Source organism: Bombus pyrosoma, linkage group LG17 (genome assembly GCF_014825855.1).
Source record: "Bombus pyrosoma isolate SC7728 linkage group LG17, ASM1482585v1, whole genome shotgun sequence".
NCBI lineage: Eukaryota > Metazoa > Arthropoda > Insecta > Hymenoptera > Apidae > Bombus > Bombus pyrosoma.
In genome coordinates, this window is record NC_057786.1 from 4,793,967 (window position 1) to 4,851,215 (window position 57,249).

The 57,249-nt window shown below is 35.2% G+C and overlaps 4 protein-coding genes and 1 pseudogene across 18 annotated transcripts in view; 2 read left to right on the forward strand and 3 right to left on the reverse strand.

Annotated features, from left to right (window-relative positions):
* Positions 1 to 4,027: 4,027 nt before the first annotated feature.
* On the reverse strand, positions 4,028 to 7,238 carry LOC122577097 (golgin subfamily A member 6-like protein 22). The gene is given in 4 exon segments (XM_043748175.1): positions 4,028 to 4,234; positions 5,577 to 6,126; positions 6,179 to 6,642; positions 6,645 to 7,238. Coding segments are annotated over 4 exon segments (1,815 nt in total).
* Positions 7,239 to 27,672: 20,434 nt separating this feature from the next.
* Positions 27,673 to 30,332, forward strand: LOC122577098 (golgin subfamily A member 6-like protein 6). The gene is given in 2 exon segments (XM_043748176.1): positions 27,673 to 29,649; positions 29,652 to 30,332. Coding segments are annotated over 2 exon segments (1,302 nt in total). The 5' UTR covers positions 27,673 to 29,028.
* A 117-nt stretch (positions 30,333 to 30,449) lies between these two features.
* On the forward strand, positions 30,450 to 32,657 carry LOC122577099. Its single transcript, XM_043748178.1, has 4 exons — positions 30,450 to 30,546; positions 30,641 to 30,927; positions 31,330 to 31,686; positions 32,604 to 32,657. The coding sequence occupies exons 1-4, from the start codon at positions 30,450 to 30,452 to the stop codon at positions 32,655 to 32,657; spliced, it is 795 nt and encodes a 264-aa protein (XP_043604113.1).
* Positions 32,658 to 40,979: 8,322 nt separating this feature from the next.
* On the reverse strand, positions 40,980 to 45,384 carry LOC122576996 (annotated as a pseudogene).
* Positions 45,385 to 45,417: 33 nt separating this feature from the next.
* Positions 45,418 to 57,249, reverse strand: part of LOC122576994 (SET domain-containing protein SmydA-8-like) — a 66,344-nt gene continuing 54,512 nt past the window's right edge. For 8 of the 15 annotated variants that reach the window (XM_043747998.1, XM_043748002.1, XM_043748006.1 and 5 more), the window contains 2 exons: positions 53,762 to 53,862; positions 45,764 to 46,555 (listed from right to left, as the gene is read on the reverse strand). In XM_043747998.1, the coding sequence (XP_043603933.1) occupies positions 46,412 to 46,555; positions 53,762 to 53,862 (245 nt within the window). In that variant the 3' untranslated portion in view covers positions 45,764 to 46,411. The other 7 variants (XM_043747997.1, XM_043747993.1, XM_043747995.1 and 4 more) reach the window with 7 other exon arrangements.

Below are 57,249 nucleotides of genomic sequence, written 5' to 3' on the forward strand. Positions count from 1 at the left end.
CTTGCCTCCCTCCTTATCTGTTGTTGTATTTCTCTCTCTTTCTTCGTTAGGTCGTCGTCTATGTATACTCCTTTTGCCAGTTTGCTTTTTCCTTTCATTATTTTTATCTTCTCCTCTCTTGACTTCATCGACGCTACCATTATCGTCTTCCTATCTCCCACCCTTATCGCGTGCGCCTTTTCCACCTCTGTCTCTATTCTCATTTTATCCCTTACGAATTCCTTTACGGCTTCTTCTTTGTCTCCTTCCTTCCATTCCACCCCCTTGATCACTATGTTATTTCTCCTTTTCTCCCTCTTTTCCCTTTCCCGCTCCTCCTCGATTCTTCTGACCGTGTTCCATAATTCCTCCCATTCCCTTTCCCACTCTTCTTTCTCTCTTCTCTCTCTCTTCTTCCCCTTTCCTCTTTCATTTTCCTCTCTCTTCTTTCTCTTTCCTCCTTGATTTCCCTGTCTCTTCTTTCTCTTTCCTCTTTCCCTTCCCTTTTTATCTCCTCTTTCATTGCCCTCATTAGCTCCTCCAGTTCTTCGAACATTCCTTTTATTTCTTTTACCCTAGCTTCTACTCCTCGTTCCATTTTCTCCACTCTTTCTGCCATTCCCTCCCTCTCTTCTCTGGTTGTTATCTCTTTTTCCGTCCAACTGTACCTTTCTAGCGTGTTTTTGGCCTCCTCTTTGTCTCGCGCCTTGCCCGTGTTTCTTGTCCTTCCTCTGACTATCGCCATCTGTTGCTTCTTTGCCCAACTTTCTGCCTCGCTTCTGCCTGCCTAACCTCTTCTTTCGTTTGGTTTTCTTACTTGTAAATCTTCCTTGTTTTATCTTCTTTTCGCTTTTCCTTATTCCCTCCTCGTGTGTTCCCACTTTATTTTCCTCTCTTCGTGTCACATCGCGCTTTCCTTTCCTTTTTCCCGTCACACTTCGCTTTTTCTACCGAGCTCCCTGTCGACGTGTTACCTTTGCCACGCACCGAACCGAAAGTCAAAGTTTCGTATTATAATTTTTTATGTAACTTTGTCCCAACAATTTTGTGAGTTAAATATTTATATTTTTTAAATTCGTTTTAAAAATACATTGGCAATAAGTTTATCGATATGTGTGTATAATAATTTTGTGACAAAATGTGTTTTCAGCTCTTTTGACAAGTCAGATACGCAAAATTCGATGTACAGTGCTGTAAATAATTATAGACTCAGATACACTCTCTGCATTATTTCTTCAACATTCCCAAAGAACCACTGATCATGCCTGGATATATTAAGTGAGATTTTGTTTGAAAAAATTAAATTGAACGCTATAGTATATCAGGAGATTTTACATGGAGAATTATTGCTTTTCACAATTGAAATAGAAAACAAAACAACAATTTTTAAACGAGACAGTGTTCTTATTCATACAGCCGCCACTACAGAAGAGGGGCCCTAAAATTTCGGAATAGCATTATTACCATGACCAGCATTGAATAGCAGATCTGATTTTGATCGAAAACCTGTGGAGAATTCTAACGAGAAATGCTTACGGTTGGGGGAGACCGCGTCTAGAAAATATTATCGAACTTAGAAACAGAATAAAATTCTCATGGCCAGATATTCGAAACGAAACTTTAAATAAGTTAGTGGATAGTGTTACCAGATTAACAGAAGTAACCAAAGGTAAAGGAAAATTTAAGTACTGAATATTGAATTAAAGGAGTAATAAAATTAACTTTGAGTTTATATTCTTTCACAGTCAGAAACACACTTTCAAGAGAACATTTAATTTTTGTCAGACTTCAGAAGAACTTTTTGTTTGTTGTATCTTCCATGTTGTTTTGTATTATATGAAATTATATAAACGATTTCGTCAATTTCTGTTTTAATATTATGAAAAATGTGGTTGAGTTTATAATTATTAATGGCATTATATGTAAACTTTTCAGACTAACTGTACTTACAATCACTCATATCGATATTTGAAAATCATCTAAAATGAAATAGCTTTTTTTAAAATTAGATCAGACGACTTCAACTTTATTAAGAAGATGAAGTAATTAGTTTACTAGATGACATACGAAAGAATTTTGAAAAAATTGGTCAGAATTGCGATGAGAATAATAGATATCGCTTTCTACAACTTTCTTAATCCAAGCTTAGAATGAAAATTTCTCCTCATCTGATGCTACGTACATCGCACAGCAATCAGTTTACCGTATATCAGCGCTATTGCTTGTCACTTGCGGTGCAATTGCAGTATTGTAGATTGGGGCTGAAATGAATATTTAGGTAGGTGAATCCTATACGTATCTCCGCAGCAATTGGAGATATCTAGACAATCCCATGCGCGTTAGACTCATCGTCTGGCGTCGCATATATCACAAGGGTCTCGAAATACAGCGCTAGGATAATCACATTTTTGCATACCATAGTCATCAAGCAGTAGCAGCATGCCTATGCGACCGGCATCCAGCGATAACCCCACCATAGGAGCTAAACGCTTGACATAAAAAACCTCCCAAGTCAGCACTAGACACTCTATTCTGGTCTCTTCTGTTCTGTTTACGACATTCTGTATCTTTACTCTGTCAGTTTATATAATAAATTTTGCCATAATTATCGTAATCGAAGTACCAATCTCTCACCTTACGTGCGGAACGTGAAATAATTTCGAACCGACGTGACACATACACCGCACATCAGTCAGTTTACCCAGTATCAACATTCATCCTTGTCAGTTGCTATGCAACTGCAGTTTTGCAAATTGATGTTGAAATATCCAAATCAGCGTCTCCCCGCTGCTATTGGAGATATGTAGACAATTCGATGCGACTTATACTCCACATTCGGTGTCCCTTTGTTGTTGGACATATTTTTAACACCTACCATTTTTATTGGAAACTTTATGCGATCTGATTATTAGGTTCGTTTTTATATCTAAAATGTTGAGAAACATTAAGTTGGTATGATCGCTACTTCCTACAAGCTAAATTGCTACGACTTCTAACGACGCTCTTTTGTCTTAGGAGTCGACTGCGTGTTAATTATCTAAGTGTATCCGGTGCGTTCAGATGGCTGCACATGGTGGTGAAATATAGAAAGTAAAACTTGAATCTGCGCGAATCAATTAAATATCAACCCCAAACCCATATTTAATAACATAAGATACATATTTCCGACGAGTTTGGAAATCGTTTACAAATTCCGGGCAAGAAATCTCGAGCGATAAACAAATAAGTTTTGTTTCTCAACATTATTTCTATAAATGCGCGCAAAAATTCCGTTAAAGGCTAATTTGACTGGAGTGCTAACGCGATCGCCATTGTCCATTACACCTGATAGACAACTCCGTGATAAGATGTAACTCATTAATAAAACGAAATTTCTTATTCTCTTGAGATTTGCTACACTTATTATCATAAATGTGTTGCTGTAGAAAATGCTGGTCTTGAGCTAAGCTTCGATATTTTTTGGTCCTTAAAGATCCGATTCAAATGTTATATCAAAATCCATAGTAGACATAAAAAAAACATAGCTGGTAATCAGCACCTGAAGTTACTTTATAACCTTCTAATCACCGTTTATTTCCTGGATTGTTATTTTATGCAAATATTAGACAGTTATAATTTTTTTTGTTATTCCCATCTTTGATCACTAATCTTAATTCCTGATATTTCCCAGTTTAAATCTTTTTTAATGTTGCCTATCGCTTCGTTGTCTCAGGGATTGTTTATCCAATGCTCTTAGTGTTTCTTTAAATCGACTCAGTTCAGCATCTAATTAATGATCAGTATCGAACAACTATAAATATTACATTGTTATCTTCTCCATACCTCCTGTATTTAACCTCTGCGGCATTGACAACACCTCCTTGTACTTTTGCTTAATAATCTTGTTAATTTAACATTTTCTCAACAAAACGGAATTATAATTTTGATGAAGCTTTTGCCTTTTATTAGAATTAGATTTATCATATTTCATTTTGTTATCTTCTTGTTCAGCTTAATATAAAATGTTAACGTTTACTATGTTTACTACGACCATGTTTATTATTTAACGTTAGTTGTTTTTACCATCGTTATTGGGAATGTTAGTATCTGCGCCTTTTTGTAGCAGCAGTTTAACATCATATTCATGCCCTTGCTTTATAGCAACATATACATTGTATTGCATATCCTCAATATCACCAGAGATACACTCCTCGTCAAAAAGATAACCCAGCTGTGTAATCTTTAATTTCTCAATGGCACGTGTAAAGTTTTTCGTCTGTAACGTATAATATCAAAACATTATGAGCTCAGGATACGCGATTCGTTGAAAATAATTAAAAATATTATGAGGTTTAGTGTAACAAAAACAAATTGGTTTATTTTAACAACGAAATGATAAAACACTCTGTTAATATGTTTAGAAATTGCTCAGTACTTCATGATCTATCAACGAGTAAAGATTACAGTACAATATTATATAAATTTGTAAGTATGTGAAACGCGGAAAAAAATTAAACGAGTCTGGAAAAAAAGCAAATTCTTGAACTAAAACAGCAATAGTTATCAGTAGCAAAAATATCGAAAGTAATAAGATGAAGGCAGCCACGATGACTGCCGCCTGGAGGCATCATTAAATAAACTGTTGAACTGTTTATTATCTTCATTCTTAATGTTGCTGTAGCCCACTAAATAATATCATTTTATTTCATAGGGACAGTTCAAACCTCAATCGACCTTGTTTTAAACTTCGTCACTTCCACATATTTAATTCATTATATCAACATAATCAAATCGTCATGTTATACCGAATCGATCCACAGTCATTAACTACCAAATATATCTACCAAATATTACCTCATTCGCACATATAAATACCGTACAAACCACGATAGTTATAACCAATTTATATGTCCTTTACAGTCAATTTTCCCTGTCACACTGTCTCAGTCACTATATAATGACTTAAATCAATTAATTTTAATTAATTGCTCACACATAATTCCTCGAGTGGATACAAGTAACTCAATTTTTCGAGAGCGAACTGTTGAAGTTATTAGATGTATAAAGAGAAAGACGCGTGGATAAATTGCAAGGTAGAAAATATATTTTAAATACAGAAGTGAAAGTACAAGTATGAAATAATAATTTGAGCTGGTCCAGATCCGCACGCTAGCAGTGTTACCCTATAACTGAAAACCCCGAAGCCAACGTCGCCTGTCGACTGTTTATGGTTTGCCTTCTTCCCAGTCTTTTATCTATACGCTGTCGATGGCTTCAGTGCTTTAGAAAGCTAAAAAGACCAGATGTAGAGTTTTCTTAGAAGTGGTGACCACTTCAACACGAACCGAAGCACGTCCTCACACTCCAAAGTCTTGAGTCGAACTCCTTTGTGTTGTTATCCTTGCTTCTCACCACATTCTTTGTTTCTGCGTACAACTATTTATCCTTCGAATTAATTTTTCGTTAATCCCCATTTTTTTCATTTTCTCCTCCAATTTCTCTCTGTTTAGCCTGTCGAACGCCGCTCTTAAGTCCGCAAAACAGACAAACAGCTTCCCTCTTTCTCTACTCAACTGTTTGTCAATGATGTGACTTATCACAAACACTGCGTCGATTACTCCTCTTCCTTTTCTGAATTCGAATTGGCTCTCTTCCAGTTTGGTTTCAATCTCTGCCTTCAGCCGTTCGTCCAGTATCCCTGCGTAGATCTTGTATGCTGTATCCATTAATGTTACTCCCCTATAACTTTTCGCTGCTCTCTTGTCCCCCTTCTTGTATATCGGACATATTACACCTTTTTTCCAATCTTCCGGTATCCCTTCCCCATTCCATATTTTCCTTAATAGCTCCCATAACGCCTCCCTCACTTCCTTCGGTGCATACTTCCATACCTCATTTTCTAGCCCGTCCTCCCCCGTTGCCTTCTCCTTCAGTTTTCTTAGTTGGTATATCACCTCTTCCTTCTCTATATTATCTTCCCTCTCCTTTCTTATTTTCTCTTCCTCTCCATGTTCCTTCGTTTTTCTGTCCTCTTTGTGCTCTTTTCCTTCTAAAATCTTCATAAAGTGATTCTTACACTCTTCTTCGCTTATTTCTTCATCTATGCCCTCTCTTCTTCTTCTATACTTGTTTATGTACTTCCATGCTTCTTGTTCTTTTTTAATCTTCCTGATTTTCTCCATTTCCTCTTCTTCGTGTCTTTCCTTTCTTTCTTTGNCACCATTGTTTGAATGCCTTTTTATCCTCCATTAGCTCTTCTCTGCTGCATTTTCCTTTCCTCAACTTTGTCATCTTCCTTCTCACCTCTCTTTCCCTCTCTTTCCACTCCTTGTCGTGCCACACATTCTCTTCCATGCCCCATTTCCTTATCTTCACTTTCTTCTTTGGCATTGCTTCCTCTATTTCGTTTTTGATTTCTATCCACAGCTCCTCTACTGTTCTCCCCTCGTAGGTCCAGTCTTTGCATTCCTCCAGGTACTTTTCCATGCTTTCCCTTCTCCACTCCCTTCTCTCCTTCTCTTTTTCTTCCCTTTCTTCGGTTCTTTGTAGTTCTGGCCCCCCTATTTCTACCTCTAGTGGCATATGGTCCGACTCTGTTCTTTTTCTTACCTTCATGTCAATTATTTCTTCTGTCGCCTCCTGGTTTCCGATCAAATAGTCTATTACTGAGTTTCCTCTCTCTCCCCAATATAAGTCCACTCCTCTCCTTCTTTATCTCTGCCATTGATTATCATCCAGCCTCTCTCTTCCAAATACCTTAGCAGTATTCTTCCTTCCGCGTTTATTGTCTTGTCTTTTGATCGCCTGCTTCTTTCTTTCCCTGGGTCCTCGTTTATCTGCCTTCCCTCTTCTCCCGTTCTTGCGTTCCAGTCTCCGCCGATGATCATCACTTCCTCTTCTCTTCTGTCTACTTTTTCCTCTATTTCTTCCCATGTCCCTTTTGTGTCCTGATTATAGACCCATATTATCTTGAACGTCTTATCCTTGTATGCTATTTTTCTTTCCACCATATTATCACTTATTTCTTTGTATTCCAGTTCTTTCAATTCCTTTTTTATATCGGTCATTATACCCCCTTTTGCTCTTCCTTTCTTCCTTATTCTCCTTGCTGCCCTACATTTCCATTCGAATTCTTTGGGTAGTCTGTATTTTACTTTTTCCCAATTGCTTTCCTGTGTCCATGTTTCTGTGAGTCCGATTACGTCAAATGTCTTTAAGTACTCCCACACCTCCTTGTCTTTGCCTATTAGTCCTGCTACGTTCCAAAAGCACATTTTCATTCCCCCTGTATTCCCCCCCTTTCCTCCTTTTTTCACTTTTCTTCCCCTCTCCTTCTTTCCTCCATCAGTCTCTGTCCCTTTTCAATCCATCTGTACCGCCTGTCTCCCACCTTTAATTTCATGTAGCCTATCCTTACGTTTTCCTCCTTTTTCCTTCTTATTCTTGCCTCCCTTCTTATTTGCTGCTGTATTTCCCTTCTCTTTACAGCAGCAACTAATACCACGGACTACTCACATACACAGCCACCTCAACTGGTGATCTCGACGTGATATGATCGACTTCGAAACAGAGGTGTGACTGTGATAGCGCTAGTGAGACTTCAAAGCCGCGAACCTATGACTGTGGAAAACTTGGACCTCTATCGCGACGACGAACACGAAACGACGACGACGCGCACCGTAGCGACGAGTATCCACCGCCACATCGAAGATCTCGTGCAACATCTGCACGGGTTTGACTACACGCGGTCGACGCTTTATCCCGCAGCGAGACGACAAATCCGCAGATGTCGAACTCTCTCGCAAACGCACACGGAAACAACGAATGAATCGTACGACCATAGGCACAACACAGAATAGAGGAAAACGTTATCACTGATAAGGGGGTACTGTGGCGGCACTCGACAACACAAATACCGCCACTAACTAGCAACGGACGACGGTAGCGCAGTGGTTAGCGCCTTAGGTTACGAACGTTCGGATCCCGGGATCGAATCCCGGCGACCGAAGTCCGATTTTTCTTCCACGATTCTTAAATAGGGAGAAAAATACTGCAGTACACCCCCCAACAGCAGCGCGGCATCTACAACCAGCAGCAACTAATACCACGGACTACTCACATACACAGCCACCTCATAAGATTTCAATAGTTACACGACTAAATCTGTTTCTTTTAGAGGAAATGTATTGTTTAAACGATAACCTTCCTGTATAAAGGAGTAAACCCTCATCAAGGTACAAGTTTTCGAAAGCCTAAAATGCCTTCTGAAAACTTTGTCTGAGCATATCGCAAATTTGCCGTATTTCATATAATTTATCACCATCTGCAATCACATTATTCGTATTAAAATGTAAGATTTTTAGCAAATATAAAAATCGATCTGTATTCATAACTTCTCCAAAAATTTTGCTCTTGAACAATTCATCGTTAGACCAATATTTACAATATGACAATTTTTTATTTCGCGGCATTAATAATTTGATGGCGAGAGAAACAAATAAATTTCTGGAGGAGAAGCGTGTCGGGAATTTATCGTATTAGCATTCTCATCAACTCCACTCCGATAATCGTTTGCCAACAATGAAATTTGTAAAATTTTCGGAAGAGAACAATTAAAAAAATGTAAAACTCGTGCCGAATAACTAATTGATATTTTTATTCCCGAATGCTCACAATTAAATTTATGAATATTTGCCTGGAATAATTCGTTCGATTCAGTTGAAGTGTTTTCTTCGAATTCGAATAAATTTGAATTTATCTGGTCATCTTCTGATAGCTCCAAATAATTCCCATTTCGATTAATACGTCTTTTTCTGTTATTTGCCATCATTTTAGGAGTAGGATAAAATCTGTTCAGAAATAATTAATCTAAATAAAGGTAAACAAATTTGAAAAACTACAAAGCATACCTTCTTGTCTGTTGTTGGTAAAGAAGTAAATTTAATTACCTTCCTTCAGTAAACACTAACTTTATTCGCTACAAACATTCGGGCAAATATCTCGAGACTTATTTGGCATTTGATGTATTGAGGTATTTCGTCCGCGAGAAACAAATGAAGCAAAACAAAATACTAACGCTACATGTGCAGAGTAAGATACTTGATGTGCAATAACTTCAATCGCTCGTCGTATGTACAATACGCGGCATTTTACAAAGAGCAACTGTTGTCGCCCGTAGTAGTACGTCAGTGACATTTTATGTAGAGCGACTGTAGTCGCCCGTAATAGCAAAAGGGTAAATCGGTATGTACTAATTCTAAAATTTCGTGTGCTTTACTGCGGTTATTTTGGAAAGGCAAAATGTGCATTTTATTCTGGATGCAGGTTCCACATTTCAATTCTATTCTGTTCAAAATTGTCTGGCATTCCCTCGACTTATTTTTTCTTACATTTCGTATTTAAATAACTAAAACTATTACATGTCCCAAGATTTTGTGAAATTTATCTTTTAATATCATCTTTTTTACATTTTTTGCATGAGACTCTTGTCTTTCAATATAAGTATTTATTATATATAAACCATGTTCTTTGAATGAAATTCCTATCAAGTTATTGTATTTGTTATAAATTTTTGACGTATTTCTTACTGAAGTAATCTTATTTTCACTCATTACTGTCGCATAACTAATTAAGTATTTGTCCATTTCTTCTACGTAAAATAGACCATTGGCTATTGTGATTTTAATTTTCATTTTGTTTACTACCAAGTAAGTCAACATTTTTCCAACTTTTGTTCCTTTTAAAATTTGTCCGTCTCCAATTTCCACATTTTTTATTCTGCTACGGTCGATACGCACCTCCCTGTCACTGTGCTTCACCACTGGTTCCATCTTTCCACGTGTTTGTGCAATTTCTTACTATGTTTTTTTTTATTCTTTATTTAAATTCTACAATTTGTCCAGTAGGACATTTGGTAAAATATTATAGCTTAAATATACATAGCATGTGGATGGTTACCTCCAGCAGGGTACCATCTTCGTGTTTGTTAGGTTATATCCTTTGTGAATTCCTTACTATGCGACCGTATTTTCCACAGCCAAGGCACTTCATGTCCTATTTTTCGACTTCAAATGCACTCGATCTTTTCTTGTCACTTTCACTCTGACCTCGCTTTTCCTACATAGTAATTTTATTTTTTAGAAATTCACAAATGCGATCACCTTTTTCAATAAGTCGATTAAATCGCCGATATAACTCAATGGGTCTGGTAGCGTTTTCAGATGTAGTCGAGCTTTTCACGCTCACTTACGTTTGCACCAGCACTTTTTAACTCGTTAATCCTTTTTTCAAAATCCGTGAAAAATGAATTTGAATCTTCAAAGTCTCTCAATTTCACCCTGTCGAGTCTATTTCTTATGCAAATTTGCAATGCTGTTGGTTTCTTCAACTACATTTCATCAAATTTTCTCATTATTAAAGCAGGGTCCAGGTCACCAACAAATTCCAATTGTTCATTTGTTATATTACAATAGATATAGTTCATCGCTTTTAGGTTCGTTTTGTCCCAGTCGGCTTGCGTATCTGTGTCCATTTTCTTTCGCATAGTCGGTTCATCACACTTTTTCCATTTTAAACACAATAACATCTTTTCTTCCATATCTTGTAATCACGTCCGTCGAATATTTGAGGTTTGATTTCATCGTCCTTTCACATCTTGATTCGTTTTGTATTTTCACCCCTTTTTCTCTTTTTTCAAAAATCATTTTCTTTAATACTCAGATTTCTTTTATTTGTTCTGCCAATAGCCTTTCTAAATTTTCAGGACTTATTTTCAACCTTTTTAAATCAACTTCTATGTATTCACTCCCGGTCACACGTGATTCCATAACCTTAAATTCTGGTAACCACGAACTTTTGTTACCAAGTTGTGAATTGTGAATCTTAGTCGCCGAAATAAATGTATAGGAACACTCACATTACACGTACAAGTGATATTAAAATGGCTAGATATTTATTTAATATGTGATTTACAAGATATTCGTAGATACACATTGCACGCATCTCAGCATTCTTTTCGTCGCACCATCTTTTTTACCACCATGCGTACGGAAGAGTCGCATTCTTCTGTTTTACAAGACGTTGCACACGTACATACTCTCACAATAACTCATATTCATATGTGTGTAACTACTACGCGCATAATCCAATGTAGCACACAAAATTACGAATATCTCAATAGATAGTAAAATCTAATGTACCAATATAACAGAGTTCAGAGTGTTATAACAGACTGTCGACGAGGAATCTGGCTCCTTCTCTGTTTCTTCGTTGCAAATACGATTGATAATAATCTTCCAGTAGTGGCGCAGTTGACTCTAGGTACGTTCCTTCTGGATTCTTCGTTGTTTAGTTTACTCGAGATGGGATCTTTCCTTAGTTGGCGAATAGAAAATTTTGAGAGCAGCAGATTTCGAATGCGTGTCCGATTCGTTAACACTTAGAATATTTATTTTCACGCAGTCACCTGATGGTTGGTTAGATGACTGAGTAAAAGTTCGTGGTCGTGAATCGGTAGCATTTCGATTCGATACTGGTGTAGTGTTGTCAGATTGGTTCTTTGGGCGGTTGGTAACACGATTCACTTTTTGTAACCATTGCCCTCTGTCGGCTGCTAGTCGTTGGGCGACGTTCAGATTCCTCGGATCGTTAGCTATTACCATCTGTTCTATTTCGTATCGTAAATTGAGCAAATATGTCTTAAGTGTTTCGCGTTCTTCCATATCCATAGCTACGCGTCGTTCAGTTGGCGTGCGGTTTTCGTTTTGAACTGCGTAATTTAATTCATTGAGCTGTTGTCGGAACCTGGAGTTGAAAGATTACACGCTTTCTGTTGCTCCATGTTTTAAATTTTTCAATTTGTTCCAGCAATTACTAATAGTGGTTGGTACTGCTACGTGTTGTCTGAAACATGAATATATGTCTTCAAGCGAGTTAATCTTCAGGTATCGTATATTTCTTTTCGCGTCGTCGGTTTTGCTTTAGATGAGTATAAGGTTTAATAGTAGCTCTCTATCACTTGCCTTGCACACTTTGTCATAGCTCTTGCTTTGAGAACTGATAGGATAAAGTCGTCCGCAATTACGTCGTCTCGATCCCGTACTGTTAGTACATATGGCCTTTTCTGCTTGGACGCTTTGTTATTCATCGTCGCAGTCGTTTCTTGGTCTAATTGTGACGTGACTAGTTTTACTTTGTAATCTTGTTAGTTGGATTCATGTTGTGAGTATGACACTTTCAGCAGAAGAAGAATCACTACCTTCAGAACGTATTTCGGCTCTACTGTTTCCATAGTGTGCGAAAGCCAATTTACCGTAATTCTTTGTTGATCCTTCTTTTGACCAAGGAGGTGATGATGGTCCTTTGCTGTAAAATCCGTGGAGTCCCGGTTGAAGTTTCCTCTTGATGAGTTGAGTCACCCTGACAGGGATTGCCAATTTTGTCACGTAGGAGACACAAGAAATTACGAAATTAACAGATCACCGCGTCGTAGTTCGAACGTTTCGTAAGTAAGATAAGAAATTTGGATTTTAGAATGTGTTTGTCGTGTGCGGATTCTGGATAGGTTTATATCATAAGGTCCTAAGCTCTATGGAAGGGCTGCCGCCGGGGGCAGATTAGAAGTGCCTATCCTACCACTGTCCTCTGGGTCTGGCACACCATCTGGTCGCTGCCTCTATGGCTGTGGTCCTGCAGGACGTTTAGGACACAGGGTCATCCCATTACCATATTATGACCCTGTGACACAATCCATGCGCCTATCCCTGAGTTGTTCTGCTCGCTCGTGCCGGCTAGTTGTTGACGATGGAAGTTTTCACGTTCCCTGCTCGTATAGCCTTTGTTTTCTCTTCCTCTACCGCGAGCCCGTGTTGATCCACGCCAATAAGCGTTATTGCTTCCTGCTTGGACGCCATTTTGACATTCTCTCACAAAATGCCCTGCTCTCCCACATTTGAAGCATTCTCCTTTTTTTGTAGTAAATGCGTTAAGCTCTTCTTTGTACATGATCAAATTTATTTTCCATTTCAGCTTTTACGATTTTATTTTTCACATACGCTACTATTTGGTCTTCTTTCTTCAATGCATCTACCATATCTCCCATATAGCTGTATGCTTCGGGTAAGATATTTAGCATGTAAATCAGCTTTTTCTTTTTTTCACTTGTGCACCCGCATTTTTTCATACATTTACTAGCTTATCAAGCCTTATCTTTTCCACTCTATTTCTGCACACAATTTGTAGTGATGTAGATTCCTTCAAACACATCTCGTTTAACTTTTTTATTATTCCATATGCCGTTTGTTCCTCACTAATAAATTTTAATTGCTTATTTGAGATTGCGCTGTAAGTTATATTTATTGCCTTCAAATCATTGTTATCCCAGTCTACATTATCTGTACTAGTCTTTTTTCTAATTACGACAGTATCACATTTTTTAAGCTTCAGAAACATCGTAATTGTTTTCTTCTACATATTGTAGTCCTCTCCATTGAACACCGGTATCGTGATTTCCTTTCTTTTCATTCTAATTCTTTTTTTTTTTTTGTTTTTGTTTATTCTCGAACGATCCTACGTGTTCGAAATCTTCCAATTGTTTTCTTACGTAACCTTTGGTGTCGTAATCTTTTTCGTAAATGTCTCGAACTTTTCTTCACTTAATGAAGACTGATTAAATCATTAAATCATTCACTGATTAAATCCCCCGAACAAACCAACCAGCAAAATCAACATTAACCACGTTCTATTGCCATAATATTACATTATGCTATATCGCATGGTATTCGTTAAAACATTCCAAACACATTTGGGGTGATTTTGGGTACTTTGAACAATATGTTGTAGTCTTTTTTATGTTTTTTCTCGCTTCTTCGCGTCAGACAGTTTGCCTCTTTTTCTTCTTGTAACGTAGGGTGCACATCCTTCTTATAAGTTTATCCTCCTGATTCTTAGGGTATCTCCAAATGGTGGGACACCTTCTTCGTTTTCTTCCGATGGTTGTCGGGCACAGTATTTTCTGAGGACACATTGGACCATTCGAAAACGAGAATTTCCCGAAATTTTCTTATCGGTATATTTTTGTTTGTGGCTGTTTGGTACACAATATGAGCATTTACTATAGTTGTTCCTAAGAGTAAATGTAGTGCTAATTTCCGATACCACTTGATGCTTTTCCGTATCGTAGTGGCATATGAGACCATCTGGTCACTTCTGTCGATACCAATTTTTCCATTATTATATGTAATTACCGCCAAAGGTTTCTGTTTCGGAGGACATACGTGATATGTAGAATTCGAGTTTGAAATCATAATGGGTGCATGTTTTGTTGATAATATTGTAACATTTCGAACGTCTCTCCATTTGAGCATCACAATACCGTTCTTATCTTCTCGTGTTTCATTTCGCTTTTCTTCAACGGGTACGACATTACGGAATGGGGCATATATTTTTTGTTATGCCATACAGTTCCAACGACATGCGTCCTAAAATTTAAAAATTTCACTGCTAACTGATAGCTCGTATAAAAGTTGTCGACGAACAAAGTTCGTCCTTCATCTAACAATTTATCTGCAAGTTCAATGCAGACGTTTTCAGCTATGCTAACTTGCTTACTTCCGGTGATTTCTCGTCCAGAATATACTTTTGCAGACCATGTGTAACTTTCGGTGGAACACAGTTTGAATACTTTTATACCACACTTACGTGATTTCGTCGGTATATATTGCCGGAACGTTAGTCGTCCCCTCCAAGGAACCATTATCATAAACATAATCAATATGTTTATGAGTGGTAAAACTTTTCCAAGTCTGCTACTCTGTTCTATAGTTCCCTTATTCGCAAAATGCAAGTTTGCCAATAGCAATTCAAAACGATTACGGGACATTCTGCTGCGTGAAAATGAAAAGTTGTAAATACGGCTCGTTGACCAACATGTAACAAGCGGTGTCGGTACTAGACCCATCCAAACCGTTGGTTCGATAAATATGATAATTTCTTTGGAAGTGGTGGGTTTCCACCTTTTATGTCGAGTTTGACCGGTCACTTCATGTTGATGTATTAGTCTCTGTGGCTAAAAGGCTTATCACTTTTTCATCAACGAATAACGAAAACACTTTACTTGCGCTAATGTCAGACGGTAAATCCCTCAGAAGTCCGCTTTTTCCGGTGAAAATGTCTGTTGCCTGTTAGCGAATTCATTCCATTGAATGTTGTTCAATGAATTATCAATAGAATCGAATTTCTCTTCTTCGTCTATGGCACGTTCTTCCAACATGTCTTTGAGGTCTTCGTTTGCACATGCTTCCTCAATATCCGAATCCGAACTGGATGAAATTCTATTTACAACTTTTTTTCTAAAATTCACTACTTCATCGTCACTGCTCTCCTTACTTTCAGATATATTTTCACCCTGTTTACTGAACATTTTGAGGGTGAAAAAATCACTGATGTACGTCTTACAAGTATGCTTCTTGACCAAATGAAAGATCTGAGATACTTGCCATGAGATATTTGGAATTTCAGAACTAAATAATCTTTTCTTTACAATGAATCGAAGGCGATAAACAATGAATTCCCGCTTATCGCTCTATTTACGTTCTGCGTATCGGAGGTCGAATATTGGCCCCGCAGGAAACTTAGCCGAATCACGCTGGGCGACGAACGTATTCAGAGTGGTGTAACTGTAAAAATTAATCCTTTTTTACTCATTGGCTCATATCTTGGGACTGAGCTTACAGCATATGTAAAAATCGTTATTTTTCTTACTTTTTATTATTTATTTTATTCTTATTCATATGTTACGTTCAGATCATGTTCCTGTTTAGTTCAATTTACTTCAAAGTTTAACGATCAATATTTTATATAGATATAATCTATTAATCAAGATAACATGATTTTGCAACAATAAAAATAATTTTAACAATATCGCTAAATGAAGAAAGACACAAAAGATTTGGTTCCTATCTTTCGTCTTTAAAAAACGTTCAAAACGTACGTTCAAAAACGTTCATACGTGGTACTGCGAAGGACCACGGCCACCTACTTGATCAAAAGAATGATAAATTGGCTTTTGCACACTATGGAAACAGAATGAAGCCGAAATACGATCTGAAGGTAGTAATTTTTCTTCTGCTGAAAGTGTCATACTCACAACATGAATCCAACTAACAAGATTACAAAGTAAAACTAGTTACGTCACAATTAGACCAAGAGACGACTACGACGATGAATAACAAAGCGTTCAAATAGAAAAGGTCATACGTACTAACAGTACGGGGTCGAGACGACGTAATTGCGGACGACTTTATCCTATCAGTTCTCAAAGCAAGAGATATGACAAAGTGTGCAAAGCAAGTGATAGAGAACTACTATTAAATCTTATACTCATCTAAAGCAAAACCGATGACGCGAAAAGAAATATACGATACCTGAAGATTATCTCGCTTGAAGACTTATATTCATGTTTCAGACAACACGTAGCAACATCAACTACTATTAGTAGTTGCTGGAACAAATTGAAAAATTTAAAACAAGGAGCAACAGAAAGCGTATAATCCTTCAACTCCAAGTTCCGACAACAACTCAATGAATTAAATTACGCAATTCAAAACGAAAACCGCATGCCAACTGAACGACACGTAGCCATGGATATGGAAGAACGCGAAACACTTAAGACGTATTTGCTCAATTTACGATACGAAATAGAACAGATGGTAATAGCTAGCGATCCGAAGAATCTGAACTTCGTCCAACGACTAGAAGCCGACACAGGGCAATGGTTACAAGAAGTGAATCGTGTTACTAACCGCTCAAAGAACCAATCTGACAACACTACACCAGTATCGAATCGAAATGCTACCGATCCACGACCACGAACTTTTACTCAGTCATCTAACCAACCATCAGGTGACTGCATGAAAATAAATATTCTAAGTGTTAACGAATCGGACACGCATTCGAAATCTGCTGCTCTCAAAATTTTCTATTCGCCAACTAGGGAAAGGTCCTATCTCGAGTAAACCAAGCAACGAAGAATCCAGAAGGAACATGCCTAGGTCAACTGCACCACTACGGGAAGATTATTGTCAATCGTATTGCAACGAAGAAACAGAGAAAGAGTCAAGTCCCTCGTCGACACTCTGTTATAACACTCTAAACCGTTACTCTGTTGTATTGGTACACTAAATTTTACTATCTGTTGAGATATACGTAATTTTGTGTGCTACACTGGATTATCCGCGTAATAGTTACACACATATGAATATGAGTTATTGTGAGGGTATACCACATGCTTGAAATAGCTAGTCATGTCGATATGGAAGAGGAAGGAAAAGTCGAATACATTATAAACGGAATAATAAACGAAGAATGCAAGAAGTCTACACTGTACGGTGCTACGTCCATCAAAGAGTTAAAGAAAAGGTCAATTATATACGAGGGACAGAAGTGTCGTAGAACAAAGTCGATTGCGAGGCCGGCCAAAACCGAAAAGAACGAGAAGCCCAGTCAATCTAGAGATGTAGTGAAGAACACAAGATGTTACAATTGCAATGACGAAGAACACGAGTGCGCAGTGTCCGAATAAGTCGAGAGAACCTAAATGCTTTAAGTAGAGGGTACGGACACATCGCATCGAAGTGCGACAACCTGAGCTAATCCCCTAAAGTTGTTTCTAGTGCGTGGCGATTGTTACAGACGAAGCGTGGTAAAGACGTTAAAATCGGAAATTTTGAATTGAACGCGCTGATAGACACCGGTAGCGAATTAACTACAATGCGAGCGGATCAGTATGTAAAAATTGGAGCGCCTAGATTAGGTCAGAAAATTGTTGAATTTCGCGGGATCAGTCCCGAAAAAAATTGTACACTCGAAAAATTTTCGACGAATGTTCTGATAGGCGATAAGTCGTACGTTATAACGATACATATAATTTCAGACACCGTGATGCAACATTCACTGATTATTGGCGCAGACTCTTGAATACCGTCGTAGTAAACATAAAGAAAGGAAACGCTTCTATTCGTAAAGTAGAGAAGAAATATTGTAATAAACTCCCGGGGGTGTTTAAAGTAGATGTAGAAATTCAGCAAGACGAAATAATAAATCAGTCTCAATCTGACTTTGCAAACCCTATCGTAGTCGAAAAATGTAACGGATCTCTTCATGTTTCTATCGAGGAAAGTAGTAAAGAATGTACGGCAGTTGTAGTTCCCACGAACCCTTGTCACGAGGACACCGTCGTAATGAACAAAATTTTATTAGACGAATCGGTTACAACGGACATAACCGCGGTAATGTCGGGTGGAGACGACACGAACGATTGTGATGAGATTTTCGTAGGATTTACAGAGTATCGTGCAAACTATACAGTCGAACAAACAAGGCCTAGCGCGAGTTCTAAGGAGCGAATGAAAAGCGAGAATGAGGTGGCTACGAGAAAATTTGAAGTAATGCGAAGACGATCTAATGTAACCTCTTATTGACGAAAGGCGTTTAACAAAAGACGTAAGGAGGCGACAACATACAAGACAGGGGATCTGGTGGCGATCGAGAGGACACAGGGCGATCCTAGGCTAAAGCTGAATTCGAAGTTCCTTGGGCCGAACCGCGTGGTGAAAGTTTTGCGGAATGACCGTTACATGGTGCAGCGAGAAGGCGAACACGAGGGGCCGCAAACGACCTCCACGACGGCTGATCACATGAAATGGTGGGACATCGTTGAAGTTAATGATGCGAGTGGAACTAGCGAAGATGAACACATATGAGGGCAGATGTGATTGTCAGTATGGCCGAGTGTAGTATCATGGACGAGAAGCCTGGGGGGTGTCGTGCGAATTATAAACAAGCGGTTGCTGAGCATGTGCGTGGTGGAACTAAGACAAAAGATACGAGGCTAAGACAAAAGACAAGGGGTTGCTAAGGGACATAAACGAATTAACAGCAGTATGATTTGAGAAGCCAGAGAGTGCGAATTGCGTTGTCCAGAGAGAGAGAGAGAGAGAGAGAGAGAGAGAGAGTTGAATCCGTGATGACGAGAATTACTAATTAATTATCTAGTTGTCTTAATAATAATATGTTGTTGTGATTAGTTCACGTTAAACAACCATCGTCTCCTATTTAATCAACATCTGTTTAATCCATTTATTATAAATAAACTAATCATAATAGTACACGACACTACAATATATTACTACTGTAACAAATATAAATGTAAGGAAGCGTGTTGAATGTTGAATATATAGCACATAGGATAGTATAGTAATAGATAAATAGTAATAGGATGATCACGTCTGACAAAATATCTTGCATGCCACATCGAAACAATAACCAGATAGTAACAGGACAGCCACGTCTGTTAGGCACCCGACGATAACCTCTTCAGAGGAATCAAACCTTAGTATATAAATCTTAGCAAATCAGCACTCAATACACTTTTGTTATAACACCCTGAACCGTTACTCTGTTGGATTCATATAATAAATTTTACTATCATATCCAAAGTCTAAATTTTTTACCTTACTTGCGAAAAGTTCGAGCTACGACGTGAGGAGACAACCGATGATCTATTAATTTTGCGATTTTCTGTATCTTCTATGTGACACCAGCGGCGCGTAAGTCCTTGGACTGTACACTCCGAAAAACTCTGCAAACGTTCTTCTATCCTTTATAATCAGTACAAAAAACAATCCACATATAATACAAGTAGTAAACTTTAGGATGGCACCTGTTGCATCTTTTAATGTTTAATAGTTTAGTATTGACGATTCTTTTTTAGATTTATCTTAGAGCCAATTGGTCCTAGAGAAACATTTTCTTTTTTAAATCATGTGGAATAATTCCAGAACAGAGAAATTTTATTTCGATTCTTCGGCAATTACTTAACAAGAATGGCATTTTTTGCATTTTTTGAATTTCGAAAACCAATTTTGCGCTATGACGGTAAATATAACATGCACTAAAGAACTAAGATGAGTCACAGCTCAAGTGAATTCATACTTTCAGCTTTAGTGTACATAATCACTTATTATCATAAACAGTAACGAATATGAAAATGAATATAACATATACAATTATCATGCTTAGAGGATACGTAAGAAATTTTTTCGTAATATGAACGTTTTCATTTATGTGTAACAAAAAGAATTGATTGACTCATTTTAACACTTCGTTTTCAACAATGTAATATTTCAGTTTCAATATATTTATTAGTATTTCAACTATAACTCATTTGCTTGTAAAATAGCATTAATACGTCTTACAGTACTCTCCACTAGGATTTGGATAATCCGCAATGCAATAATCCGCAAATATTTATGCCTATTGTTTTTGTATTCTATCATGTAGTAAAATATCTTATTCCTTGCCTTGTGACATTCCAAGAGGGTTTACAAACTTCTAAATCTTGGACTCCTATGGATGCCATTACCGGATATCGATCTGCGAGAATAATTTTTATGGAATAAGTTACTCCCGTCGAATTTATGAGTTTGATGATATCGTCTGAGCGCTTCATTTTTGACGTGGGCATGAGAACAGCTCTTGAAAAATAATCAATGAAAATGACAAAACGGTAAAGTTTCTGCCGATTAATCTATGTTGCCAATACAGAATCGCTTTTTTAATAACAAAACATTCGAGACGGATCGCTTTCTTCTTCGATTCTGTCAGTTTCAATTTTCTTTAGAAGTAAGCAATAGGCTGTAATATTCCGTTGTCTCGGGATTGCTTCAAAACAGCTTCTAAACCGGTATTCACTTGCATCTGTCATGAATATTTCTTTGTTTTGATCATATATTGATAGAATCAAACTTGAACAGAGATATTTCTTAATCTTTTGGAATGACTTCCCACATTCCTCAGTCCAGCTAAATTCCACATTTTTCCTCAGTAAGTAATAAAGTGGTTCCAAGAGTTTGTAAGCATCTTCTACGTACCTATAATAAAAATTGATTTTTCCTATCAATTGTCTTACATTTCTTTTGTTCTTTGGACGCTCAAATTCGCGTATTGCTCTGAGGTTATCTTTTCCTGGTCGCACACCGCCTTTTTCGATGATGTGACCAACGTATTTCACTAAACTTTTTGCAAAATTACATTTGGCCAGTTTCAAGCGTAAGCCTTATTTCTTAATAGCCACCATCAACAGCTCTATACGCCTGTGATATACTGGTCGAATGTTTCAGAAAAAACCAAGATGTCCTCAATGTAGTTTATGCAAAATTCTTTCAGTCCGTTCCTTCTAGGAATATTTGCAAGCACTCGTAATTCTATTTCTTTGTAATCCGGAATCGAACACCTATATGGTTTTTTTTATATATACTTGTTTTCGATTAACTTAAGAGAAGTCTCTTGGAGTTTCACAGCTCCCACATCAAATTTATGTTTGACGAATACCTCTCTGTATTTCTCTATAAGACAAAGCACTTCTTTTTTCTCTGGACTGTTTAAATGTTCAAGGTTGTCAACAAATTGATCATTCTCCATGTACTCGGTGAAGTTTATCTCTCTTCTCATCTGATCATTCTTTCTTTCTTCTTTTTTCTCGAATATTATTCCTTCTTCTTTGTGATCTACCTCTTTATAACAATTTCTTTTAACTTTTTGAGCAATTCTCAAATTCTTACCTTGTATTAATTTGAACTTTTTATGCCGTCCAACCCTAGAACAAGGTGCTATGTGAACTTATCGTTGCGTACCACGAAAACATCCATTATTTCTTCTATTTTATTTTTCTTCATTCGAGGTTTCGCCCGGCCACTCGTGAAGTCATTGCCACTGATAGTTTTGAAAACACTCTTATGTTCGGTTAGATCTGTTTTTATTTGATCAATAATCTTTTGGTTAATAGAACTTACATTGGCTCCAATATCATAAACACGTTTAACATCTTTCTTATCATTGATTCTAACTCGGTGTTTTATCAATGGCTTATATACTTTTCCAGGGCTTTTAGTTCTTTCATTCTCATCCAATCTTATTGACTTCTCGTTTTCGGATGCGAACATTTCAAGTAAATTTACCTGTTTGAAATTCTTCTGAACATTCTTGTTTATGTTCCTGCATAATTCTACCGGATGGAATCGGCCAGGAAAATTCAGTGATTCGCAAAAGCTAGTTTCGCGAATGATGGATTTGAATTTCTATCAAGACATACCTTCATTTCCTGCATTTCTTTTCCTTTCATCTAAACTTCGTTACTAAATTTTTTTGTGATAAGTATCTTCATACCGTCCCAAAATTTTTATCAAATCATCTGTTGAGTGTATCGTTTCTTTATCGATTCTATCCTTAATGTGAATACGTAATCCGATAACAATCAAATAAATTCTTGTGTTTTCAATAGTCTTCCTCTCTATTTCAAATATAAAGCGTTCTTTTTTTTTAGCGTAATCAACGAACGAACCTGAAATATATTTGAAATTATACACGTATCGTGATGAAGACCAACCTTCATTGCTGAAAACTTTGAGAAATGAAGTCATCCAATCTTTCCAATTATATTCTTTGTTCTTCAACAGATTTGTTTGATACCACTCTAGTACTATTTTCTCCAAATGCATCTTCAAGCACTTGAGTTTCTACTCATAATTTGGATCTTGAATTTTTCCCACTCTGTTTCATACTTTAATATCCAATCTTCTTTTTTTTTTGCACGTGGAGAAATCCTCATGGACACTCCGAGCAGAGTAGTATTGGAATCTTACGAACTAAAACTTCACGTTGGCCATCCTACGCGTATGACAGGGGTGCTCCAGGAACTTCAGTTTATTTATCTTTTCGGAATTATCTTTTTGTTACACCCCCTCCCGCGTCCTCTCGTTCGAGCCTAATTATAGCCTTATAATAGCGCCTGAATTTGGCGCTAGGGGGGGGGGCATTACCCCTGGCGCCGTCCTTCCTTCTAGTCGCGGTCCGTTGTAGCGGCGATGAAGCGGCTCTAGGCCGCCTGACTGCCATCCCCCTTCATCGCGTTATCCTACAATGGTGACAATTTTTCTTTCTCTCCCTTTCTGCTCACTCCTTTGCGAGCATAACTCGCTCGCAGAAGAAGCGGACAACCTCATATTCCTGTGACCCGCTCAGCATAGCTTCTATGATCGCCGAGGGGGTCAGCCTCTCGCCTGACGTGCCGCAGGGTGTAGCGGGGCAGCTACCACGCCGGACAAGACTCCAGCGTATGCTGCGCCGTGTCTCTGCCCTCCCCGCAGTGGTGACAGATGTCCGTCGTCTCCCGTCCGATTTTCCTCAGGTACTGGGTCATCCTGTAGGTACTTTAATATCTAATCTGTGGCTTTTTGAGTTCCATGAAACTGCTTTAAAGTGAAGTACGTTCCTTCTCTTTTATAATTTTCTTGTTTTTGAAGAATTTCCAACAGTCTTTCCATGTCAAAACTAGACTTACTTCCAGTTTTTATTTTCCTTTTTGGAGATGATTTCTGATTCTTCTAAGTAAGTATTTTGAAATACAAAGTTTAAGTTCGTAATCGATGTATGACGCCGCAGTCTCATCATCCATCGTGAGTGTCATATATTTCTATATTGACCTACCTCGGTTAGACTTTTTGAGGCGTTCTTAACAACTGATGAACTGAATAATCGACGATGATAACTTCTTGATTGATATTCCAGCGGAAAAACATAATTCACTTTATCTTCTAATTTTCTTATAGATTCTACTGATACGGAGAATAATCTTCAACGGCATGGCGTAGAGAAAATCGATTTGTAATAACGTAAATCCTTAGGGTAAATCAGACGATCGATTCTGGAAAATCAACAATCGATTTTCCAAATCCTAAATTACCATTCTTCTCTTGTGATCTAATCTATTCATCAAAATGACTGCCAATAAAACAAAGCAAAAGTAAAAATGTCAGTTGGCGAGTAATTTAAATTCTATAGAATTTACATATACATTTTAATATATACACATGTTATCTACCGTGTGTCGACCTATTATGAATCTTGGTTGTGTTTCTGACACTATTTTCTTCCTCTCTGCTTTTTTCATAAGTTTTTCTTCTAACATTATTGCGTAAACCTTATATGCAGTGCTCAATAGTAATAGCCCTCTGTAGTTGTCTACTTCATGTTTATTACCATTTTTTTTTATGGCTATTATTTCTCCCTTTCTCCAATCTTTCGAGAAGTCTTCTTCATTCCAGATTCTTCTTACTATTTCTTTTAGTTTCCTTCTGGCTTCTCCTGCATCATATATTCATGCTTCATTTTTTATCTTGTCTCTGCTTACTGCTTTTCTCTTGTTTATTCTTCCTATTTAATCTTCTATTTCCCTTTCTTCTAATTCTCCTGCATATCCCTTGTTTATCTTATAATGGGTCATTGAAATGTTATTTCCACTCCTACATCTTGATATGAGCACTTGTCTTGCTTTCCTTCTTTCTCCTCCTATTAACATATGCCCATATTTCTGCCTTTGTTTTACAACTCCTTACCTCTTCCATCTTTTCGTATATTTTTTGTTCCACTTTTTCTTTACATAATATTTTATACTCTTCTCTTTCTTATTTTATACTCTTTTATACTTTTCTGCTCTTTATACTTTTATACCCTTCTTATGTCATACTTGTTTTACTTTTTTGGCCTTCCCAAGACATGTTGTCAGTGCCTTTCTCGTTTCTCAGTATTCTGCATCCTACCACTTTAGTCCCCTTGTTCTTCTTCATTTTCGCTCGCGTTGCTTCTATTAATTCTATTATGCAATTCGATGAGCGAGCGATGATAGCGGTGGAACATTCGTCTTTTTAATAATTCCCACAGATTTTCTGTGGGTCTGAGGTCGAAGTTTTGTGCAGAACAATTGTCCAAAACTGGAAATGTTAGAGTTTTTAGCCAATTTTGTATGCTTTTGCGTACATGTTTTAGTTCCCGATCTGGTTAGTGTAAGGATATTTTTAATGAGTATTACTCCAAACGCTAGATATATAATGCATGTTTCAAATTTGCTGCTTCAATTCAACTTGACATGGAGGGAAACCACAAGCATATATAAATTTAATAAATTACAATTTATTGTTTTCACCACTTGTTTTGCACTAGCTTCATATTCATAGCATTTATTATAATTTCCATAAATAATTTTATTTTTTATGTATAGTGCAGCATCATTACTTATCCAGTGTTCTATTAAAAATTCGATAAGAGCTCGTTGAAAGTCAAGCCAAAACTTCGCTCCGAGCAAAAGCATCAAGCTAAGACATCGTGGCAGACCTGAGCATTATAAATCCACTTCATTACCCTCTTCATTTATTTATACATTTATTTTGTAGTAACTGATACAAAACGAATGTCATGCAGCCATTATACAAATAAATAGTAATAAGAGTTAAATAGTTTTCAAGGCATAAGTAATCATGTGGAGAGGAAGAGTCACTACCTTCCGATATCCAGTATCCTAAGTGATAATAAGAATAGCTGCTGGAGGTAGCAAGTGAACTTTTATTATCCAAATGATCTTGTTCCTCGAGTTGTTTGTATTGTCTACTGTATTGTCAAAAAATTTCTTACATTTCCTCTAACCATGATAATTGTACATATTATGTTTATTTTTCATGTTTCTAATTGTTTATGACAGCGAGTAATGATTTATGCAAAAGCTACGATTATTGACTCATCATTTTGTTCATATAAATACTACAAACTTTTCTTTTAAATTTTCTTTGTACATACAACTGTATAATTTAGATTGCTCACCGTGTGCATTATTATCATTATTACAATATTTAGTAAATAAAATTGGTTTTACGAATTATAAAAAAAAATTTAAAAAAACGATATGTGAAACTGTTGATTTATGATATTTTAATAAAGAAATAATAAATGTTTTTTAATTTAAGAAATGCCATTCCTGTTAAGTAGTTATTTCCAGAATTATCCCATTTATTTATAAGGCAAGTACTAAGAAATCAAAATAAAATTTCCCTACTGCGAGTCTTATTAAATGTTTCAATTGTTTATGAATGTTTAAGTCACAAAGAAATCAATACAATTGGAAGTAACAGAGTACCATGTGTCCTCTCTGTCATAGTAACATAACATTCTTATTAAGCACTTACAGTCTATAATAATAGCTTGATACTCATGATTATCGCGATGACTGCCCTATTCCAATCGATTAATTCCTTGACATAGCAACTACCCAATACACTACATATACAAAAACACTAAGAATATCAATAAAGAATGGCCCTCTCATTCAGCATTCAATCAAGTATATAATATATATAATTATAATTAAGTATAAGTATACTTAAACACCTCCTTACCACCCTGGAAATAAGTTTATTACAAAATTATGAATTTTAAAGTTTTCATTTGTTTTTTAAAAAGAATAAAACTTTATAACACATGTTATAATTTGTTAATACAGTAAGTTATTAATTTTTCACACAGATATTCTTGTGTGATAATGATAATTTTTTAATCCAGATTGCAGTTTAGTTGGTGGTGCTATCTTAACAAAACACAACTCATTTTATAGGTTATTTAATCACCTACAACACAATATTTTCTCCAATCTCCACTCAGTCCCCAGATATAAGCCAATAAGTAAGAGAAGAGGCTGATTTTTACGATTATACCACTTCTGATTGTGTATTGTTGAAAATAATCTCTTACCTTGAACAGATCCTGATTCTCAATTGTCAATAGGACCACATTAAGTGATAGAACAATAATTAGAATTTTTTTAATGAAATGAATAACAGAATAAAAATGTAGTTACAATATATTCCAGTAACATCCTCCATCTCAAGTAGTATAAATGCCAATGAAGATGGTTCACAGATGCCAAAGCACAAAGACTGTTAAAAGCCACCCTGAGATATCTGCAAACAACATATTATCAAATTGTTAAGTTTTAGTTATTTATTTACTCCAATTATTCTTTTTATTTTCTGTAGATCTTATATCGAAAATTCAAATATATTTAAGCTCTTAGTTATTTAAAATAGTAGATTAAAAATATTATTTTATTATAAGTATAAATATAATATATAAATATAAATATTGAAATATGTAATATTATTTCTTCGATCAGAATTTAACAGTTAGATTCTATTGAACAATAAAATCACAAACTTAACCGTTTGAATCCCAAACAGCGCGATCGCGCTGTTTAGATTTTGCGTCGAAAGGTCCCAGTACATTTGGACGCTAAGAACGACTGACAGTATTCTGTATTTCATTGTTATCTTATCAATAATTTTTATTAAACAAAACTTGAAATATTTATAAACTATGTCATAAAAATAACAAATATGACGAGCGCTATTACGCCGCTTGTTGTTTCTCTTCGCAATCGATTAAGACAAGAGTTAGCGCGCTGTTCGCGATTTTTCGACTCCTGAGACTCAAACGGTTAAGACATTTGCACAAATCCAAGAATAGTTAATTCATTACCTCACGATTTAAGTTCCAACAGCGCGTGCTGTAACCAACGGCAGGGTCAATCAGACGTCAAGCCATTTCACGGTCTGGCTGAGCGTTCAAAGTTGTGCAAATCGCATCGTTCTTCTCATGAGTAAGGTACAACTGTAGAGTCAGGTATATATAGATATTTGACCATGAGATTTATTGGAGGTTATCGTTTGTTGTCGTAACCGTCGAATCTATTTAAAATAATAAATTAATGTACAACCTATATTCGCTGAATCGTTAGTACAAAGTATAAATCGTAAAATAATATCGCAGATAAATACTTGATAAATGCTCGTCGCGTAACTCGATAGATAACTCGTAATAACACTTGGATCGCTCGTTGATACAGAAAGATGCTCGTAAATATTCGTAGATACTAAACTCTTTTCGGTTACGTCGGTTTATTTATACTGGTCGGAGGGGAGGGGGGATCGGAAGATTCAAATTCGTCTTTGTTCGACGGTTATGCGTAACGGCGACATTGTTTTGCCCGGAGTCTATTTGTTCTTACATTACTTGTGTCCTAACGATCTTGATACTCCGAGGCAAAACAACAACATGATTTGAATTGTCCTCTGACTCATGTGCCGCTACACAACTAATTTTATGTTGCAAGATGTTTGATAAATAACTACTACGAATTGATCATTGAAAAAGAAAAATTAATGGGACTTTCAGTTCGGTTCGGGGCGAGGGTAACGCGCGGACGGAGAGCTCTGTGGAAAAACTGAAGTGTGAAAGGAAAAAGGAAAAGGAAGCACAAAGTGGCATGAAGAAGAGAAAATAAAGAGTGAGCATACGAGGAGAAAGCAAAAGAAAAGCGAAAAAGAAGACAAGAACGAGAGAGAGAGAGAGAGAAAGCTACAAATAACAAAAACTAGAAAAGAAGAGGTTAGGAGGTCAGAAGCGCGGCAAAACAAAGTAAGGTAGGGAAACGGCAAATGACAACAAACAGGGGAAGATCAAGGAGCACTGGTAAAGCGGGAAATAAGGCAGTCTTCAAAAATACACTACACAAATACAGCTTGACGGAAAAAGAGACACCAGCCAGGGAGAAAGGAATGGAGGCAATGATGGAAAAAAAGAGAAAATGGAAAGAGGATTCGAGGCAATGATCAAGGAAATAAAAGATATATTCGAAAAGTAAGTGGGGGAGCTGAAGAGTGAAATGAAAGAGGAAATGGAAAGAAGGGAAAGAGAGAGAGCCAAAGAGAAAGGAGAGTGAGAAACATAATAATCAAAGAAGTGGACTGGGACGAAGGCAGCAATGAAGAGACAGTAAAGGAGTTCATAAACGAAAAAATGAGGATAGGAACAGAAGTAGGAAAAGCACATATGATAAAGGTGGGGGGTAAGAACACAATAATAGTGGCGACGATGAAATCGATGGAGGAAAAAATAAGGATGATGAAGGAGAAAAGCAAATTGGAAAAAGGTGTATACATAGACGATGATCTGACAAGAAAAGAAAGGGGGGTATAGCGACACATAAGGGTAGCCAGAGAAAGAAGGGAAAAGGGCGAATATATAAAGATCGGATACAAGAAAATAAAAATAGAAAACAAATAGCACAGGTGGAACGAAAATGAAGAGAGGCTGGAGGAAGAAAGAAAGAGAGGGGAAGAAAAATGAAAAAAGATGAAAAAGGAGGAGACTACAAAGGGGATGAAAATGTGCTTCTGGAATGTAGCAGGGCTAATAAGTAAGGTCAAGAATGTGTGGGAATATCTGAAGACATTCGACGTGATCGGACTCACGGAAACATGGATAGAGGAAGGCAAATGGGAAAAATTAAAATATAGACTACCCAAAGAATTCGACTGGAAATGCAGGGCAGCAATGAGAATAAGGAAGAAAGGAAGAGCAAAAGGGGGTATAATGACCGATATAAAAAAGGAATTGAAAGAACTGGAATACAAAGAAATAAGTGATAATATGGTGGAAAGAAAAATAGCATACAAGGATAAGACGTTCAAGATAATATGGGTCTATAATCAGGACACAAAAGGGACATGGGAAGAAATAGAGGAAAAAGTAGACAGAAGAGAAGAGGAAGTGATGATCATCGGCGGAGACTGGAACGCAAGAACGGGAGAAGAGGGAAGGCAGATAAACGAGGACCCAGGGAAAGAAAGAAGCAGGCGATCAAAAGACAAGACAATAAACGCGGAAGGAAGAATACTGCTAAGGTATTTAGAAGAGAGAGGCTGGATGATAATCAATGGCAGAGATAAAGAAGGAGAGGAGTGGACTTATATTGGGGAGAGAGAGGAAACTCAGTAATAGACTATTTGATCGGAAACCAGGAGGCGACAGAAGAAATAATTGACATGAAGGTAAGAAAAAGAACAGAGTCGGACCATATGCCACTAGAGGTAGAAATAGGGGGGCCAGAACTACAAAGAACCGAAGAAAGGGAAGAAGAAGAGAAGGAGAGAAGGGAGTGGAGAAGGGAAAGCATGGAAAAGTACCTGGAGGAATGCAAAGACTGGACCTACGAGGGGAGAACAGTAGAGGAGCTGTGGATAGAAATCAAAAACGAAATAGAGGAAGCAATGCCAAAGAAGAAAGTGAAGATAAGGAAATGGGGCATGGAAGAGAATGTGTGGCACGACAAGGAGTGGAAAGAGAGGGAAAGAGAGGTGAGAAGGAAGATGACAAAGTTGAGGAAAGGAAAATGCAGCAGAGAAGAGCTAATGGAGGATAAAAAGGCATTCAAACAATGGTGCAAAGAAAGAAAGGAAAGACACGAAGAAGAGGAAATGGAGAAAATCAGGAAGATTAAAAAAGAACAAGAAGCATGGAAGTACATAAACAAGTATAGAAGAAGAAGAGAGGGCATAGATGAAGAAATAAGCGAAGAAGAGTGTAAGAATCACTTTATGAAGATTTTAGAAGGAAAAGAGCACAAAGAGGACAGAAAAACGNGGGCAGCAGGGTGAGGAGGAGGAAATAAGAACGGAGAGGGAAGACAATATAGAGAAGGAAGAGGTGATATACCAATTAAGAAAACTGAAGGAGAAGAAGGCAACGGGGAAGGACGGGCTAGAAAATGAGGTATGGAAGTATGCACTGAAGGAAGTGAAGGAGGCGTTATGGGAGCTATTAAAGAAAATATGGAATGGGGAAGGGATACCGGAAGATTGAAAAAAAGGTGTAATATGTCCGATATACAAGAAGGGGGACAAGAGAGTAGCGGAAAGTTATAGGGGAGTAACATTAATGGACACAGCATACAAGATCTACGCAGGGATACTGGACGAACGGCTGAAGGCAGAGATTGAAACCAAACTGGAAGAGAGCCAATTCGAATTCAGAAAAGGAAGAGGAGTAATCGACGCAGTGTTTGTGATAAGTCACATCATTGACAAACAGTTGAGTAGAGAAAGAGGGAAGCTGTTTGCCTGTTTTGCAGACTTAAGAGCGGCGTTCGACAGGCTAAACAGAGAGAAATTGGAGGAGAAAATGAGAAAAATGGAGGTTAACGAAAAACCAACTCGAAGGATAAAAGAGTTGTACGCAGAAACAAAGAATGTGGTGAGAATCAAGAATAACAACACAAAAGAATTTTGAACAGTGAGGGGAGTCAGATAAAGATGCCCGTTGAGCCCGACGTTATTCAACAACTACGTGGCAGGGCTGAAAAGAGAATTAAGGAAAGGAAAAGCTGGGGGCATAGTGGTAGGAGAAAGGAAGGTATGGTCATTGACATATGCAGACGATATTGTGCTGATGGCGGATAGAGAAGAGGAGCTAAAGGAAATGCTAAAGAGATTCGAAAAATTTTTAAAGGAAACCAAATTGGAGCTGAGCACGGAAAAGACCAAGATAGTAGTTTTTGAAAAAAGGAAGAATAAGAAGCGACAAAGAAAATAGAAATGGGGAGAGCGAGAATTAGAAGAAGTGGACAAGATAAGATACTTAGGGTGCATACTACAGAAAAGCGGTAGTGATGAGAAACACATACAAGACAGGAAAAAGAGAGCAACAATAACAATGAAGAAAACATGGAGCGTGGGAGAAAGAATTTTTAAACAGGACTACAAGAGGAGAATGAAGATGTTCGGAGCACTGGTAGAGAGCGTAGCGCTGTTTGGAGCAGAGGCCGGGGCTGGAACATGGAATAAAGACTGGATAGAATACAAAAAAAGATATCTGAAATGGATCTTAGGTTTAGATATGACAACACCGAATTATATATTGATAGAAGAATGCAAGCTAACAGAAATCAAAGAAAAAGCATTAAGAAGAGCAGCAAGGTATGAAGGGAAAGCCATAGAGTCAAAAAAGGAACTAGTAAAGGAGTGCATAAAGGAAAGAGAGAGAAACTGGGAAATGGCCAAGAAGGGAAAAGAGCAAGAAAGAGAAAGAAGAAACTAGAAGAGGTGAAAAATAGAGGGACACAGATGGAAGCAAGAAAAGAGCAAAAAAGGGTGACAGTAGACCAAATTGTAGAAGAAAGGAGAAAGAGAGAAGCAGAAGAGAGGGGAAAAGGATAAGGGAATCAAAATACTTAAAAGGGAGGATGAAGTGGAAGGACAGAAAGATATTAGCAAGATTCAGATGTGAAAATGAGACCAAAGTAAGAGAATACTGAAAAGAAGAAGGAGAAAAAAGATGCAGGCTATATAAAAGAAAAGAAGAAGACCTGAGAAATGTAATAAAGAATGCGAAAGAGGACCAAAGGACACAGAAAAAATACTAAACGAAACTGGAAAAGGACTAACAGAACTGAAAACAATAATGGAGAAGAGAAGGGCAATACAAGACGGGGAGGAACGACAATAAGGAAGCATAGTAAGGAGTCGAAAGTCCAAAAGTTGCCATAATTTTAGAGACAGAATAATTAACGGAGTGCAATATAATAGAATGGATAAGAGGGGAGGTAGATATATAAGAAGCGTAATAGGTAAACAAGATGTAAAACCGAAAGCTCGTCCAAAGCCGAAAGGCACGGACTAAGCAATAATAAATAAATAAATAAATAAAAAGATTTATTATCTTGTAATAATATTTCAATAACATTTTTATTACAATTTCTAAATAAACACATATTTTAAATAATTAATGTCTTGATAAAATTTACAAAAATTTAATAACCTTCAATTGTGTAGTATATTTTGAAGCATATTGGTACATGTAATGGAACTTCACATATTTTTCCCTCCCACGTTGTTTCGCTACGTTTTTTATGTTTTGTGTAAACTTTACAGGCTCTTGCTGGCCTTGATTTCGATATTGTTGGGTCTATATGCTTTGGTAAATAACTCCAATATTTCGCGTGCAGTCTCTCTGGTAAATCTCCTTTCGACAATCGTCCTCTTCGTTTATGCTCTGGTAACGGTATATTTTTTAGTAATGGTTCGACTATTTCAATTCTATATTCAGCATAAGTCCTTTTTTTCCTAGTATTTATTTTGTTGAATAAAATGTACGAGTTGAACAAAGCAATATCAAAGAGATAAAAGAGAACTTCTCGGTGGTATCCTTTCATACATTTCCTCATCACAGGGAAGCATGCTAACATTTGGTCTTGCCGATCAATTCCAATCATTCCTTTATTATACTCAATGACACATTTTGCTTTCACAGTACAATTGAATCAACTTTTGTCTGGTTCAGTCATTTCTGCTGTTTCATGTTTTGAAGAAAGAATATAAATGTCTCGTTTATCTTTCCATTCCAATGCCAGTATTCCATTGCAGTTCCTCATTCTACATTCACCCTTTTTTTAATTTTACTTTAGAAAAATCTTTTGGCATATTATTTCTGTTGGAATACACTGTTCCAACAACATTAGTTTTACTGTTAATTAAAGATTTAAACAGTCCTTTATGTAATATTGACTGTGATAATTCTTTGACAACACTTTTGGATGCACTATCACTAGAATTTATTTTATCACTACCAATGTATATTTTAAAATCATAGCAATAACCCGATTTTGACTCACATAATTTTGCAATGGATTAAATGGGTTAAATTGTTTGTAGGATAAGTGTCCCTTATAATTCATCAATGATTCACCGGTAGCAATGTCCTCTTGCGTTGTATATACTTCTTTAAATCTTTGATTCAAAAAATTTATCGCATGTTTTATTTTACATAATTTATCTGTATTGTTAGCCGAATTGTTATCTGCAAAATGCAAACATCTAGTTATTTGCAGTAATCTTTTGAATGGCATCGTTTTTCTGAAAATTGGAGTTTCTATAACTGCTCTCTTAGATCAATTTATTTATATTGTTGGTTTCTTAACTTCAGCCATTATTATACATAGTGTAAAATATATTTTGATTTCACCACAGTTTACAGGAAACCAAGTTTCGTCTAGTTTTAGTCTTTTATTTTCATTGTTCATTATTTGATTTGCATATCGATTCATTTCCATAACAATATTTTCCCAAAATATATTTTCAAATATTATATTAAAAACATCTACTTCTTTTCTGTTTTTACCTAACTGACTCAAAGTTGCCACTTTTATGCCAGAAATCTCTGTATAGTTCCAAATTTCATTAGTTTCTTCTTTCCAAATCCATAGCCCTGATTGTTGATGATTACTGTGGTCTTCGTTGTCGGTATCATTTTCGATAACCAGTCGCTTACAACGTTCTCATACAGAAAATGAAATATCACTACTGTCACTATCACTATTTAAAATATCTATCAAATCACTTTTTGCGTTGTTAGCAGAACTTTCAATGTCCTCAACAACGCTTAACATTCTTTTTGAAGTTATTTTTAGGGGTACCTATCTAATATTTTTCAAGAAAACATACTGCACCTCCAAATGCGGACAAGAAAAAAAGTGTTTGTTGCATGTATCCCAAAGAATGTACAAAGTTTCATGTACAAAGTGCATGTGTTGTTTATATTTGGCCCGAAGGACGTACCACGTCTCTAACACGACATTACAGATTAAGGGCTTAATGATACAATAAGGTTAATTGAAAATACTTATAAAATGTAAACAACAATGTGATATTGTAAATAGTTATAATGTAAATATTTTTAAATGTCAGAAAATGTTAATAAATCATACCAAAATTTCAAAATTTTTATTTTCCCTATTAAATTGGAATTGCAACACTGATTATTAAGCTTTATGCTATAACAATTAGAGTTTCAAAGATAAAATAGAATCATAAAATAATTACTGCTTTATTCATAATGCATTACTACAATAATCTTATTTTATTAACTGAATAATGCTTAATAAATATTATTATAGAAATTTATGAGAGTACTATGTATGTTTTATTAACTTTCCTTTGACATTGCATTTTTTAACAATCAATATATGTATTTATAAATTAATTAAAGATTTAATTTCTGTTACTTTTGCTTCAAAGATGGAATATACTTACGAAGACAAACTCAAGGAAAACAACTCAACAGCTTTCAATAAGCTATGCTTTGTTACAAGTTGAAGTAATTGTTTACATCTTTGTGGCAACAGCAGAGAATGACAGTATTCAATCGGACTAGCATTAATTGCAATTATATCATCTTCGTCTGTATTATTTAAATTCATTACTTGTTCTTCTGTAAATTTTGTAAAGTTACAATTTTTCTCATTGAGAGGTTGATTCATTAAAATAATATTTTCTGCAGATCTTCTTTTATAACCACGATCAATATTTAGCTAAAATTAATAAAAATTGTCAGTATTAAATATTTAAAAAAGTAAATATTGTTTTTTATAATATTATTAATAATAAAGAAAATTTATATAATGATTAAAACAAATTTGTATGATATGTTTTGTCAGAGGACAATATATAATTGGATTGTTCATATAAAATCTTTATAAAAATTTGAATCATTAAATATTTTAGACATTTAATGCCTGTGTTTAATGAACAGAAAATATCAGTACATGGGGGTACCTAACCCCAATTTAATATAAATTAATATTTTATCTCCATCTTCTCCTTATAATGTATTTTTTCTTTTGTGAATCTGTTTTTTGATTTTTGGATTTAATGTCTAGATTTACATAAAATATTGTCCAGTTTTTTGAACACCTTGTATATAGCACTTTAAACAATTTATTGGCTTAGCAGTTTCTGGAAGTATGTATATCTCTCTAAACAACAGACGAATTTCAGTGTATTTATAATTCAAAGGGGTTTATTGACATAGTTAAGGAGATTCCCAAACCGTATTTCGCTGGTGATGAACTATTTAATAGTTTAACAAAGAGAGACATCATAAAAAAATTTTGCAGAAAATTGTGGCACATTATAAACATTATAAACTTTTTGACAATTTTCTTTTCGTAAAAGATGTCAAATTTATAAAATTACAGATTATATACATATGTAATAATGTAAACGCTTAGGGTAAATCGGACGATCGATTCTGAAAAATCGAGTTTATTTTGAGAATAATTAAATTCAATACAAGAACAGTTAATAACAAATCCACTACAAATTTTACCTGGAAAATCGAGAATCGATTTTCTAAGTCCTAAATTACCGTTCTTCTCTCGTGATCTATTCTTTTCATACAGTTACATATATACATACAAATAAATATATATATATATGTTGTCCGAAAAGTTTTTTTTCGTTTTATAAGGAAATAATAGACGCACAATGTTTTTTGTTTTATATTAGTTTATTGAATTATGCACGAACATAATAATAGAAATATAATGAAATGCGTCATACCTAATTCAATAAAATAATATAAAACAGAAATTGTTGTTCATGTATTATCACCTTATGAAACGAAAGAAACTTTTCGAATAACCTAATATATATAGAATTATAGAATTTATAAATTTATAGATTTTTAGACTTTTTAATAAGATATTTCAGTGGTGAATGTGTCGAAAATCGATTTCCTCGAGAATTTCGCGCAAAAAAGTAGTTTTTATGTTTTGGATATTTTAATATCTTCTATATATAATAAATATAGTATGAAATTTTAGAATTTGTGTTAATTTGAAGTATCGTTCAATAATATGACTCATGAAGTAGTTGAGTGAATTCGAGCTCAGTATAAGATCAATTATTTTTTAGATGAGAAAAAAAGTTGAAATTTTCGAAAAAAGAAGAAACAAAAGGAGACAAAGAAAATGGAATTGGGGAGAGCAAGAACTAGAAGAAGTGGAGGAGATAAGATACCTAGGGTACATACTACAGAAAAACGGCAGCGATGAGAGGCACATACAGGACAGGAAAAGGAGAGCGATGATAGCAATGAAGAAAACATGGAGCATGGGAGAAAGAATATTCAAACNAGGACTACGAGAGGAGAATGAAGATGTTTGAAGCACTAGTAGAGAGCGTGGCGCTGTTTGAAGCAGAGGTATGGGGTTGGAACATGGAAGAATTGCTGGATAGGGTAAAAAGAGGGTACGTAAAATGGATCTTAGGTTTAGACAGGACAACACCAAACTACATACTGACAGAAGAATGCAAGATAGAGGAAACCAAGGTAAAAGCGTTAAAAAGAGCAGTAAGATACGAGGAAAGAACTTTAGAATCAGAAAAGGAACTGGTAAAAGAGTGCATAAAGGAGAGAGAGAGAAACTGGGGAAATGGACAGGAAGGGAAAAGAGCAAGAACGAGAAAGAAGGAACTAGAAGAGGTGGGAAATGGAGAGACACAAAGGGAAGCAGGAGGGGAGCAAGTAAGTTGGACTGGAGACCAAGTTGTAGAAGAAAGAAGGAAGAGAGAAACAGAAGAGAGGAGGAAAAGGATAAGGGAATCCAAATACAACAGATACTACAGGAACATAACCAAAGAGGAGACGCCAAAGTACTTGGAAGGGAGGATGAAGTGGAAGGACCGGAAAATTGTAGCCAGATTCAGGTGTGGAAACGAAACCAAAGCGAAAGAACATTGGAAAGAGGAGGAAGAAAGAAGGTGCAGATTATGTGGATGAGAAGAAGAGGACCTGAGACATGTACTAGAAGAATGTGAAATAACAGGAGGAGCAAAGGAAATGGAAAAAATATTGAATGGGACTGGGGAAGGACTAATGGACCTGAGAGCGATAATAGAGAAAAGAAGGGTAAAGGCAATACAAGAAGGGGTGGAAGGACAGGAAGGTAGCACAGCAAGGAGGCAAAAAGACCAAAGTGGCAATAGTGTGTAGGCTTAAGTTGCNAATAATTCGTAGGCATAAGTTGAAATAGATCATAAGCATTAGTGTTAGATTAGAGGTAAGAATGCGATTAATGCAATAAAGAGCTGTAAAGAAAGCTGAAAGTTCGTCCAAAGCCGAGAGGCACGGACTAAATAAAATAATAATAAAAAAAGTTGAAATTTAATATAAGATGTGTTATGACGATTTATGTTAGTAATAAAATTAAAAAATAAAACAGTCATTTCATTACAACTTAATTCTATATTATAACAGCCACACATACTCTGTATTTGGCCATTATACTTCATCACTTACTTTTTGTGATACATTATAGGTACACAATTTTCAAAGTTCTCAAAGAAGGCGCAACAGCTAACTGGTTAATCAGTAATTGTATACTCCAATGAATGTACTGTGGCAAGCAATATGATTTTTCTCAAATATTAAGTTTTTTGAATGTGAGGTTCATGGTAGCCAAAACTTTCATCATTGAATTCCTCTACTTACAAGTTTTCTAACAATGTATCATGCACCCGATGGGCATTAAAGTACTGAATACTACAATATTGCAAATTTATTTACTATGCAGAGAAAGACAATGTTATATTTATGTTTCATTTATAAATGTTATATTTATGATTGTATATATAAAATGCTATTTATCATAAGAATAAGGTAAGAAGAGAAAAAACATTTATGTCAAAATAGAATAAAAAGTAGAATAAAAAAATATCAAAAAACAGACATTACATGTATACAGAGGAATTGAATCCTGAATCTTAACATAGGACTTTAACGAGTTACCATCATACTACTGCATTGTTTGTTAAATACCACAGTTGAACCACATTTTAGTGTAGTGGTAAAATTTCAATCACTAATGTTTCAAAAAATATTGGATCTTTGCCCTTATAATGGAATACTTTTGCAGAGCAAGGATCTATACATATGCAGAATTTTAACTAAATCACTAATACAAATGTCTTGCAGTTCCCTTGTTATTTGTTAATTATGAATTTACATATATATGAATCAATATAATTATTTTTTTCCTTTTTATTGTGTTAAATAGAGTTATATTAACTAAGTCATACTAGAGTAACTTAACACATTAATACCGTGACTCACATATATGTCATTTGGGTTCCTTTGTTAGAACCTGAATGATATATATATATGAGTTTATATTTATATATGAGTATATGAGTTTCTAAATGCTCTGATGCCAATGTGTTAAAGGATTATAAGTTCTTTGAAATACAATCGGGGAGAGAGACATTATGATTCTCATAATTATAAATCATAAAACATTAAACAATTTTAGTTCATTAATAGATATATATTCCTAAAAGTATAATACATTGATTAATAAATAAACAATCCTGATATTGTATTGGCAATATAATAACAAATATGATATATTCATTGCTACTTCTTTAACTGTTACTTTATATATGATTTTGCATTATAAAATTAATTTATATAACTTTACTCTTATAAAAATTCATAGAACAAACAATATTATATATATTATATTATTAGATATAATTACAGTTACATAATATTTATTTCATTTTTATTTTTGTAAATTGTCACTGATTTTGTAAATATTTTTGTTCTGTCTACTCATTTTTATTTTATAAGTTATCAACAAACTGTACTTGCGAGTATTAAAACAAAGAGATAAGCATACGTAACAAGATTTACATATACTTTTGTATTAATAACATTAATACACAAAACATATTTGTAACTATTAAAATTTGAATTAGAAAATTATCTTACGAATATTTATGCAAGAGATGGTAAAATTAAAGCATACATTTACACATAACAAGTGAATAATAAAAACATGTAAAATATTTTATCCTGTAAATTACTATATTACTTAAATAAAATTGTAACAATTAAAAAATATTTAAAAATAAATTAAACAAATATTTATTATAATTAATTATTTAATAACATTACCTGGACTAAAAAGTGATATTTGCTTTCCAATATTTTCGAATCTTGAATGTTTAATATATAACAAAACACTCCATTCTTCTGGGCTTCCATCCACTTTTCTTTTGAAACCAAATCTAAATTATATTCCTCATCTTTTTTAATATCTTCACTACAAACACAATTCGCTTCAGTAGAAGAATTGTAGGACATGACTGTGTCGGATTTTGTTATGTAGATTTAAATAATATGAAATCATTTAACACAACTAACCACAGCCTATTTTAGGTATAAACCATGTGGTGATCTAAACATAACCTAGTTAATATTCTATGATATATATAGAAAGTTAGAATATGCAATAGTGAATACAATACATGTAAAACGAATTTATACCTTATTTAGACTAACTAGTTATATTTATTGTTTTTTTGTGTATCATAATTACTTAGATGAAGTAAGAAGTGTTAGTATAATATTAAATATTTATTTTGTATCTTTTATCTTAGGTATTTTACTCTACAATATGATAGTATTACATCATTTTTTTTACATTAAGATCTTATTAATTAACAATATCATTGTAATACCGTAACACTAGTTACAAGAAAGTTATGATACGACTTTTTTTAAGAATTAAGGCATGATACCTTTATTATATTAGAAAATATGTTTAACCCTTTGTACTACGAATTTTATTTCAATTTTGTTACCAGCAGCTCCTAATGCTTTTAAGTGTCTTAATTTGAAATTTACTTCAACTGAAAAATAAGACAATTTAAATAAATAAAGGAAGAAACAAATTCACTTAAATACCAGTTTTATTCACACTATTGCTGTATTTTGTAATTTTTAAGTGTATAATATATCTTGAAACAATTTCCAGGATGCAATCCTTATTTTCTTTCACACATTTTACAAAAAGGTGGAACTGAAAGAATGTCGAGTGGGACTCGACAAAGTAGCTCCTGAGATAAAGACTGATGTCAAGTGTGACTCGACATAGGAGTGCAAAGGGTTAATACATTAATAAAAAATTAATAATATAAAATTTAACAAAAAAGAAATTAAAAGAAGACATTAAATTATATTTAAAATTTGTATTTCATATTGAATTTTTTGATCTTTGTTAAAAGCTTCTCATGGTGGTATTAAAGCTAGTAAGTATAAGTAAATAAAGATAATTAGTTTAAAATATTGCTATTTTAATGTTTGATCTCTGAATTAATTTTTTCATTTTGATGCTAATTTGAAATTTTATTAATTTTTAATGAAATCTTGTGTTAGATTTAACTTTTTGTTGAAAAATATAAGAGAACAATTTTTTTCTATTGTAACTTTGGGAATATTTTGATTTAAATTTTCTTGTACTTCCTTTTCATTGTTATTTTTACTATCTGATATTAGTTATGAAAATCATTGTTAAAGCTTGGAAACGCGCACGTCGATTACATTGTCTATTTGTTACAACACACGCACAAGGGCCGACTTCCGAGACTATGCATGCCGAACCGAATAGAACAATAGAAAACCATAAATAAGGAAAGAGAACAAGAACAAAAAAACCTTTTATTGCACATACATACATGGACTAGGGATAAAAACAAAAGAACATCTTAAACCTGTCAATTAAATCTATCGATTGTAACTAGAACTATTTTCTAGTTACTATTTCTTGTAACTAACGCATCTGCATATGGATGGCGAGCACGAACTCACGTTATCATTTTTAACATCCTCTCTCAATGGAATTCGAATGCTTGTCCAGCCAATAGTCTCTAGGTGAGCACTATGACTTGGCTTGCCCAAGCTTTTCGTCAGTAAATCAGCTGGCATCTCATTCGTGGTCATATAGCAAACTCCAATGATTCCCTTTTGGAAAATCTCACGAATATAATGGTGGCGGATGTCTATATGTTTCGTGCGACCGTGGAACACTGGATTTTGAACTAACTTAACTGCACTCTGGTTGTCACAATATATTTCGGTTGCTCTTTCTTCAGCCATATCATATCAAACTTACTTAGAAATCGCCGCAAGTATACGGCTTCCCTAGTAACTTTTGTTAGCGCCATGTATTCGGCCTCGGTGCTGAAAATTGCCACACTTTTTTGCTTTCTAGATTCCCATGATATAGCACAATTCGATCGTTTGAATATGAAGCCGGTTCTGAATTTTCTATCATCAATGTTACCTCCCCAGCCGGAGTCGACATATCCGGTTAGATCATTACCAATATCCCTGAAACACAGACCAATGTTAGACGTTCCCTTAAGGTAACGTAAAACACTTTTGGCGGATAACCAATGACTCTTCTTTGCGGTGTTATTAAAACAACTTAGTGCACTCACAGCATACATTATATCGGGTCTGGTAGCTATGGCGGCATACATTAATGATCCAATCAATGACTGATAAATGTTCGAATCAATTTTAGGTGAATCGTCATTTTTGCTTAAATTTATTTTCGCTTCCAACGGGGTAACTGCGATTTTAGCATCTTCAAGACTGAATTTCCTCACCATATCTTTAATATATTTCTCTTGACTTATTTTTACCTCTTTGATCTCTTCGTTTTGATAAAATTGCAGGTCCAAACAAAAATTCAATTTTCCAAGATCTCTTATTTCGAACTTTTTGATTAAGTTTTCTTTTAAGTAAGTAAACAACTTATGGTTATTAGTGGCTATTATTAGGTCAACCACATAAACTGCCAGTATGAGGATTTTATCTCCATCTCTTATTGAATAAACACAAGGATTTTCTTCAATTTGTTTAAGGTTAAGTTCTTTCAAGTATTCATTTAATTTATCGAACCATTGTTTACCGGATTGCTTTAATCCATATAAAGATTTCTTTAGATAGAATAATAATCTTCTTTGTCCGGTACTTCAAAATATTTGGCTAGATGCATGTAAATGTTTTCATTCAGATCACCATAAGTATATGCCATGGTTATATCCAATTGGTATAAATCCAATTTTAATTTAGCAGCTAAGGCCATTATAACCCTAATGGAAATTAACCGTGCCACAGGAGCGAAGGTTTCATTTTATTCAATACTACTAATCTATCTTTTCTGCGTTCAACTTCTCCATTTTCATTGTATTTGGTCTTTAAAACCCATTTTGATCCAATTGGAGATCTATTCACTGGACATTTTACTAATTCCCAAATGTTATTTCTGATCAAGCCATCATGTTCCTTTTTCATGATTTCTTTCCATTTTTCTGCATGAGGTTCAGATAATAATTCATCTATTGGCTCAGTCGAATTATCATTGACTAATTGTACCATTTCTTGATCAGTTGGGATAGCTTTATAAATTTTCCTTGGTCTACCAACATTTCCTGTTCGCATTATGTTTGGCCTTCCTTGCCCCTTCTTGACCACAGATCTATCTTGAACACAATTTTCATTTTGATTCATGTTTTCACCATCATTATGTTCTTTCTCACGAATCTCTTCTGTGATTTCTTTGTCAAGTTTTTGATTTATCAGTTCATATTTAAATTGATCAAGTTTTCAGTTTCATCATTGTGGTACTTAATATTTCTTAAGGAAGAAACATCTCTACTTATTATGACTTTTCTTTTACTTGGATCCCATAATTGGAACGCTTTTGATTCATCGGAATATCCAATAAAAATACATTTTCTTGATCTTGCTTCAAATTTACTTTTATCGAGCCGTTTATTTAATGCATAAGCTCCGGTACCAAAAATTTTAAGATGATTCACATTTGGTTTCCTTTTGTGCCAAATTTCATATAGTGTTTTAGCATGAACTGTTGGGTACTTATTTCTAATATATGATGCCGTATTAACAGCTTCCGCCCAAAATTGGATAGGTAACTTTGACTGGATCAAATTCATTTAAGATCAGATTCATTTAAGTGTCCATATTGACAGTGCCAATCCATAAGCGTATTTCTGTTTTCATATACCATACCAATATATTCGGATTTTGTATCTACAATATATAAATCCCTTCTACGAATAGCATGTTAAGAAATGTTAAGTTGGTATGATCGCTAGTTCCTACAAGCTAAGTTGGTACGACTTCTAACGACGCTCTTTTGTCTTACAAGTCGATCACGTGTTAATTATCTAAGTGTATCTGGTGTGTTTAGACGTTTTGTACGAGGTGGCGAAATATAGAAAGTAAAGTAGAATCTATTAAATATCAACCCCAAACTTATATTTAATAACATAGCAGTAATGGCGATTTCATCCTTCTTTCCAAATATTGCAGCCATTTTATTTGTAAATACAATCCTTTTTCCATTTGCTGTAACTTTTGATATTGAGATCAAATTTGCTTTTAATTCTGGTACGTATAATGCGTTTTCCAATCGAAATTTCTTAAGTTTGTTTTTTATATAACTAAATAGTATTACAGTACACTGTAATACTATTGTCACTGTCTGATTGGCTCTACGGATTCAAAACAGTTTATATCACAGCACATATGTGATGTAGCACCGCTGTCAATGCACCATTCCATTTGCAATTCCATGTTTATATTCAATGAAACATCAGTAATAATACTCTTATCCTGATTATCTTCATCCTGAATATTGGAAGCACATAAGCATTCAGTTTTGGGTATTTCAGGAACTTGTGCTAGTTGAGCTTTATGATCATCGTTTTTCTTCTTCAAACACTGATTTGCCTTATGTCCACGTTTGTGACGATAACATTCAATGTGTTTTACTTCTTTATTAGCTTTAATAAATCCATTTTTATTTGAAGAATTTCTATTTTTATCATACCTTTTGTGTTTATTGGAATCTTCCACTTGTAGAGCTTCTTGGTGATCGTTCACAGCATTTGAATTATGACGAGAATTAGCTTCTTCTAATAATTTTATCTTAAGCGCTTCTGGGGTAGGTAATTGGTCCCGCGATTCGATCGCAAATTTAAAATTTTCGTATGTATTCGGGATTGTATGTAATAGGATTGACAGTAAATCATCAGCGACTACAATATCCATTTCTTTTAATTTATCCACGTGACTGAACAAATTATTTAAGTGATCGGACATATTTTCACTACCGGACATTTTCGTGAATAATAATTGCTTCAGGAGCGTAGCCTTTCTTACAGATCCTTTGGATTCGTTAACCTCCTTTAATTTATTCCATACTTCATGTGAAGTTTTGCAATGCTTCACATGATATAGCTCACTCGAATTCATGGTAAGAATAATATCGGTTCTGGCTTTACCATCCCTTTTATTTCATAAAGAGGTTTCATCCGCTGCTTCAGGTTTAATTATTGAACCATTTGTATATTTCCACAAATCATCTTTAATGAGTATTGCCTCCATTAACAATTTCCACGTGTTGTAATTTTCTTTGTTTAGCTTTTCGATATTTAAACTTGCCCCGCTCGACATTTTTATGTTCTCTTGATAATTGTATTATCACGTAAGCAATTATTATATATTCAATAAAGCGCCCTTATGATATTCAACACTGAACCATCGATCACGCACCCTTCCTCTTTTTTTGTTTTTAGGTTATCTTCTGCGCTCCTCAATATTATTACTATTAATAATATTTTCAATAAAAATAATAACTAATTATTGATCCTGGGCCCATAACCTGTTGTTATTTCTATATTCAGTGGTAGGATCACAATAGCTATTATTATATTGAATGGATAAATCTATCAGCTATGTTACAAACAGCACGCCAGCATCCATATACCCATTCATCAAACACGCACAAATGACACTTGAATTCCTAACAATTATTTTATATTTACAAATAATAATCACTATGGTAAATATATTTTCAATTTCTAAATCTATTTCACTGAGCTTTTAGATGTTTCTTTGTTTCCTTTTATTTCTTTCATTTCTGAATCTTATTTGCTTTCTTTATGCTCTTCCATTTTCTAATGTAGTATAGCAAAGTCTGAATATTGTCTGGTCTATGTTTGTGAGTTCAAAATTAACAATTTTTTGTTACAATTCTTTTATATCTCCAATCATGATTTACTTGCATTACTCGGTTATTTAACACATAAATTTGGAATCTACGTAAAGAATAATATAAAATTTGTAGATACGTGCAAAGTAGCTATAGTTTATATATATCTATATAATATCACAGAGGAAATTTCCTCTCTCATACATATGTGTATATATGATACATATATGGCATATATGTATAAAGCAAATCAGTTATACATATATGTATATTATTTTATTATTTCGTTAATAGTATTAGTAAATTATTAATAATAAATAATAAATTAAATATGAATTATATAAATTGTACACAAAATAGTAAATTATTATTTTATAATAATAATATTGTTGAGTTTATTTATTTATTGAAATTACTTTTGAATTTACCAGAAACGATGATAAAAAGAACGAATTATTAATTAGATAAATAAATATGAGTCAAATTGTATTATGTTCGATCTTGCTTTAGCCAAAAAAGGTTTGTCAGTAGCAAAATCTTTTTTCACACGGAACCGAAAAGAAAGAAGGTTTGTCGTTGCAACAGTGACATTCCTTGATACGTAAACTTTTAATCTTTTTCTACTGTTCCCGCCCTGTACTGTATTGTACCCCTACAGTATCCCTCTCTGTTGTACATTCGGTATTTTTTCAGTATTTTTCGCTGCCGGCATACAAAGCGTCTGGAGAATTTATACTATCGCCGTATCCCTTGCAGAAGAAAAAAGATTGTTGATTCGTTAGAAGTTTCTAAAATTATATCATTGATTCCATGTGTTAATTTTTCCAACATATGCTAAAAATGAACCCCTCAATCAAAGAATGCTAATACATGATAACTACCGCTTGTAATTATACTTATTAAAATTCTTTTAACAAATTTATTTCAATATATATGTTTGCTTACGAAGGCTATATATATACAGTTTTGTTCTTCGTTTAATATTTACTCCCAAACGTAGAACTTACTGAGCAAACTACGTACTGATAAAGTTTATGTTACATTGAATCGTTTTAAGAGCTTATTTATTTCGTGTAAATTTTGTTCTGCATGTTGAGCTATTTTTCCTTCCGGTAGAACTTTTGGTTCATACTTCAGCAATTGATAGCCATCAACTAAATACTTCTTTGACTCCTGCTGCAAAAAGAAACAAACCTTCAAATATTTGTTAATGTAAAGTGCAAATAAATGATGGCAGAAATGTTTGTTCACAATTTATATAATTGTCTGTTAATATTGTATAATTATCGTATTATGTTTATACGCTATAAAAAATGCTTCAGCCCCTTACCGCTCGCGTTAGAACTATAATTACCGTTGGAACACGCGTATATTACCGAAAGGAATAGAAACAAGGGCGACCGAAGGTAATACAAAAAGTGTATTTTGTAGTTTAAGTAGGTTGAATATATGATACATTTGTATTGTACGTGTAGAGTGAGAGAACGTAGAGAGGAGCGATACACAAGTATGGCCTAGGATTCCGTTGAGAAAAAAGAGAGAAGTGTAGTGTGAAATCTTGTGCCCTAGGCCTCCGACGAGTAGCCCACGTGGCGAGCAGAGTTGTGTGAATATTCTAATACTAGGGAGGGAATACATGTTTGTGTTTTCGCTCTACGTTCCCTCTCCCTTGCACGTACAATACAAATATACTATATTCAACAAAGACTAATAGTGTTGAATCTACTGATTAGTAATATTATAAAAAATTCCTTATTGACTATTTTTGACTAGTAGTTTTCGGAGTCCATGAGTCCTTATCGCAGATAACGTAATTTTCACGTGCGGATCCATGATCTTAAAAATGATCAATTATTTATCAGTTATTTTGTTTATCAAAATAGTAAGTTGTTATACTTCAAATTTTTATAGAAAATTGCCGTGCGACGACAGTATTTTCATAATGATTAATAAGTATAATATTCTACACTTATTACGTTCGTTACGAAATAGTCGAATAAGTAGATAAACATCCTCGAATAATTGAGTACTATACAACTCTTTGTAACGAACTTTGCAACGAACAGCAGTCAACTTGGACAAAATTTTAAGTATCTGTGGTCGTATCAATGTGTTAGTTTATTAAAGAGACGAGTGGTAAAAATGTAATAGTTGATTATATTAAAATCATTTTAAGTACAAGTACAGAGATAGTGTATGTCGGTCGTAACCGTCGCTCACTTGATTCTACCGTATGACTCGCTATATTGATTCGCTCTAAAGACTCCTTTTCCTAGAGAGAATGTTCGTCTGTTTATATTGTCCGGTCAATTTACAGAAGGTCAAATGTGGTTTCGGTTGACGATTATTCATAACGGCGATAATGTTTTTGTCCGCAGTTCGTTTGTTCTTAAACCTCGCAAATCAAAACAGCGTTGATACTCTAAGGCACAACAATATGAGTCACTCTCGATTCGAATCGTCCTATGACTCATGTGCCGCTACATATCCATGTTTATAAGAGCAGTAATAGGACACATAGTTAGCCTTGTCAGAAATTATTTTAGCTTCTTTTCAAATCACAGACGATGAGATTGTAACATCAATCCACATCGGAGATCAGGCCACACACCGCGGGCAAGATGGCAGCTAGATGTCTGCACATCCTTGGCGCGTATCGTCAATAGTCTTAAAGACCCACCATGGGTCTTGGCATTTTCATAGTTAAAGTCCTTCAGACCAAACAAGTGTCTTTCGTTTCAGGTTTCCTTTACATTTATTGTTTGCTACGGGTTGACACGGGAAAGTTGGTTTTCCTCACGTTTGGTATCTTCCGTTAGCAACTTTCTCTCGAGAGCGGCTAAAACCCTTCCTGGTCCACCAATCTTCTTATTATCCAATCGGAAGCGGTGTCTACTGCCCTCACTTTCCTAACCAAAATTGTCATCAACAAATCCGATGGTCCCGTGTCCTTAGACACACCCATCCCTAGCTTTCCTCAGATACAGTATCGTCAGTAAAACTTCACTTATTCTATATCCTTAGAATAGTCAACATATCTTTACAAGTTTCTACCCTTAGACCACTTTTTTTTGCACGTGGAGAAATCCTCATGGACACTCCGAGCAGAGTGGTGTCGAAATCTTACGGACTAAAACTCCACGTTGGCCATCCTACGCGTATGACAGGGGTGTTCCAGGAACCTCGCTGAATTATCTTTCTGTTGCACCCCCTCCCGCGACCTCCCGTTCGAGCCAGTCCTATAGATTCCCTAATTGTTGAATTTGGCGCTAAGGGGGGGAGGGAGCATTGTCCCTGGCGCCTTTCATCGTGTTATCCTACAAGGGTGGAAATATTTCTTTCTCTCCCTTTCTGCTCGCTCCTTTGCGAGCATAACTCGCTCGCAGAAGAGGCGGACAGCCTCATATTCCTGTGATCCGCTCAGCATCGCTTCTATGATCGTCGAGGGGGTGAGCCTCTCGCCTATGACGTGCCGCAGGGTGTAGCGGGGCAGCTCCCACGCCGGACAAGACTCCAGCGTATGCTGCGCCATGTCCCTGCCCTCCCCGTAGTTCTACCCTTAGACTTAACCACGTACTTAACGTATCAGTGTAACTAGGTTTTACATAAAGTTGTTGGAGTGAATTGTGATTTATGTGTGTTAATTCAGTGTGTATTCCATTGTGATTGCTGAATTTATAATAAAGTTTGATAAAAGCAAACTTGATAGTTGTGTTACGACTCAGCTATTTTATTTTATCATCCAACCCTCAAGTTTGCGTGACAAGATCAAGGTTTTCGAAAACTTTATATGATCTTTGAAACGGTGTTCGGGATTTTGAGTGGCCGTCCGTTTATGGCTTGAATAGCACCTATCTCTTCTTTGAGTAATTCCGAATTATCTGTCCTCCCCGAGCTGTAAATCTGATGACTCAGAAGTCAGGGAAAAACTCCAGGGAAAACCCCCGGTCGGGAAGGCACGATGGATAGACGAGACCTGATAGGGGGAATCAGCAACATACTAGGACAGTCAACAGAGCGTCGTACCGTGCGGGTGAAATACTTCACTCACAACAAGATCTTACAATCGTCGTGTTCAGAACATCAAACTTTACTTTTATACAACAAGTGCAAATAAAGTGCCAAATTACACCAACACTCGATCTATTAAACCTCCTCCTTGAGCGTTAAGTCATTCAAGGTATGTGATATCGACCGATCGGTTGGACCTGACCGGTCGCCCTTTAGTTGATAATTTGCAACAGACGGTACGCAAGATAATATCACAGATACAGACTTTCAGAATGTTGTCTCAAAATTTTCATGTTATCGTAAAACTTGAGAATGAAATGACAACTAAATTATGGATACAATATTTCGATATGATTACAGTAATAAAACACTTCAATGAGGCTGAAAGAAGCGGTAACTGGAAATTACATTTTGGCGCTTTAAGAAGAATGAACCCATATTTTCATGTCAGTGGTTACTACCTTTATATAAAGCCTAGCCAATTATATTTGTAAGACATGTTGGAAAGTTTTCAAGCAAAAGATCTTTCACGGCTCGGCGGTTAAATAAATTTTGGTCGAGGATTAGGTCTGATATAACTATAGAATAAATCTTAATACGGAATGGAATGTGACCTTCAGAAGTGAAAGAAATGAAAAGTATGCCGAAAAAGAAGAATAAGAAAGAAGCGACATAGACGATGAAGAACCTTAAGAAAAGCCACTCGAAATGAAATTTAATTGATTTCGTGAATATCTCTAAACTTAAGGCCGAGCGACCGTAACATATGTATGGAAAAGTTGTTAGAATGACAACATATCTCAAGGTAACCGAAATCGATAAGGAGTAACTTTTCGTAAATAATTAGTTTTTTCTGTACTTTTCTGCGACCATACTCCTCTTTTCTTAATATCCTTCCTTTTCTCAGACATTGATTTGTCATCGATGATCACAGGTAATTATAAATGCTCCAGTCTCTTACCGCTCGCGTTAAAACTATAATTACTTAATTATAGGATATTACCGAAAAGAATAGAAACGAGAACGACCGAAGTTAAGACAAGAAAAGTATTACGAGTACCGAAGCCCCTTTATATCATTTGTATCTTTCCGTGATCGGTAATTGCGTTCTTTATGAAAAGAATTTAGCGTCCCAACGTGTTTACTTATTATAAGTTATGCGAACAATATCATTATATCATATTTAAATAGTCACACTCATCGCATCGTGTTACCAATGGCGTTGTGTGCCGAATAAAATTCATTCGATTCGATCAAGATCGTGAATCAGTTTGCTATTCTCGCACAGACCTACGTGTCCTTCTCAGCATAGACTCCAACCTTTATACAGTCCGCTACAAAACTAAACATGTTTCAGTGGAGATTTCTTTCCATATATTTCGCACATTTGTTCTCGGATTTATTTTTATTTATCTATGAATGAAACGTTCATCCGCATCTGATATTTTTTTCTTCGCTTTGTTGTATTGCATATTGTTACATCGTATCGAAATTTCTTTATGAATTTTTGTATATTTAGAGCCCACTTTCCACACTTTAAGAAAGGATCTATCTTCTGAATATAATTTTGTAACAAGATTTCGTACTGGAATGTCAGTTTGCTTTTTCTCATTAGCTATGTTGATGGTATGATCGCCAGTTTACGGAGAAGAAATAGTGTTTTATTTTTCGTTGCTTAAAATTGTTTTACGAATTATTTGAACACAATTTCGTCGGACTTCCTCCACAATAACACCAACATTCAACAAATACACATCTACATTATTTAAGTGTATTTTCACGTTTTTGTTAAGATACCCATTAATATTTACTTTATTAAAAAAATGTTTACAAATTACTTATTAAAATATATATGAAATACATGTAGAATGAGGGGACACGGATATGCCGAAAATTAACGTGAAGGAAAAAATATCAAAACATTAACTCAAATTTTATAGATGTTATTTTCTCATCAAATGTAATTTTAGATGGCGTGACAACAAAATTTGGAAGTAAAAATGTAAAGATTATCCTACTGTACATAATACTATATATAAACTGATGTTCTATATAATACTATATATTTAGAAAGGGTGTTTGGTTACAGATGTAACAAAATTTGGAGTGATTCTTGAAGCTAAGATAAGATGAAAATCAAGAATAAAGGAATTGCATTTTCTTTGTTTTTTAGTTATTGTTAGTTAGAAATTAGCTGTGCGCGAACAAACCTTCCTTACATGAACGAAAGTATGTGAGAACCACCTAAGTAGCGGCCTGTACAGGAATTCTCGAATCGAACGATACATGGGCAGCAGCTTACCCTGTACAAGTTGTAGGGAAGAAGATTGTGTATACGTATACAGGATGTTTCATTTAACTCAAAACAGTAGAATATTTTACGAAGGATTAAAGCTGAGGTGTATGTGTGTTGTAGATATTAGTGATAGCTCTGCTGGCTGTAGATGTTGCTGCGTGGTATACTGCTGTATTTTCTTCCTATTTAGGAATCGTGGAAGAAAAGTCGGACTACCGAGCGCCGGGATTCGAACCCGAGTCCCAAACGTTTATAACCTACAGCGCTAACCACCGCGCTGCCGTCGTCCGGTATTAGTTAGTGTCGAAATGGCGGTATTTGTGCAGTCGAGTGCCGCCACAAAGCTATTAAAAAATTACTTTTACAGAAGTTTTTTGGTTCGAAGGAAGCTATTATATGGTGCAAATTATTGTTTCGCAGATTCAGTAGCGGGACAGGTTTTAAGGTCAACCATACATCTTTTAATACATTAATCGATCTATCGTGGTATTCCCCATAAAAAGATATTAACCTATTTATGTCAAAAAATTATGTCTTACATAATTTAATAGGTACTTTAGCTTTAATTTATAATCAAATTGAACGTATGAAAGACAAGGAAGGATGTATAGCGGTATTTTTGTGTTTACAAAATCATACCTTGTGTCAAAATCATACATTTCTACAAAGAATTTTTAAAATTAGAGAAATTTATTTTACCAAGAACATAGTTCCATAACATTTCTGATCTTGAGAGTTTATTGAGACTATTTAAACACAAATAAGGGTGTAGAAAATTTTTGAAAGCACAGGAGGGCTTTAAGTGTTGTTTACGTCGGTAATGTACAACGGATGTTTTCCACCCCTAAATATCAATTCCTGCCAAAAATTTGAACTGCACATTTAGTAATTCGAGGTATCCTACTTGTCTGAAAAGTTACAACAAAATTTGTTACTGACACAAGTCATGTAACTTCCCCTATAAATATTAAATAAGTAATACACTACTGTTATATAATACTGAACAAGTAATACACTCGTACAACATTCGATTGCTTATGGCTTGAAACATAAGTCTCAAGCCAACATTTCAGTATATCACCCTTCGTATTTGTTTCAATGTCTCGAATCGATCCTTCAAAAGTGTCTCGTGAATTCATTAACACCATTTATGTATATTAAAATTATATACAGAAATGTTATACAATCAACTATTCTCCTGTAAAATCCAACTAAATGTTCTGTAATTATTCTCTCTCCTAGAGTATTCAAATGAAATTCATAAACTGTCGGAATCATAGGTTTTTATTTAAATGTTTTTCTACGCACACAGTTAAAGACACAGCCAAGATCCTAACCTTAAAAGTAACGAATACAACTCTTCCTAAGCAGCACATGTCCTAGGTCCGGAAATATAGTGTTAAGTCTTTAAATTTTGACGATAGACTCCGATTTTGCAAAAGCTAATGGTAATCGTGACTACATTTCCATCGAAATTGATTAACGTTGCTACGAGCTAGAAACAATGAAAAAATTTGTGAAAAATTTTCACAACTTTTGACCTGTAATTGTAACAAATCTAATGATTCTTACATTTTTCTATGCCTATCACTTTTTTCTGTATCAACCGATTTTGGTGAAATATTCAGCATGTACGCGACAGTAAACGTATTATTTAAATTTTCACTACAGGCCCAGATAAAACTGTTGTAAAAAGGGATTTTTATGACTTTTTTCGCAATTACACCTCATCGCGGCATAAGAGTACAATTTGCATGCTTTTCATCGAAATCAACATTTCGATGATAAACCACACATACCATGTCATAATGCGCATATCATAATAAAGAATTTACATTTAAATTACGATACGTCCTCATAAATTATTAATTTTTTAAAGCTCTTGCCTTTTGTCCCCTTTTTCAAGATGGTTTTTATCTCTTTCAAGCTCATTGTGTTTTTCCATTATTCATGTCAACGAAGAAATTAAAAATACTTCATTAATTTTATCAAAGATTTCTTGTGTTTGTGTTATATATATTATTATTTATGTATGTATTATTTATGTATGTGTTAAATTTGATATTTCATCTTACCAGTAATGGCACTAAAATCTCCATTTCTGTATGTCTCCTACTAAGGTCTGCGTGGGCTGCATGTAATTCGAAAAGGATCAGACCTCGAATTCGATTTTCAGCTGAAACAAAGAGTTCAAATTATGCGTACTATTACTATCCGTACTAAGTGGATGAGATACAATGAAATCGTAAAGTAAAGCATGACGTAAGTAAGCGTACTAATTGATCTGATTGCAGGTAGGATCGTGCTCATTTCGCACATACATACGTAGGCAACTGTATCAATTTTTGAAATTGTCGATTTTTATTGTTTTATGTAATTGACGATTTTTAAGCAAGCATACTAGTTATATTTGAAAAAAAAATGGAATTAAAATTAAAGATAATGCTTTTTCGTTGCAGCTTTGCTTTCTGATAGATTTGTAAAAGTTTATCAATTGCATGTTTATTGTTTTCGCTTATATATACCTATCATGTATCCCTATAAGTAATATGCCTCCCTATAAATAGATATTTATACCTATCGTATCAAATTGCAAAGGAAGAAATATTAGTAGTAATATCATAATATTAATATATCTTCTATACAAAGATTATTGGTAATTATTTACAACGCGGACGAACTTATCGATTTCACTGATCTTGAAGTATGTCATCAAGGTGAACATTCTGAACAATTTTTTCCTATATACATGTCGAGTTATCATTAGGGTTAGGGGCGTGTAACGAATCTTCATTTGGATTAGACATGGTTGTTATGCAATAGAAAAGATATTTACTAGTACAAATATGATTATTACAGAATTTGACAAGTAACCGTGGTAATTATATACTCGAGATGCTAATGGCAATGATCTTAGGCTCAATAACGAATCCACGGTCAACGGGGTAGCCAATGTGCTTTCTTCCAAAGTCCAAGTCGAACTGAACTCACTGGTCCACAATTCAAGTGTAACTCAACTTACTCGTCCACAAGTAGAACTTCACTAACTTCTTCGGTCCAAGTCGAACTGCACTTATATACTCCTCTCCGTATCTCTCTGTGCTCCTCGGGTCAATTATATTTTTAAGGAGAGTTATATAATTACTCCATACCTCTGTTAGATAAAAACGTCCATCCCGTGACCGTGGCTACGTTCAGCGACCCGTTGTGTCACTTCGAGCCCAAGCCTATTGTCATAATTCTCGGGCACACATAATCAGATTAAATCATAAACAACTACTTCCAAGTTTTATTATTCAAGTACCGCTATAATGAAAGGTCTAGACTAAAGTATTGGAGGTCTTCCCAAAAATTCCAAAAGAAAGGTCCCGATGTCCTTTCATCTCCGACATACATATATATATCTACAGTACGGCTTTAGTTTTCAAGTTACTCGCAAAAACGTATTCGATGCTATATATGATATTTTGCTGTTTACACATGTATGTTATTAGTCTGTGACATTCTACATTCCACATAGTAAACAAAACAGTAATGCATATACAGAAAATATACAACATATGTGGCAGGAAATCATAGCGATCATTCCACGGTATGGAACGTGCAAATGACATTATATTACCTACTTAGTTGTGTTTCTGTTTAGACGGCAGTATAATTTTGATAGTCGAATATTCGCTTATTGTCAATATTGTGGCTGAAATATCCCTAACATTAACGGTAATACATAAAGCTTAATACGAATCAAAACTTATTTTACTCCTGTGTTACGGGCATATCATGTTGAAGGTCACTACTTCTAAGAAAACTCTACATCTGGTCTTTTTAGCTTTCTAAAGCACAGAAGAACGGAGGGGCATCGAGCAGAAGAGAAAATAATGGAGGAGAGAGAAGATAATATAGAGAAGGAAGAGGTGATCTGCCAACTAAGAAGGAGAAAAAAGCAATAGGGGAAGACGGGTTAGAAAATGAAGTATAGAAGTATGCACCGAAGGAAATGAGGGAAGCGATATAGGATTTGTTTAGGAAAATGTGGAATGGGGAAGGGATACCAGAAGATTGGAAAAAAGGAGTAATATGTCCGATATACAAGAAGGGGGACAAAAGAGTAGCGAAAAGTTACAGAGGAGTAACATTAATGGACACAGCATACAAGATCTACGCAGGGATACTGGACGAACGGCTGAAGGCCAGAGATTCTCAGGGAAACTATATGCCTGCTTTGCGGACTTAAAAGCGGCGTTCGACAGGCTAAACAAAGAGAAATTGGAGGAGAAAATGAAACAATGGGGATTAATGAAAAACTAATTCGAAGGATAAATAGTTGTACGCAGAACAAAGAATGTGGCGAGGCAATCAAGGATAACAACACAAAGGAGTTCGACTCAAGACGTTGGAGTGTGAGGACGTGTTTCGGTTCGTGTTGAAGTGGTCACCACTTCTAAGAAAACTCTACATCTGGTCTTTTTAGCTTTCTAAAGCACTGAAGCCATCGACAGCGTATAGACAAAAGACTGGGAAGAAGGCAAACCATAAACAGTCGACAGGCGACGTTGGCTTCGGGGTTTTCAGTTATAGGGTAACACTGCTAGCGTGCGGATCTGAACCAGCTCAAATTATTATTTCACTCTTGTACTTTTCACTTCTGTATTTAAAATATATTTTCCTACCTTATAATTTATCCACGCGTCTCTCTCTTTATACATCTAATAACCTCAACATATCCAATAATTGTAATTGTTAAAGTAATAATTTGTAACGTTTTATTAAATATAAAATTTACATGTAACATAATAACAATTTTATATGTAACAAAATAACTTGAAGTATTGATGTACATCGCTCTTTTCTCTTATACATCTGAAACAGGAATGAATTTGTTTTATTGCACATTCATTCATTCAACACACACGCGATGCACTCGTCTCATGGCGTCTTCCTTTTGTCTTTCTCTCTTTCATTCCTCGCTCGTACAATACAGATGCACGCGCATCTATTTTCTAACAGTAACAAGTTATTAGATTTCTTTCTGTTTCAACTCCCCATGAAATAGTTTGATAAGGTTAAATAAAAATGCGACCAAAGACTGGAAGAAAGGGGTAATATGTCCGATATACAAGAAGGGCGACAAGAGAGTAGCAAAGAGCTACAGAGGAATAACGCTAATGGACACAGCGTATAAGATCTATGCAGGGATACTGGACGAACGGCTAAAGGCAGAGGTGGAAACCAAACTGGAAGAGAGCCAATTTGGATTCAGAAAAGGAAGAGGAGTAACCGACGCAGTGTTCGTGATAAGTCACATCATTGACAAGCAGCTGAGTAGAGAAAGAGAGAAGTTGTTTGCCTGTTTTGCGGACTTAGGAGCGGCGTTTGACAGACTAAACAGAGAGAAACTGGAAGAGAAAATGAAAAAGATGGGGGTTAGTAAAAACCTAACAAGAAGAATTAAAGAACTGTACAGTGAAACGAAAAGCGTGGTGAGAGTTAAGAACCGCAACACAGAAGCCTTTTGGACAGTGAGGGGAGTCAGACAAGGGTGCCCGCTGAGCCCGACGTTATT

Excerpts from the sequence above, each read along its gene's own strand:
- LOC122577099 (XM_043748178.1), top strand. The coding sequence starts at position 30,450 with ATGGAAGTATGCACTGAAGGAAGTGAAGGAGGCGTTATGGGAGCTATT. Across the intron at positions 30,928-31,329 it reads ACGCAGAAACAAAGAATGTG|AAAAGCGGTAGTGATGAGAA; the intron begins GTGAGAATCAAG and ends TGCATACTACAG. Across the intron at positions 31,687-32,603 it reads TAGAGTCAAAAAAGGAACTA|GCTCTTGCTGGCCTTGATTT; the intron begins GTAAAGGAGTGC and ends TAAACTTTACAG.